We start from the raw sequence: 72,089 nt of genomic DNA, 5'->3' as shown, positions 1-72,089 counted from the left end.
TAGCTGACAGCTTTCATGGTTGATGTCCACATATAGATAGGGAATCCTATCTATTTCTTCATCGTTGATAGATGATGGTCGGTTGAGGACAGTTTCAAAGTGTTCAGTCCATCTCTGCAGGATCTGAACCTTCTCTGTAATGAGAGTTGTACCATCTGTACTCAGAACTCCCGATAGATCGAGGCCCGTAAAAAGTGTTAAGGGCTTCATAGAATGGTTTCAAGTATTTCTGTCAGCATATCCCTATACTTAATCTGCCTTAACACTCAGCCAGGCGTCTGCCTTTACGCGTTTTTCTTGGCAGATGATGATGGGTTGTTCTGATGGGCACAATGAAGGTGATGCTTTTCAACAAATAGAGCCTGTTTCTCATCATTCTCATCAAACCAGTCATGCTGCTTGTGGGTTGAGGGCCCGAGCATCTTCAGTGTAGATGAATTTTCAGCATCTCTGAAGCATTCTCAGTCATCCTCAGTACTGCTGTAATGCCTAGGTCAGCAAGTTTGGTTCCTAAGCCTTCAGCCAGTGTTGAAGCTATGCTGAGGTTCTTCAGCCTGGCCACATTGATTCTTTTCATGGCCTTGCTTCCTTGTGATCGCCTCGAGTCTGAAACAATGAGTCTGTGATCTGGCCAACAGTCAGCACCACACATGACCTTGGTCACTCTGACATCTGTCTGTCTTTTTGACTGTCAAGGACAGTCAATAAGATGCCAATGCTTTGTGTGCGATGCATCCAAGAAGTCTTGTTGCAGGTAGGCAGGAGGAAAGTTGTTTTGGCGATGAGGAAGCCATGTGCTGCATAGGTGTTTAGTAAGAGTAGGCCATTATTATTACACTTGCCCACACCATGTCTCCCAATGACTACCTGTCCGGCTGCAGAGTCGGACCCTACTCTTGCTTTGAAGTCACCGACTGAGCAAGGTCAGCTTGTCAGTGCTGCTCACTGCAGGAAGGAGAGCATCTATTTCTTCATAAAACCTACCTTTCGCCTCATCTGTGTTGGTCATTGTGGGGGCATAAGAGCTGATCAGAGTGGCTTGACTTTTGTTCTGTAGTGGAAGCTGTAGTGTCATGAGCCGGTCGTTCATACCCTTGAGAAGACTGGCATGTTTCAGAACAAGCCACGAAATGTCACCTGTCACCAAATCCAACTCCAGCACCACAGTGCTCATCACTGCCACGACCGCTCCAGAAAAAAAACTGTATCCACCTCCAGTTTCAGTCATCTGACCTTCATTGGCAAGACAAGTCAATGTTGTATCTTTTAAGCTCTCTGGCAACTAAGGCTTTTCTTCTCTCTGGTCTGTCTGCTGTAGGATTGTCCAAAAACGTGCATATGTTCCAAGTTCCAAAGGTGAGCTGTGTCATCTTGCATTTTGTTGTGTTTGTTCAACCACCAAGGATGGGATCCCTGCTAGCCACGGTAAACTGGCCAGGGTGTAGTCAAGTAGGCAAAGCCTAGGGCACCTTTTCTACCCCCATTCCTCATGTTATGGAGGTGAGCAGTGCATTCTTGAAGAGGGCTGCTGTGTCACCAAGGTAGATGCTGAGTTTCACTGCTGCTTCGGTCAGTGGGAAACGACTATTAGACCTGAGCTGCCTGCGAGCAGGTCCGTGACTACAGCTCCCAGTGTATCCACACCTGGAGCTCACCACAGGACTTCAAAGGTTGATCAAGAGGGTGACGATAATGATGGTATCGAGACTAGTGCTTAATTTGGATTAAAGTGAGGGAGAGTTGCAGAGAGTCAGCCTCACTCTGTCTTCCCAATTCCCACCTGAATCCAGAGGCAGGAGAAAAATTGAAAGAGCTGGAGATGGGACTAGGCACAGTGGATGTCCAGGACATCTTCTGTGTATTGTTGTGCGTTTCACATTCCACGAAGCTGGCAGAGACTGTCTTCTGGACCGTGGGCCCTGCCATTGGTGTCATCCACTCCATCTGCCGGAGTCTGTCGTCTTCACATGTTCACCGAGGGCTCACTCAGTATGTGTGCAGCGGCCATGCAGTAGACCCCCACACTCGCAGCCCACCTCAGGCCTGGAGCACCGGCCCAGCCTGTGTGCTCCAACTCTGGTATAACATTTTGGGCTTGAGCCCTTCATCAAGGTATAAGCAAAATGTGGACAGTTCGGGTGTCTGCCTACATTTTGCTCAAAACTTAAGAAGGGCTTAAGCCTGAAACATTGATTATATATATTTATCTTTGCTATATAAAGGACACTGTTTGACTGCTGAGTTTCTTCAGCATTGTGCTTTTACTTCAGTCACTGTGTCTGCAGACTTTTGTGCTTTACTGCTGAGGGGCTTTGTTAATTGGGATGATTAAAGTATTTGAACAATTTCAATGAGCAGCTGCTAAAATGAAGGGCCACATGTAAAATTGGAGCTTGGCCAATTCATTAAGCCGTTGTTGTAGAGTAATGCAGGATAGAGACATGCCCTTCACCTCACAGTCCATCAAGCGCTTATTAATATTTGTCCCATCTCCCGGACATGACCCCACACCTAACTAATGGCCGATTGACTGACCAATCTTCATGGTTTTGGACTGTGGGAGGTAACTAGATCACTTGGAGAAAACCCATGCATTCACAGGGAGAAAGTGGAGACTGACAGAGAGCACCTGATAAGACCAGGCTGGTGGAGCTCCATTCCTGCACAATTTAAGGAGTGATATTGAAAAACAAAGGAAATCTGGAACCTTAAACCCAAAAATGCTGTGGAACAAGATTGACGGTAAAATGTGAAATTGTGATTGGTAGGTTATGCTTCTAGAAGAATAAATGAGTTAAATAAATAAAGGAGGTAGATGAAATTTAAGCAGAACAAGTTTGAGGGGATAACTGTTGCGAATCACTAAAATTTCATTCTCCAAGATCTAGCACACAACATGAAAGAATTGCAACTCAAGGGCTTATATAGACAACGAGGAAAAGGAATTTTTCTATTAACATAATAATTTCACAGATATAATAGCAACTCTTTGAATTCCTGAGATGTCTGGATAAGAGAGAATTATTTCTAAGTACGGTTTTCATTTATTTCATCTCCATTAAATTCACCATCTACCTTTTTTTTCATTTGTCTTAATATGCTCACTTAATATCTTAGCCCCTTAATATCATGCATTTGACTTGTAAATTGGCTCTGATAGTTGGAGGGCGCCAGTATATTTGAAATATGTTGAGAGATCTGAATAGGAATGCCAGATTGCAGTTCACGTGAGTTTGAAGCAACATTTCCAGTTGGATAAGATCTTTGTGCAAGATTTCCAATAATTCTTAATTCACATTATCTCTTGATTAAAAGAGCCTTTCTTCTTTGTTATGTACGAAAGAGGTTGTCTTTAAAATAATGAGTTCCTAAAACAAATTGCACAGTTTATTTGGTTAAAAGTTAAGAGATGAAATATATACAACATGCTACATTTAATGATCCTGAATTGTAAATTTTATATGGCTGATTGTCAGGCATTCCCAACAATGCCACAATCTTATTGAAAATTCTTAATATTTATGGCTAAATAATAGAACCCCCCCCCCTAACTTTGCTGATGCTCAAGTTTGAATTTTAACTGTTTTAGATCAAGTCTAGTGATATAAAGTAAGTAATCTTGGCAACACTTCAGTTCTGTCTTGATGGGGACTAGAAATACATAAGGGACAAGGCACACACTGGATCTTCCAATTAGTGTGGTCTCAGACAACATGCAATATTCCTGCCTCTCATCGTCACTCAGGAATGGAGCCAGCTTTTATTCGTTTAACTTTAGCTGTTGCGAGAAAATGCATTGCAGTAACATGGAAAGATGATGTAGAGATTAGTATTTTGAGGTGGCATAATGAGTTGAAATCTTGTAGTTTTCTAGAAAAATAACATATAGATTGCATGATAATTATTCTTTTTTACTAAAATGTGGGATCCATATTTAAAATGTATGGGTCTTAGAATATGTTAACTATGATATTTTAATTATTGTTTAAATTAATTTTCATATATGTTGTATTATGGTATTTTAATCTTTGTATAAGGCTCCAATAGTTTGTAGAAATAGCAATGGTTTGGTTTCTTTTAGTGGGGTTGGGGGATTGGGGTTGGTTATTAATTTACTAATTTAAGATTATCTATTTTACTAATGTATTTTTGTAACAACGGGGTTTGTATTTTTGATTGTATTATCTTCTTTTTAAAAAAATATTATAAATAAAGTTTTTTAAAAAAAGGAATGGAGCCAGCATCACCCATCCTATTTGCTCATTGCATGTCTATTTTAGGAGCCAAATATTGGACTTTGTTGAAACAATTTCAAGACAGCTCACACTTCTTAAAGGAGAAGTTCACTCCGGTCATTGAAGGAAGTGAAATGGAGAAGTGTCCACCAGATGTACTGATTGTGCTCCATTTTTTTTCTATGTTGATTTAACTCATGCCTCGGATAATAGTTTGGGGTAGAGGTACTGGAGGATTTTATCCCAAGATTTGACACAATGCCAGAAAACACCTGCAGTTTCAATATAATGGCACTGCTCTTCTATCTCTTTCATCTCCAGTCACAGCACTCACTATATTCCCATTCAAACCTCCTAACCAATTCTCTTACGCCTACTTTGACATTTTTGTTCCTGTTTCACTCTAACTAAAGATGTTTGCATGAGGCCCTTAGTTTCCTTTCATTGCTCAGACTGACGATCACATACTTTGTCAGTATCTGAATCTCTTGTCTTTGTGGCACAGATGAAATGGACGCGCATGTGTCAGTGAAGCCTTCCCAAAGAGTTGGGATCATGCCACATGACCCTGGTTAATGCCAGATCATATGGTGGTACCACATCCACTTTAGAAATGAGCCAGATGTCTGTATATTATGAATCATTGAGCACAAAGAAGGAATACCAGAGGTGGTACAGAAAAGGGTACAATCATAAATGATCTTTGTTCTGAAAGTTTGGGTTTGCGCTGTTTTCCAAAGACTGATGGACATTAACCAGCAAACACCAGTAAACTTGCATTGTTTCAGAACATGGAGAAGCCTAGTTCTAAATAGTATGCATGTTTTACAAAGATAATGCAAACAGGTAGCACAGAAAGCCATAGTTGCAGGGACCCAGATTTGCATGTGATTTTTGGATGTTGTCTATGTTGAGTTCAACCTGCAATCATGCGATTCCTACGAAGTGTTCTGGTTTCCTCTGGCATCCCAAAGATGTACTGCTCAGAATATTTGGCCACTGTAAAACACCTCTCACTGTTGGTCAATAGCAAAACAAGTGATGACTCAATGAAGGGCTCAGGCTTGAAACATTAGTTGTATATCTTTTGTCTCCTATGGATGCTGTGGGACCTGCTGAGTTTCTCGAGCACTTTTGCGCGTAGAGGAGTTGATGAGTGCATCTTATACTTAAAAGGAACCAATGAAGCATGCCACATGTTCCACACTAAAGCTTTTAGTTCCATTGTTATCTCCTGACTTCCCATTAACCTCATATCCTCTGACATGGCTTCTACTGTCATGAAACATCTCCTGGCAACTCTCACTGTTGCTGCAGAAAAGATAGGCTGCTATCTGAGCTTTGGAGAAGACATGGACTATTAGAGTTTCAATTTAGATCTTCCATTTGCTCACTCGCTATTCTTACACAGAGTGTAGAAGTGCTGAGGTATCTAGACTATTTGGGAGAGGCACCTGATGCCATTGCTCAGACTGACAATGTACCTGCACCATCAAAACTCACTTTGTCAGTATCCAAATCAATACCTCTTGGGCCAGAACATGCACAATGTGGTTTGCGTGCTCAAAGCCATGAACTTGAGTTGCCCATCACAGCCATCAGAGAGCAGTTTATTAAAACATATAATTCACAGCAGGTTTCCCAATACCATGAGGTCATAGGTCCACAGTTCTTGCCAATGGAATGTCACACATGAATGTTAATGAACAATTAGTAAGATGAATTTCTTTCAATCTTGTGGGTGAATGATCCTTCCTGTTGATGACTGAATATGTGCTACATCAGGCACTAAGATAATCCAAAATATGGAAAAAAAACACAAATGCTGGATTTTAATGAAGCAATTCTGACATAGCAGAGAATCCCCGTCTAAGGCAATTTCACATCCTGCATGAAAACAGATGACCTCCACATTCCAATTATTGCTGTTTTTATGGCCTTGCTACCTCCAAAATAGTTGCTGCTTTTATTTTCATGTGGAAACTAGTGACAACACTTTGGAATGTTTCATGAACGATGTCATAAATCAGATCAGATCTATTTATTGTCATGTAATAAAACAGAAATTTAATATTACACACAATTCTCTTTAGTCTGCCATAAGGCAGACAAAGATTCGCCATGAGCAAAAGAGAGTCCCCCAGCATCACAGAGTGTCCGTAGATTCCCCTCCAGTGCATCCACAGCCTCTGCAGCTGCACAAGACTCCAGTTCAGTTCAAACCATCGGCAACCCAAGACCAGATCCAAACCTCTGACACGATGAGGAAGCCTTCAGAGCCCAGGGCCCTTCTTGCCCTCAGTATCATCTTGAACCCCAGTTCCGATATCTGGTTTTCACGTGCCAGTCTCCAGCAGCCCGTAGTCTGGTCGGAAATCCTTTGACCTCAAGTCACCAGCAGCCCACAGCCTGTGTGGGTTCCTTGCCCACAAGTCACTAACAGGTCAGCACTTGTGCGTGTCCTCCAGCCACAGAGCCCTCGCTGGTCCATTATCAGGGACACTTTCCTTAGGGTCGACTCCTCTGCTTCTCTTTCTCAATGAGGGCTGTTCTCTCCATTATCGCTGTGCTGTTCCCCTGGAATCTACAACCACTTAAGGCTGCTGCTGAACATGGGACCTACCCCATGATCACAGGATTTTAAATAAAGCACTATCCAGCTCCTTTCTTTCTTTGGCTTGGCTTCGCGGACGAAGATTTATGGAGGGGGTAAAAAGTCCACGTCAGCTGCAGGCTCGTTTGTGGCTGACCAGTCCGATGCGGGACAGGCAGACACGATTGCAGCGGTTGCAAGGGAAAATTGGTTGGTTGGGGTTGGGTGTTGGGTTTTTCCTCCTTTGTCTTTTGTCAGTGAGGTGGGCTCTGCGGTCTTCTTCAAAGGAGGTTGCTGCCCGCCAAACTGTGAGGCGCCAAGATGCGTCTGTCTAAAGCCTATATGGAGCAGCTGGCAATCAGACTAGGTGGAAGGACCTCACAGTGGAGCGCATTGTCACCTATCCCCATTCTTTCTGAGTCCACACCAGTGGCAAGTGCTGCTATTACAGTATCTCTGACAGTGTCACCATTTTCATTTCTTTTTTTGTGTGCTAACTGAGATGATGATGTACAAGTTTTATTTATTGAATGGTCATTTCCAAGTGAAACATAAGACGAAGTATTACAGTGACTATTACAGTACCAGTGACCCAAGATAGAATCTGGCACTGTTTGTAGGGAATTTATACCTTCTCCCTGTGACTGCGTGGACTTCTTCTGGGTGCTCTGGTTTCCTCCCACCTTCTAAAAGCATGTGGGGTTTGAAGGTTAATTGGTGCATTTGGGCAGCCTAAGCTGGAAGGGCCTGTTACTGTGTTGCTTTTCCAAATTTTAAAAATATATTAGTTAGATGCAGCTTAATGGTGCCTTTACTTTGACAGAAAGAACATGCATTTATAAAGCACCCATTTAATCTCCAAAGACATCACAAAGAACTTCACTTTCAAGTAAATCATTCTGAAATGCACTCACTCTTGCTGCGCCAGATGTAGTAGCTTTGCATGCAACAACATTCCATAAACGAGCAAGGAATGAATATATCGATTTGAGGTGCTATCTCAAGAAGGCAACCAACATCATAAAGGACCCCCATCCATCCTGGTCACAACCTCTTCTCCTTTGGGCAGAGCACACAGAAGCCTGATAACGACACCTCTCAGTCCAAGAACAGTTTCTTTCCAGAGAGATCTTGTTATACTCCAACCCCATTGAAAGACTGTGTGCACAATTGCTCAGTCACTTTTTTTTGCACTTGGATAACTGTGAATTTATTATCTATCTTATCTATTGCCTACTCCAGGCATTGCTAAAAACTGGTGGAAGTCCATGAATGGCATTGCAGAGCAGTGGCCATAGTTATCACAGCAACGGACTTCCAGTGTCCCCATTGTGCTAGACTTTGCGCTTCCAGACTGGGACTGCAAAGCCACCTTTGTGTCCACAGATAAACTGCACAACAATGTGTCTTCTTCGAACCCAAGGATGACTAATACAATGTAATATAATCTTGTCTGTTTATTGTCTCTTTTTAATTCAATTATGTAGACTATTGTAGTTTATGTCTTTTACAAAGAACCTGTTTATCTGCAGCAAGTAAGGATTTGGCTGCATATGGGGCATTGCACAGTACATGATAATAAACTGATTACCATCTATTCTTGGTTTGACAGATATTGACTGAGGTACTAGAAGTCCTTAATTTATCTAAACAATAATTCAAGCAATAAAGTTGAGAATGCTGTTTTTTGAAGTGTGTTCAAGTCGATGATTTGAATTGATATTAAAGACACTGGATGTATACTCAATGTGTAGCACCTCTGAGAAGGCAGCATTTACTTTGTATTACATTGAAATACCTGTTTAGACTCAATGTTAGAACTCTGGCTTGGAGCTTGAGTCCTGATTGTTTCTGAATTGGATTCAAGATAATTTCAAAGGCAAGATAACGTTTATTAATTATGTACATTAATCTCAGATTACACAAGTGTGATATTTTCCTTTTTCTCACCAACCATCCTTGTGAGTATACTGTGTGAGACTGCCAAGTGGTAAAACAGATTTGAAAATTTGTGGACGCTTTGTACTGTATCATGTTTATTAAGTACTGGAATGAGTCTACCTAAATTAGTTTTGTTAAAATCATACAAAAAAAATCCCACAAATATTGAAATACATTTCTATTTGATTTAACTTTGTCACTGAAAAGGTTTTTGATCTGTCCGTTCAGTAAGAAATTTTCTGGCAATGGTTTTGAATAATTGTAACAATTTCAATTCATTTTCCATAATTGATAAAATTCCTAACATTTGTCCAGAAATTGGATAGCATAAAACCTACTCTTTAGATGTTGACCAGGCAAAATTCAAATGTACCTGGAGTAGATCATTTCCAGAAAAAATATCAGTATTTTGACATTGGACAAGGTACTTGTGATCCATTTCAAAATACTTGGTGTCTCTGTTTGCACAATTCCAATTTGGATAGGAGCAGATTGTGCTCAGCTACTTTATTTCTATTTAGAAGGACACTGCTGACATTGGGCGACCTCACTGGGCAGTTTCTGAAGATAACTGACAGGATAAATTCCCTTAGGCATCCATGCTTCCCAGAAAGATGACCTTTGCCATGAAGAAATTCTTCTGGTCATCTACAATAAACTTCGCATTCAGGGAGTGGAAACCTTTCATGTTGTTGAAAGATCAGAATTCCTACAGTGAGCTTCTACGGGCAACTAATTGCCAAACATGGCTTCTTGTGCTCGTGGAAGAACAACCACAACAAAAACACAACAACAGAATTGCTTTTCAGAAACACCACACCTATCCGGTCTTCTTGGTATAGTTTTTGCTAGCTCAGGTTTTTCAAGGTCGATATCACTGAGAAATGAAACTTGCACCTGATCTGTTTACTCAATTGAATTCAAGGTTATGTTGGCTCTCAGCATCCTTGTGACAGGATCTGTGACTCTGCTATGTCAGACAATCCATTGCTCACTGCAGCATCAGAAAGAACACTCAGGAACTCATTCCTCAAGAAATAATTTCATCAACTTTGATTTCAGTGAAAGGCAAATGGAATATTTGGTGCTGGTATTTCAGCATAGCTGGTTTCCCATGAGCGCAAGAAGCCATGTATTGCAATTAGATGCCAATAGAAGGTCTCATTAGGAAACCCAATCTTTCAATAACATGAAAGGTTTCCACTCCCTGAACGTGGAGTTTATTGCGGATGACCAGAAAAGTTTCATCATGGCAAAGGTTATCTTTCTGGGAGGCATGCATGTCTAAGGGAAATTATGCTGTCAGACATCTTCAGCTCCTGAACATGCTTTGAGGGATATATCCAGGTGAACAAGTGCAACCATGTATTCCTCAGGCTACTCACACAGGTGCATGTCACCGATTTCCTGAAGATGTTAGTCTGAGGACTGCTTGTAGAACATGCCCAGTAGGTGCATATGCATCTTCATTATCTGAGGTTTGCAGCACAATCTGGTAAATTGCAAATATGTTCCAGAGAAAGAGGAGCAAGGAGTCTTGAAATCTCAGGGTCATAACCCTACAGAGCACTAGAACTAGGAGGAAGCAGAAGGCTAACAGAGGAATGAGCATGCACAACAACCAGAGCCTCTTCTCCAATCTGAAATGTTGGCACATACTATATAAGGGATTCTTTGATAGGGAGCTGTTTTAACAAGGAAGCCTGCAAAACAATGCTTCTTTATACAATCCCAATGATGCTCTCCACAGGCAGCCTGAATCTGGAACATCTGGACCTGGCGTGTCCGGACAAGACACCAGCACCTGCCAAAGAGGCAGGCCACCAAAGGCTGCAGAGACTTTGCCTCCGGGCACCAAAGACAATAACAAGGACAATACTCCTGGGTTTGGGTGAGGGGGGAGCATCATGTGGCAGCCTGTGGCAGCGGCAATCGAGCTGGCACTCCGAGCGTCATTGGGCCTAACAAGTGAATCGGCGGATGAACGGCAAGGGCAGCTTAAAGGCCAGTGACCCCAAAATGGTGCTGGTCTTGCTGCACAGCCAAGACAGGGACAGAGCACGAGGAAGAAGGGATGTTATGCAGGAAAGTACCCGTGTGTGAGAAACTCACTTTTGTTATGCGTGTTGTGACATCAGCCAAGGGGGGCCACGGTGGGAACAGTGCAAATATAAAAGTCAAGCCTGAGTCCTACTAAAACTCAGAGCTTAACCTGACTACAATACGTGTGTGTGTGTGTGGGTGTGTGTGGGTGTGTGTGGGTGTGTGTGGGTGTGTGTGGGTGTGTGTGGGTGTGTGTGGGTGTGTGTGTGGGTGTGTGTGGGTGTGTGTGGGTGTGTGTGGGTGTGTGTGTGTCTTCTTTTGAATAGCATACGTGGTTACAATACTCTATTTATAGTCAGAATACAGACTTCAGAATCAAACCTATATTTCCAAATTTCTGGCACCACCAATTTGGGAGGAATAGCTAAATAGTGAAAGTCTCCATGAATGTACATGAAGGCACTAATCAAATAACATAAAATTGGCATAAATTTCAACATTAGTGAGAGTGAGATGTTACATACAAGTACTGACATATTATTTGGAAGTATGAATCTCGTAGCTACATAAGAGTTAGCCAAGTATTTGGGTTTATTTCAAGTGATACAACAGAGAAAAGAGGAAAAGTGTATTGAATCGTACATCACACCAATCCCATGTAGAGCTCTGGTTGGTGGCCTGTAAAAGGTATAAAGGAGCTAGAGAAGATGCAAAAAAAAAATACAATGATGAAACCAGAACAGTGAGTATATTTTACTGTGGAAGAATGAGAAGAGTGGATATCTTCTCTCTTGAACAGATGAGTGATTGAAGGCTTTTATTTATAGGGGGTAAGTAAATCACCAAAATAAAAGAAAAAAAGAATCAGAAGAAATCTCAATCCTCAAAGAATGCTGAGAGTGGAATTTGTTAACACGGGCGCTATTTCTGAATGTATTTAAAGGGAGGCAGATACACAGAGAGGGAGGGAGGAACAGAAGGTGTTAGAAATAAGAACAGAAAATGTCTCTCATGCCACATCAATTTGAATGATTTGAGTTTTGATGGGAAGAGGCTTGAGAAGGTTACATGAATGGATTGGGTGGGCTCAATGGGCTGATTCCGAACATAGTTTTATGTACCAGTAATTCCGTTCCCTCAGCCTTGATGAAAAGCTCTGACATGAAACGTGGACAGTTCTTTTTCTCCCACTGACGCTCAATCCACTGAATTCCTCCAGCATATTTTTTTTTTGCTTCAGAACCCAGTCATTTGTGTGTCTCAGGTAATACTTGTCTGATATTCAGATCAGGTTGGGAAATGAATAATCTAACAAAGTTTGATAACTAGTGCCAAATCACAATGAATCTTTGAGTGAAAGTGAACACAGATTTATAAAAAAGGTTTATAGAACTGTGGGGATTTTTATTTTAATACAAATGAACCTTCTTCACATGGAAGTGGAATGTTTCTGTGCATATACCTGTTGAATCAATGCAATGCAGAAAATCCATTATTACTTTACCATGAATAATTTATGTAATAGCAGAAATCTCAGATCCAGAGCACAAGTGGGGGCTTCTTCTGCCATGTTATTGTGACCATTGGATCCCACAAGTAGAACAGAGTAGACAGGACCTCTCGGCATGTGACCACCTCCTCAACCAGTGTGTGGGAACCATATTAACCCCTCCTCGGTTTGTGCTGGCAGATCTCTTTACATCCTCTCTGAGCTTTCATATGTAGTTGGATCTCATGAATTAGCACAGATTAGCTTCAGCTGGTTTGTGTTATTTCTGAAATGGGCCATTGGGAATAACACTATGATTGGTGCCTCAAAATCAGACAAGCTATGGGCTGAAATTTGGATATTAAAATTATGTATTAATGGAACAAACTTCAATGCCATTTTACCATATTATTTTTTGGGGTGATTGAATTTTTAGGCTGATGTTTTCAGACCAAATGCCATTCAATGTTTAAAAAAATATATTAATGAGCATCTAGGAGTCATTTGAACGAATAATGGTGCTTTTTAACCCATTAAATAATTGTTTCAAATTCTTGACAATTAATGTGATAACTACATCTATTTATGTGAAAATATTTGTGGATTAAGGACAGGTATGATATACTTAACTTGCATTTGTTTTTGATATGGAATGGTCTTGGACTCTGCTCAAATTTATTGCCTCTTCCCTGAGAAGCAGTCAAATTTTGTTTTTTTCCATATTTCTCTCCTAACCAACTACACATAAAAACATAAAACATATTTGTATTACACTGAGGTGAAAAGAAAACAAGGCTTTAACTGAAATGTGCTAGGGCCTGATCATAGGAGGGGAGAGGAGTGTCGGGCCCCTGTTGAGGGCCAAACGTTAATCTCATTCAGGTACTTAAAAAAGACACAGTTGATAGGACAGATCTGCCAAAAACGACTTCCCTAAGTAGGATCAATAACTAAGAAACCAGACTCAAGAAATCAGGGAGTACATTATTAAGGAGTTCTGTAGAAATCTCTCTCTCTAGTAGGCCTTGTTGAAGAATTCTCAGCTGGGATTAAAAGATTTTTCCAAAGTAAATTTCTGAGAGAAAAGTGCAGTTGAGGTGCAGACCAGCTGTGATATAACTTTAAGGCCCTATGCTACACCATAATTTCCTCCTGTTCCTAACACCCTGCTATTCCTAAATGAATCTCATCAAGTTTTCATGACGAACAAAAAAAAACTGTTAAAATATCTATAATCACACATCTTCGTTTAAAGGACTTTTTGAAAACTTTAATAAAATTTAAAGACCATTTTTGAAGGGTTCAACAATACTTTGGATCTTCTAACACAACCATTTAATGAGCTTACCCCATGATTAAAGTAAACCTGTTTGCATTTCAGTGTTAGCTTTTTACCAAACACATTCAAATGATAATATGCATAAAATCATTGTTCATCATTGCTGAACTACTGGGCAAACCCAGTGTCTGTGCCCAATGTGGTGGAACACTATATTGCAGTCATTGTATTGGTTAGCCCACCTCAGATACTGTAATTCCTCCTCCTCCAGGATCCCTAATAAAGGCGGTATTGCCCAATCTCCCTCCCTCAGTATACTGCCATGGAATCAAGCCAACAGCATGTACATATTGACTGCAAGTTTATAGATTAAAGCCTATTAATCTCAACTTCTGGCCTATTGGGTCTAATTGATAGCACTATACCCAGTAAATTATTTATTCTTTCAAGGGTTGGCATTGTGGAATTGCAGAGTAAAATTAGCAAGTTGAAAAGTCTTTAAATCTTTATCAAACACAGTATAGATTTTCTCCTCCCTTCTTTTTGTTCCTGTGTTATGATGGGTATAGTTTTATAGCTGTTGCCAGCCTTCCTTTTCCATGCTCATGTTGAGTATGAGAAAGGCTGCTTTAGACACATGCTTTTTCCAAGAAAAATTGTTGAATTCCAATCTGGAGGTGGTCTCTGACAGATATTACTTGCTCTGGCCCAGGAACACTCAGATCAATACTAATTCGCTTTCTTCCACTGCACCACCAGCTATTTCACCACAGGTGATGATTTGGCTACAAGGACCTCTGAGAGCATTAAGATGATACAACGGTTCAGTTCTTTGTGATCAACAATAACCTAGAAATGATGCATCCATCTTGTACCTTGAAAGAAATGCCTGCAAGAATCTGTGGCATGAGACTCCCCTTTCCAATGTCAGTGTCATCAGAGATTCATCCAAAGGATTTTCTGGTATGTTGCAAAGTGATGTGATCCAGTTGATGTAAAACCAATTTCATGCAGAATTTTCACAGTAAAACTGGAAGAAAATATTACATTTGGCAAAGATTTTACACATTGCTCAATAAAGTTTGGAACACACACAGACTGAAAATAACACATGAAAGCTTTTAAAAACAAAAATAAAAAAAACATTTTTAAATATTGCTGTCAGCACATGCATAATATTACTTCATTAGGACCAGAGCATTTGCGAAGCAGAATGTGACTTACAGCACTGTTAAAAATGTTGTCTCTTGGGACAAAAGTACTATTTTGCAGCATGTGTTAAGGCAAAATTAGTTTGTCCATGGGCTTGGACTAGGTCTAGGTTTACTTATTATCACAAAATACCTACTACTCTGTGAAGGGTATTTCTGTGACCAGAATAACAGATTACCTCTATCATTCATACAGTGGTATAAAGTGCACAACTTACAGAATACAGGATTACAATGAAAAGGAAGATCAATTAGCACCAACCAAGGACAACATGATAGCACTGATATGGGATTTATTTAGGAGCCTAATGGGTGTTGGGAAGAAACGGTCTTTAAGTATGTTGGTGCACACTTTCACACTCTTTAAGTCTTCTCCATGATGAAAAGAAGAAGAGAGTGAATATGGGGTGTGATGTATATTCTAATATGTTGGCTGGCTTTCCTTGGCAGTAGGAGATGTAGATGAAGTCCTTGGAAGGGAGGGGTTTTGATATATTCTGAGCTGCATTCTCCACCTTCTGTAATTTCTTTTGATCTTGAGTAGAGCAGCTTCCATATCACACTGAAATGCATCCAGCAAGTATGCTTTTAATGGTGCAATGTAAAGTTGTTGATGGACAAGGGGGCCACAGCAAACCTCCTTCATCTTCCAAGAAAATGTGTTGGTGTGGTTTCATGACTGTCACGTCATTAGAGATACTTATTTCTAACAACTTGGAGCTATCTACACTTTTGACTTCAGTGCCATAAATGTTGGCAGGGATGTGGACTCTTCCCTCTCTTCTGAAGTCAAATTTCATCTTCCTCTTGTTGACATCAAGAGGGTACCTTGCCACTAAATTTTAAATCTCTTTCCTGTATTCTGTCTCATTGTTATTTGATACCTGGTCCGTGAATGTGGTGTCATCAGCAAGTTTGAAGCTGAATTCATATGGTATTTAGCTGGAACAATATTTAGCTCTATTGCCACGGGTGTAAAGGGAGTCTGAGTATACATCCTTGAGTAGTGCTGGTGTTGAGTGTGATCTTGAAGGTTTTGTGGTTACCCATCTTCACTGATTGCTCTGTTAGGAAATCAAGGATCCAATTTCAGAGGGGGATGCAAAGGCCTTGATCCCAAAATTTGGGAATGAGTTTGCTGGGGGCTGTGGTATTGAAGGCAGAGCAGTTATCTATGAACAGTGGCCTAAAATAGGTGTTCTTAGTGTCCCAGGGCTGAGTTGAGAATGAGGAAGATGGTGTTTGCTGTGGATCTGTTTTTCTAGTGGACAAATTGAAGTAGGTCAAGGCTGGCTGGTAGCTAGAGCTGATGAGACACAAATCAGAGAACACGAGTTAAGGGTGAAAGGTGAAAAGTATAGGGGGAACTTCTTCACATATAGTGGAATGAGCTGCCAAGTGGTGAATGCAAGCACAATTTTAACATTTAAGAATTTGAGTAGATACGTGGATTGGAGAGGTGTGGGGTATATGTGGACTGGGTGCAGGTCAGTAGGTTAGGTAGAAAATAGTTTGGCACAGACAGGGATGAAGGGCCTGCTTCTGCACTGTAATCTTCTATGTTCTAACTAGCTTATTAAAGCGCTTCATGATGGTGGATGACAAAGTCACTGGTCATTTTGTCCCAGAATTTTGCTTTACTTTGGTTCTGGTATGATGGGAGCCTTCTTGAAACACATCTGCTATACAATAGTTTCAAAACTACTTGCAACCAAATTCAGGAAGATTTCCATCTGCAGTAATGTGCTTTTCAATAATACTCCTGATATCAGATTGGTCTCAAATGTCAATCTATAAATTTTTGTTAATTCAACTGATTTCATTTGATTGGAATGATAATTGTTCACAAACATTGAAAATTTTGTGAATTGTGAACTGGACAATAATCAGATACCTCTTTCCCTGCAGTTCTGCAATTTGTTCAATTTCATATATCAACCAATTACCCTCTAATTCTTTTGCTACTTATCTACACTCTTGAACAATTTAGAGCAGCTATTTAGTTACCAGACCACCTTGGAGATGTAGGAGGAAAGGACCACACAGTGGAATATGGTGAATGGACAACCTCCACCCACTGTAGTTCGTTGAAAATGACAGGACAGCTGAGAAATTTCTTCTGGATTCTGTTAAAAGATCAAAGAAGGTTTTGGTCTTTATAGACAGAAGAAGTTGTGAGTGAAAAAACAGGTTTGGTAGATCTCAGAGGCAAGAACTCTGAATACAGTTTTGATGAGGAAGTATTTTATTTACAGAAGGCAAGTGTGGGAAATGGTAACTGATGCAAAAAGCACATGCACTCAATAAACTGGTGCATACAATGATCAAGGAAAAATCACTATAATGCCCCACCACCCCTTGACTCAGTGCAGGCCCGGCTTTGTGCTACAAGGGTCACTAATTAAACACTCCCAGCCCTTTTAACAGTGCACATCTTACCAACAGTTTCTCCAGCACCCTTCCACATTTCTAGGCCTGGAATGAAGTAGGGTGGTCCCAAGTTGGCAAAGAGAAAGAACAAAGAGCACATGGCACCTTTATAGTGCTGGAGGGACAAGCCCAGATAATTTACATGTGACCAATGGCTTGGTGCCAGGAGGATTAATCCAATTATCACAGCCAATGGCCAAGGCCAAGTACAAGTAGGCTGGAGAGTCCAGTCCAGGTAATATAGTAAGATGTGCACTAATAGTTGGGGTGGAACCAAACCTTAATTGGCAGCTGGTGTGTCCTCCAACTAGGTAGGGGGCAGTGTTGTCACATGACAGCCACAGCAGTTCCCAATACAACTAAGCACAGGATAAAGACATCATGATGAAATATTATAAAACACTCTACTCTTTAGGAACAAGTCTTTCAATAGGATCCTGAAGGAATTGACTAAAATAATTTCAGGGTTAAGGAATTTAAAATGCACAAACTTCTCATTGAGGACCGAGGAGCTACAATCAGATCTGATTGATGTTTTTAACATCATGGAGCATATGGAAAGAATAAGTAGAAACTGCTCACATTGGCAGTAAATAGGAGACATAGGATAAAGGTGATTGGTAAAAGGACCAAAAGAGGCATAAGAATTTTATTTTGTGTGTGTTAAGTGATTAGGACCTGGTATGCATCGCAATGGACAATAATGAAGGGACTTGCAGTATTCAAGAGGAAGCTGGAGAAGAAGCTAAAAGGAAAAAAAAATGTTGCAGAGCTATGGAGAGAGGGAGTGGCTAGACTGTGCTTACATGAAACCATAAGCAGCAAGGCCTTCAATGCTATAACCAATGCAATCCTGCCAACATCGAGGATACCTGAATTAGTGACATGATTTAGAATTTCTGATTAATATTGGGCATGCACAAAAAATCAAAAAATCAAAAGCCCATTTCAAATAAATTGCAAAATCTAGGCCAGTGAACTTTGAATCAACTAAACCCACAATACTTGAAGTAGCAAGGTTAGTGTAGAAGATGGCGCAATGCTATTACAAGGCTAGCGACCCGGGTTGAAATCTGGTGCTATCTGTAGGGAGTTTATACTTTTTCCCCGGATCTGTGTGAGTTTCCTCCTGGCACTGCAGTTTCCTCCCACCTTTCAAAAGCGTACAGGGATTGTAGGTTAATTGTGGTATTTGGACAGCACAGACTGGTGGGCCAGAAGGACCTGTTACCATGCTGTATGTCTAAATTAAAAAAATTTAAAAAAATTCACTCTCCAACATTCTTCCAAACAATTCTCCAAATCTGTTTTGACTTAACTTTAATTTTTATTGTGTATGCATACACCAGATGGCGCTGTGCAATGTATGGGAAGATGGCTAAAAGGTGTGTTTATCAATAGTGCAATCACTGATGTTACACATTGCCAGCGTGATGTTCAAGTAGTTAAGTCCTTCCCAATCCATCTATTACAATGCACCAATATAAAATATAATTTTAATTATGAGCCAGAATTCCTCGATCTTTTGATACAGGGAAGGAATAAGAAAGTATATTCTCATTATCTACCTCATTAATAGAAAGGAATAAGAGAGTGGTAATAAAGGGATGCTTTCTGGTTGCCTACTGGTTACCAGTGGTGTTCTGCAGGGATCGGTCGGTGTTGGGGCCACTTCTTTTTACGTTATATGTTAATTATTTGGCATGTGGAAAAAATAGCTTTGTGGCTAAGTTTGCAGGTGGTACAAAGATAGGTGGAGGGGAAGGCAGTGACAGGGAAATGGAAAGGCTGCAGAGAGTCTTAGATTAGGAGAATGGGCAAAGAAGTGGCAAATGAAATGAAATATTGGAAAGTGTACGGTGATGCACTTTGATAGAGGGAATAAAGGGGCCAAACTATGAGTTGGATAGGAAAAAAAAATCAAAATTCTGAGGTGCAAAGTGACTTGGGAGTCCTTGTGCAGAATACCCTGCAGGTTAACCTCCAGGTTGTGTTGGGGGTGAAGAGGGCATGTTTAATGTTGCTATTCTTATCTAGAAGGATAGGATATAAGAGCAAAGAGGTGATGTTGAGGTTTTATAAGTCACTTGTGAGGCCTCACTTGGAGTTTTGCATTCTTTTATTAACTCTTTGGACTCCAGCCATTTATTATAAATATGTATATATTCTTTGGCTTGGCTTCGCGGACAAAGATTTATGGAGGGGTATGTCCACGTCTGCTGCAGGCTCATTGGTGACTGACAAGTCCGATGCGGGACAGACAGGCACGGTTGCAGTGGTTGCAAGGGAAAATTGGTTGGTTGGGATTGGGTGTTGGGTTTTTCCTTCTTTGTCTTTTGTCAGTGAGGTGGGCTCTGCGGTCTTCTTCAAAGGAGATTGCAGCCCGCCGAACTGTGAGGCGCCAAGATGCACGGTTTGAGGCGAGATCAGCCCACTAGCGGTGGTCAATGTGGCAGGCACCAAGAGATTTCTTTAGGCAGTCCTTGTACCTCTTCTTTGGTGCACCTCTGTCTCGGTGGCCAGTGGAGAGCTCGCCATATAACACGATCTTGGGAAGGTGATGGTTCTCCATTCTGGAGACGTGACCCACCCAGCACAGTTGGGTCTTCAGCAGCGTGGATTCGATGCTTGTGGATTCTGCCAGTTCGAGTACTTCGATGTTGGTGATGAAGTCATTCCAATGAATGTTAAGGATGGAGCAGAGACAGCGCTGATGGAAGCGTTCTAGGAGCCGTAGGTGATGCCGGTAGAGGACCCATGATTCAGAGCCGAACAGGAGCGTGGGTATGACAACGGCTCTGTACACGCTGATCTTTGTGTGTTTCTTCAGGTGATTGTTTTTCCAGACTCTTTTGTGTAGTCTTCCAAAGGCACTATTTGCCTTGGCGAGTCTGTTGTCTATCTCTTTGTCGATTCTTGCATCAGATGAAATAATGCAGCCGAGATAGGTAAACTGGTTGACTGGTTTGAGTTCTGTGTGCCTGATGGAGATGTGGCGGGGCTGGTAGTCATGGTGGGGAGCTGGCTGATGGAGGACCTCAGTTTTCTTCAGGCTGACTTCCAGGCCAAACATTTTGGCAGTTTCCGCAAAACAGGACGTCATGCGCTGGAGAGCTGGCTCTGAATGGGCAACTAAAGTGGCATCGTCTGCAAAGAGTAGTTCATGGACAAGTTGCTCTTGTGTCTTGGTGTGAGCTTGCAGGCGCCTCAGATTGAAGAGACTGCCATTCGTATGGTATCGGATGTAAACAGCGTCTTCATTGTTGAGGTCTTTCATGGCTTGTTTCAGCATCATGCTGAAGAAGATAGTAAAGAGGGTTGGTGCGAGGACGCAGCCTTGCTTCACGCCGTTGTCAATGGAGAAGGGTTCGGAGAGCTCATTGCTGTATCTGACCCGAACTTGTTGGTTTTCGTGCAGTTGGATAACCATGTTGAGGAACTCGGGGGGGAATCCGAGGTGCCAAAGCCCTTTCCTGCTCACGGTGTCAAAAGATTTGGTGAGGACAACAAACGTGATGTAGAGTCCTTTGTTTTGTTCTTTGCACTTTTCTTGGAGCTGTCTGAGGGCAAAGACCATGTCAGTAGTTCCTCTGTTTGCACGAAAACCACACTGTGATTCTGGGACGACATTTTCGGCGACACTAGGTACTAGTTCTATTAAGGAGAATCCTAGCAAAGATTTTGCCTGCAATGGAGAGCAGCGTGATTCCCCTGTAGTTTGAGCAGTCTGATTTCTCGCCTTTGTTTTTGTACAGGGTGATGATGATGGCATCACGAAGGTCCTGAGGCAGCTTTCCTTGGTCCCAGCAGAGCATGAAAAACTCATGCAGTTTGGTATGCAGAGCTTTGCTGCCAGCCTTCCAGATCTCTGGGGGGATTCCATCCATACCTGCTGCTTTGCCACTTTACAGTTGTTCAATTGCCTTATATGTCTCTTCCCGGGTAAGGACCTCATCCAGCTCTAGACTCAAGGGTTGTTGAGGGAGCTGGAGCAGGGCGGATTCCTGGACTGAGTGGTTGGCACTGAAAAGGGATTGGAAGTGTTCTGACCATCGATTGAGGATGGAGATCTTGTCGCTGAGGAGGACTTCGCCGTCTGAGCTGCGCAGAGGGCTTTGGACTTGGGGTGAGGGGCCGTACACCGCCTTTAGTGTCTCATAAAAACCCCTGAAGTCGCCAATGTCGGCGCTGAGCTGGGTTCGTTTGGCAAGGCTAGTCCACCACTCATTTTGGATCTCCCGGAGTTTGCGCTGAAGATGGCTGCATGCGAGACGGAAGGCTTGTTTTTTTCTCTGGCCAGGAAGGCTTTGAAAGGTGAGCCTGGTGGGCAGATCGCTTCTTTGCCAGCAGTTCCTGAATTTCCTGGTTGTTTTCGTCTGCGTGAAAATCTCCTCCGTGGTATCTACGCTTATGGGTTTGAAAAGCCATCTGCTATCCAGCAGCGAGCCATTCTTCCCTGCATCAGGGAATATGATGTGATTGCCCAGGCACAGTCAGGAACAGGCAAGACAGCCACTTTTGCTATTTCTAACTTGCAACAGCTGGATGTGGGGATGAAGGAGACGCAGGCCTTGGTCCTGGCCCCAACCAGGGAATTGGCTTTTCAGATCCAAAAGGTCATTGTGGCTTTGGGAGACTACATGGGTGGAACCTGCTTCTCCTGAATTGGTGGCACCAGCATCAGGTCGGACATGCAGAAGGTTCAGCTGGATGCTCCACACATTGTTGTCGGGAATACCTGGTAGACCCTGATATTTCTTTACCAGCAATTCAAGAATCTTTAGAAAATTATGGTCAATTATCTGACTATAAGGTAAATTGGGCTAAAAGTGAAATTTTGTCAATTTGTAAAGATGATTATTCGATTTATAAAAATATTATGAAATTGAAGTGGACAAAACAAATTATATATTTGGGAATTAACGTCAATACAGAATATCAAGATTTATATTCAATTAATTACCTTCCTTTAATAAAAAAAGATTAAACTAGATTTGATTAGGTGGAAGGACTTACCTTTAGGTTTATTGGGGAGGATTAATACTATAAAAATGAATATTTTTCCTCGGATGCAATATTTATTTCAATCAATTCCTTATTTTTTTTAAAAAAAGTTTTTTTAAGGATTTATATAAAGCAGTTAGAGAATTTTTATGGAAGGGAAAATTTCCGAGGGTACCAATGAAAAAATTGATGTAGGACTTTCAATTTGGAGGTTTGAGATTACCTAATTTTCAATATTATTATGAGGCAGCTCAATTTAAATTTCTTAGTGCATTAATGAATATGGAGGATCCGCCCAGTTGGGCAAAGATAGAACTGGCAGTTATTTTAGAAAAATCTCCACATGAATTTTTGTTTCGATGGAATAAAAATTTGTTACGAACTTATGATGTACCAATATTGAAACATTTATTGAATCTATGGACGAGTAAACTTGATAAAATGGGGCTTAAAAATAAATGGTCTGGGCGATTGCCATTATATAATAATCAACTTGTTCCTTTTACGGTCTCCAATATCACTTTGAAACAATGGAAAAGGAAAGGACATTTTTGTTCTTTTGAGGAATTACAAAAGAAATTTGGTATTAGTGGAAATTCTGTATTTGTGTACTCTCAGTTAAGATCATTTGTAAAACAAATATGTGGTCGCCAAATGACTTTATTGCCCGAAACTAGTTTTGAGAAATATGTACTTTTAATACCAGAAATGGGAAAAAGATTTAGGTTCTACAATAGCTGAAGAAGCTTGGATGGAAATTTGTATTGTATTTTACAAGAAAATGAAAGTAAGAAAGATTGGGATAATGATAAGTTGAAATGGGATAAAGATTTAGGTTCTACAATAGCTGAAGAAGCTTGGATGGAAATTTGTCAAAACAGTATTTGGAAATTGATTAATGCTAGATTAGCGATGATTAATTATAATTTTATATATCAATTATATCTAACACCAGAAAAATTTAAAAAATTTGCTCTTAGTAAGTCAGACTGTTGTTTTCGTTGTGACCAGACAGCTAGTACTTTTTTACATACTGTCTGGTCCTGTGACCGATTGCAACAGTTTTGGAAAGGTATTCAATCTATATTTAATAGATTATATAATATTTCTGTTGTATTAGATCCTGATATATTTTTATTAGGGAATATGCAATCATTAATTGATTTAGGATTAAATGATTATCAGATTTCTTTTATCTATTTAGCTTTAGCAGTGGCTAAGAAATGTATAGCGTCTACTTGGAAAGATAGAAATATACTAACTTTGGATAGGTGGTATTTAGAGATGAAGTCTTGTTTAATTATGGAAAGGATATCTTTTTCAATTCAAGATAAGATGTCTTTTTATAAGTTGAAGTGGACTCCATTTGTTAAGTATATGCAATTAAGTTTGATTTAAGTATGTTCCTAGATGTGATATTTTAGATCTGATAAATCTTTTTTTAAATTATTTTTATTTGTCATATTTTTCTTTTTCTTTGTGTGTGTTTTTTTTAATACATAATATTATTAATTTTACTAATTCTTCACTCTTTATTTTGGGGGAGGGGAAGGGTGGGTTTTTTTATATATAGATTTTTTTTAGTTCTTGTATATGTAGGGGGGGTTAGGTTGAATTAAGTTAGGTTATTAATGTTGTATTGTAATTATATTATTTTATTTTATATCTTTTCTTTAAATGTAATTTTTCTTATTATTCCTGTGATAAAATCTTTAAATAAAGTTTAAAAAAAAACATTGTTGTCGGGACACCAGGCCGTGTGTTTGACATGATGAACCATCAGCATCTTTCCATAAGTTACATCAAAATTTATATATATATATATATATATATATATATATACACACACACACACACACACACCATACGCCGAACTAGGTCCATGGGTAAACTTCAACAGTATGATCAGCTGATGGTTGGGTATAATAACAGTTCACCCAAATCCAGGACACGGAGTCCAAAAAAGGATGTGCTGGCATTGGAGAGGGTTCATAGACGATTCCTGAAATAAAGGGATGAGCATATGAGGAACGTTTGACACTTCTTGTATTTACTTCATGGAGATCAGAAGATTGAATGTTGAAAGGCCTGGACAGAGTAGATTTTGCAAAGTTATTTCCCATGGTAGTGGTATTAAGCACAAGAAAGCACAACTTCAGGATTGAAAAGTGCCCATTCAAAACAGAAATGTGGAGGAATTTCTTTAGCCAGTGAGTGGTGAATCTCTGGAATTTACTACCATGGGTGGCTGTGGACGCCAGGTCGTTGGGTGTATTTAAGGCAGACGTTGATAGGTATCTGAATAGTTAGGCTATCAAAGGTGATGGGGGGAAGGCAGGGGAGTGGGGCTGAATAGGAGAATGGATCAGCTCAAGATGAAATGGCGGAGCAGACTCAACAGGCTGAAAGGCCTCCTTCTGCTCCTATATTTTATGGTCTATATTTATCAAATATATTGGTGACAGAAATTACATGATTATTTTTGACCATTTCTCCCTGAGTTATTAGCTATAATATTGGTGCAAATGAATAAATGAAGATAAAATAGTGAAAGGATAAAATCGCAACATTACATTTATACCTAGGCCATGAATTAGTGAGATTGGTGAATTAAAAAACGTTTCCAGAAGGAGAATGATTGAACTCTGAGCCACACAGGATTTCAGTGGGTTCTGAAGAAGCTTGACAGACAGTGCAAATTCCATGTAGTCTGTCATCAGGGTAGCACGGTTGGAGTAGCGGTTAGCACAATGCTTTTATTGCACCAGCAATTGGGACCGAGGTTTGAATCTTGCACTGTCTGCAAGGAGTTTGTACGTTCTCCCCGTGCCTACGTGGGTTTTAATTCAGGGCTCTGGATTCCTCCCACCATTCAAAATATATTGGGGGTGGGGGGGTGCAGATTAATTGAGTGTAAATTAGGTGGCACCGACTTGTGGCCCGGAATGACATGTCACTGTGCTGTATGTCTAAATTTAAAATTTAAAAATTGTACCAACCATGTAGGGATGGGCATTTGTGCAGGTATATTACTTTTAAATCTGCACAACATAAAGGAGATGCCAAATTATGGAGTCCAGTAGTGGGAGCTTGCAAGAGTAGGATTCCTTTAGTAAAATACTGCCCTTGTGATGCCTCTCCCTTGTGATACTAGTCAAAAAATGCACCTGCTCCCCCAGTTATTGTGAGTGTGGACAACCATCTGATTACAAGCCCAAGCCCAGTTCTCTTTTGCCTACCAGTTATCTCTAGCCTACCACCTATTCAGCAATCAAGATTCTATCCCACCCTATAATATCTTAACCTTGACAGCCATCCCCAATCACTTGCTGGAACCCTTCCATCAAATCTTGCAGTGGTCTCCACCATGCGCACCACATCACTTCAGATCACTGGGCCCCTGGGTCTGATCACCGGACTCATGCTTTTGACATGGCCACCTGATCACTTAGGCCAATATCCTTGCATAAACTAATTCACTGCCATAAACTCCAACAATCACCAGGTCCACCTTCAGTAGACATAATTTGAACAACAGGAACACCTATTTTACACTCCTACACTGCCAATCTCTAGACCAGTGGTTCTCAACTTTCTTTCCACTCACATACGACTCTAAGTATTCCCTATGCCATAAGTGCTCTGCGATTAGTAAGGGATTACCTAAGGTGATATGTGGATGGAAAGAAAAAGTTTGAAAACCACTGTTTTAATTGTTATGTGCACGGTTTCATAATTCCAAAGAAAATAGGCCAATGACAATTTTTTTCAAGTAAAATATTTCAGTAACAATTGGGTCTAAAGCAATGATTTTCAACCTTCCCTTCCCACTCCCACACCACCTTAAGCAATCCCTTACTAATCACAGAGCACTGGTGGCATAGGGATCACTTAAAGAGGTATGTGAGTGGAAAGAAAAAGGTTGAGAACCACTGCTCTAGACTCACCCTCAGTACACAATGCTTGATCACTCAGCCCACACTCCATACATATCCACCAATTACAAAGCCCACCTTTTGTTTTAAGCCAATTTTTAACACCAATCACCAGGTCCACCCTCTGCACAGGCCTCCTTCCCCCTTCCTGATTACTCGACTCAAGTTCCGTACATCCTCAATCTCCCCACCCAATCACTAGGTCTATCCTCTGTAACATACAATCATTACCAGGCCCAGACTAAAAATTCCCCCATAATCACTGGTGCCACCTTCTGTACATACCTTCCAGTGACTTGGCTTTCCTTCCCATCCCCTTGTCCCCATCCCTTGTGATTCCTATGCAAAAATTCTATACTTCTCTCCTCGGTGTTCATTAGGCCCACCCTCTGACCCTTTATACACCCAGTCCTCCACATTCACAAGACCCTTTGTACAGAATCTCTTCCCTCCTCACATTCAATAGGTCCACTCTATTCCCACAGCCTTTCTTCCACTATACTTGGCCCTCCATCAGTGTCCACCACTCTGGCCTCTTAATCTCCTCCAATTGCCATGCCCAATTTATCTAACTAATTTGATTGCCAATCTGAACCATCTTCCCTGAGCCATGAGCCTCAATCCCTCCCCACAACCCTCTTTACCACACCCGATCACTGATCAAGAGCCTAATCTTCCTCAATTTTGCACCTCCTTGTGCCATCACTCAGTACTCATGCCTGATCCCCAGCACCTTTCCCTGATCATGGGCCGGATATTCCCCTGGATCACAACTAATCCATAAACCCCCATCACCAACCTGACTCTTGACCATCCCAATCATTGTCCTGTATTTTGAACTCCTGCTGTATTATAAGGCAGATCCTCAAACCCCCCACATAATCCTGAGCCTCCAACCAGCCCCATCATGAGTCTGACCCTCACAAGCAGATAATATTTTGAACATTACGGTAAATTTCAATGGCAGAGATAATTTGGTGATTTTCTTTTCACCAATCTGGCAGATTTGGTGTCAGAATTTTCAGATTCAAGATACTTTGATTGTTATGTAATAGAGAGGGAAATGCAATAGTACACAAAATTTCCTTTAGTCTACAAGATTCGCCATCAGCAGAAATTGCCTGGCGTTCCTTACAGGCAGAGAAAGAGAAGGAAAAGAATGATTTAAATAAATGAATGCAATGTCTGCAGGTGTTGTGGTGGGATCTGAACTCGTAATCATAAACCATTAATCTTGGCTGCAGGTCCAATAATGTAATCAATATGCTACTGTTTCATTTAAATCCTCAACAAAGACAATGGGGTATAAATTAGTCTTTGGCTGCTGGTGGTGAAAGGGTCTTTTTTTCTTATTTGGTGCAATGTCATCCAATCGTCTGTGTGACCATTTCCATGCAAATTGTGGAATTGGACCAGACAGCAACGCTAACAATCCATGTCAGCACATCCAACACTTTCCCAAACAAGGCACACACCTAATGATATCAATTATCTGCAAAGCATATTTTTCAACACCACATGATGTAAAATGGAGCTCCCAGCTCCAGGAAACAACTGTCATTGAAACATTATGAAATAATAAGCAATGTGTAATGCCCTGAGATCTTAATTGAGGAGTCGTTTAAAGCTCTATATTCTGCTGATGAGAACAGCTCACATGGCAGATCCAGAGCTGACTGCAGCTTGTTGAAACGTTATCCAAAGTCCACAGAAAGTGTTCACAAAATCAGAAAGTGCTTGTTGAAAAATTAAACTTCAGAGAAAATTGTTCTATGAATAGCTGTTGTCATAAGGGACAAATTACTTGGCTGAAAACATTGGTACTACATAGGTATTGCAGGGTTGAGGAAATCTGATGGGAGGAGACATAGTGAAGTACAAGTGTCAAGAAGTTATCCACACAGATTTGAGAGGCTCAGTCCTTTCTGAGGACTGTCAATGCAGTCTTAGATTTTCGGAGGTTGTAGTTACAAAGGTACATGGCATTACGGCAAGACATCAGGCATGCTCTCAACCACTGTCAACCATGCTCTCAACCACTGTCAACCATGCTCTCAACCACTGTCAAGGTTACGGTCACATTAACTTTCAAATTCTTGGTTTTAGAATTACTCTGGGCAACTGGGATTCATCTCTGCCACATCTTAGTTCCTTTATTTTTAGGGAGTTTGATTTGCCAGAGAGCACTGACCTGAGGGATGAATCTTTGGAGACAAACCTACCTACTATTATTAATACTTTTAATAGCTCTATGTATTCCCACCACTCCAGTATGGTGCTACTTTGGCTTGACAAGAATCCCATTTTACTGCTAAAGAGGAGATTGCACTGTCCCTGTTCGTCCTGCAGGGTGGCAGTGGGAAGGGCAACACAGTGTTCACCAAATGGTGTCCAGACTTGATCACTATTTCTTCAATATTCCTTAACCTGTTTAGAACAGGGCACAAGCTACACCTGAGGAAAATCAGACCGGAGGCCGGAGTGTGAGATGCATGGGTCACAATATGTCAACCTGCAATAACTGGGAGAGCAGGTGCATTTTGTGACTAGTATCACAAGGGAGAGGCATCACAAGGGCAGTATTTTACTAAAGGAATCCTACTCTTGCCAGCTCCCACTACTGGACTCCATAATTTGGCATCTCCTTTATGTTGTGCAGATTTAAAAGTAATATACCTGCACAAATGCCCATCCCTACATGGTTGGTACAATTTTTAAATTTTAAATTTAGACATACAGCACAGTAACAGGTCATTCCGGGCCACAAGTCGGTGCCACCTAATTTACACCCAATTAATCTGCACCCCTCCCCCAATATATTTTGAACAGAGGGAGGAATCCGGAGCCCTGAATTAAAACCCACGCAGGCACGGGGAGAACGTACAACTCCTTACAGACAGTGCAGGATTCAAACCTCAGTCCCAATCGCTGGTGCAATAAAAGCATTGTGCTAACCGCTACTCCAACCATGCTACCCTGATGACATCCTACATGCATCACAGACTACATGGAATTTGTACTGTCTGTCAAGCTTCTTCAGAACCCACTGAAATCCTGTGTGGCTCAGAGTTCAATCATTCTCCTTCTAGAAACGTTTTTTAATTCACCAATCTTACTAATTCATGGCCTAGGTATAAATGTAATGTTGCGATTTTATCCTTTCACTATTTTATCTTCATTTATTCATTTGCACCAATATTATAGCTAATAACTCAGGGAGAAATGGTCAAAAATAATCATGTAATTTCTGTCACCAATATATTTGATAAATATAGACCATAAAATATAGGAGCAGAAGGAGGCCTTCCACGAACTGGATCATAATTCCCAGAAGAGAGGGGAGGCAATGCCTGAGTGTGTGATATGGACAGGACTTTAAGAAGAGGTTCCACTGGAAACCTATGCGTGGCAATGCCTGGATATGCTCCGAGAGGTTCCTTTATGGAGAGAAAAAGCACACAAAGCAAATTTATTTTCATCTGATTACACAAATACAACCTAGCATTCTCCTTTTCTCAGTGCAAAACACTCAGACTCATAGCCAGACATAACACACATACAGACAGACAATACATATACAGGGCATGTATATTGGTGCCTGCCACATTGACCACCGCCAGTGGGCTGATATCGCCTCAAACCGTGCATCTTGGCGCCTCACAGTTCGGCGGGCAACATCCTCCTTTGAAGAAGACCGCAGAGCCCACCTCACTGACAAAAGACAAAGGAGGAAAAACCCAACACCCAACCCCAACCAACCAATTTTCCCCTGCAACCGCTGCAACCCTGTCTGCCTGTCCCGCATCGGACTTGTCAGCCACAAACGAGCCTGCAGCTGACGTGGACATTACTTCTCCATAAATCTTCGTCCGCGAAGCCAAGCCAAAGAAAGATCCATATATACAAATATAAATAAATAAATCTAGATTTATAAATATGAGAGACTCAGGTGGTGTATGTGAGCAGTAACTTTGGTTTTCAGCATTCACACTGCCCGTGGGAAGAAGCTGTCTCAGACTGGTGGTGCTGGCTCTAACACTCCTGTATCTCAAACACCTAGCACGGTCATTATTCTTCTACCACTAAGTGTAAATCTCTCCGAAATTCCATCACTGTACTCCAATAAACATCCAAGAGATCCAAGATAAGGCTTCACATTCTGCAGTAATCGGCAACATTCCATTTGTAGCTACATTTTAATACCTTTTGTTACTATTTGAGATGATCATAAGCAGTTTACAAATGCTTTTATGGATGTAATGCTATGTCTAGTCTGATAGACGCATGCATTAATAAAATTATTTCATGATTTTTAATTTCCTATCGTGGCTTTTACCATGATTGTGAGGAATCACAGAAAAGTGGACATTAAAAGGTGATTAAATTAGTTGCCCCAATCAGTTAGATGTGCAGATAGGACAGCAAGTAATGACAAAACATTCTTTGAATGTTCATGAATGCTACCTGACCTGCTGAATCCCTCCAACTTCTCATGGTTTCTTCATGATTTCAGCATTGTGTGTTTCTTTGGTTTTCACATAGTGGGCTCTGCCATTTCAGGATGAAGAAACAAGACTGAATCTGGAGCAAAGAACTGCCAGAGGAACTTAACGGGACGAGTAGCAATTGTGGAGGGGTGGGGGGGGGGAGGGGGGGAGGAATTATCGGTTTCATGTCAAGATCTAGCATCAGGACTGAGAGTGGAGAAGAAGGATAGCAGGTGTGATAGTCCAGACCTATCACCAATGTATATAGTTACAGTATCTAGAGTGTAATGACTGTGCTTACAGCGATTGGCTGAGAGCTTAGTCACGCCTACTGTCTGGGCCTTAAAGGGTTGTGTCCCTAGCCAGGTCGGATCATTCTGGACTAGTCGGCCACCTGTGAAGAGCTCCTGTCTTTTGCTAATAGAAGCCTTGGTTTGGATCAACAAGTCTTTGGTTCTTTCGATGAGCTCTACAGCAGGTACATAGAGGGGAGGGGGATGGGGTGAGAAAGGGGCTGATGGGTGATGGGTAGACTGATGGGGATTGAAAGATTTGGGCCGGAATCAGATGAGGTGGGGTGTAGCTGGGAGGTAGAGAAAGGCAGGTGATATGTAGAAGCAGACAAGGAAAAAGTTGGTGAAGTCAGGTGGGGAAGGGGAGGGTGAAAATGGAGACAAAGGATGGATGGTGATAAGTTAGGACATGAAGGTTATGGCTAGGCTAGAATCTGATATGTAAGGAAGCTGATAAGGGGACCTTGAAGGAAGAAAGCTCCATCTACCTTTTTACCCTATTTTCTATGCCTGTTTCCACCTTTCACTCACCTGCCTGTCTTCCAACTCCATTCCTCCCCTTTCCTATTATCTCTTACCTGTCCTCGGCCCATCAAGCACCTACAGCCATTTTCTCACCCCACCTTCTCTTTATACTAGCCACCTCCCCTCTCCACTTCCTGATGCGAAATCTTAACCTGAAACACTGACAATTTCTATATCCCCCCCCCCCCCCCCCGCCTCCACAGATTCTGCTCAATCTTCTGAGTTCCACAAGTAGATTGTGTTCCACTTCAGGATGAAGATGTTCTTAGAGCCTCCACCTCATATTAGCAATTTAAATGTCCATTGTTCATCGTAATTATGTATAGAGGGAGCGCAAAGTTTTGATCTAATCCTTCTGGAGTTAGAAGTCTTCATTCTATGACAATCTTTCTTTTGCTATAATGCCTTATTACTGTATACACCTGGTTTTGCTCTTCCGGTGCATCTTCTGGACTCATGAACCAGATTGATCCTCTTGCTCAACAGTTATGGTAGAGTGATGGATATGTTGTATCGTGAAGTTGTAGATTATGGTGGTCGTAGACCTCTGCTGCTATATGGTCCATACTGACTCACATTTGATCAGTTCGGTGTGACCACACCTGTTCTAAATCTATCCAATAGAGTACAAATGCACTGCCACAAAATATGTGATATCCTTGGTATAAAGAGCATATTCTGTCTCCAGACGAAACTGTGCAGTGGTCATCACCACCACCAATGAAGCAGTGGAGAGATGTATCTGCCACAGGTGGACGACAACAAGGTCAGCTAGATCTGACAGCAGTATCTGTCTCTATTCTCACCAGATCTGTCAGACAAGTCCTGGTGATGGATGTATCTTACTGGATTTAAAATTATTTGTTAGCATTTTAATTACATTGATTTGTATTTTTAAATTATTTTATTTTTTAAAATCATGGAGTAATTTTTGAATACTTCTGACAATTAAATGACATTTAAAACACTTTAAATGCCTTTGTCAGTGGTGAACTGTGGTGCCTCCGTGTGCTCTGTCTCAGGCTGACTCATTCCTCAGAACCCACTCCATCTTGCTGGATGCCTGTCAGGTGCAGCAGGTCAGCTTGTCCACCCAAAGCATTTGGAAAAAGTACAGATGGGTTGGAATTACCAGCAATCTAGCATTCTGCAGCCCAATTTTATTTAAACTCCTTCACACATCAAGAAGTTTGGACTAGTTTGGGAGAAAATTTCTCAAAATTCTGATCTGGTAAATGCATTCCTGGTTCTCTGAGTGATGATGATGAATAAGCTTGTATCAAATATTCGTTCAAATACTTTGGATCTTTCCCTATTGGTCTGCTGCAATAAAGATCAGATTTCTGTCAAAAATGCAGTGATTTATGAAGACCCTACGTGGTACTGAGTTGTTTATCACAGTATTCAATTGCACTTCTGGTGACTCCAATTCAATAAAGAGCTAAAATAAGGTATAAAGATTGCTGAGTAACAATGTCTACTGGTTTAATTATGTAAGGACCTGTTCACTCAAGTAAAGTGTCACAGAACCTCACTGCAGGAGTGATTACAAAGAGCTTTTATGCTAATAAGCTTGAAGGCAGAACAAAAATGTGGAAATGACAACAGAATAATAGAATGAAAATAGCTTATCAATCTTGTCCTCCATCGTGTCCAAGCATAACAGTAACTTAGTGTGCATCTCATTGTCCACAATATTTGTGTAATCTAGCAAAGTACTGTTGATGCTAAAGGTTATACTGGCAAGTTCTGGGAGAAATGATGACATGATTTATCTTCATTCTCATGATGTGGGCGTCGCTGGCAAGGCAAGCATTTATTGCCCAAACCTGGTTGTCCTTGAGAAGGTGGTGACAAGCCAACTAATTTAACTGCTGTAGTTTATGTGGCATTTGTTCCACTGCTATTAAGTCGAAATTTTTTGATCAAATAATTAGATTTTCAAATCAAGGGAGAGGGACTTGGAGGTCATGATATTCCCACTGACCTGGTGCCCTTTAGTACTTCCAAATTGTGGAGATTATTGATTTAGGAGATGCTGCTAAATGTGTCTTTACGACTTGCTGCAGTGTATCTGATGCAAAAAAATATACTGATACCACAATACTCCAACAGTGGATGATTAACAGAAGTGTTGGCGTTTCATTGGTGACACAGGAGAAGAGGCCAAATTTTCTAAGTCACAAAAATGGCTGGGAAATGGTCACTTACCGTGATTCATTATTAAGATGTCACGGAACTGAATTTTCAGATATTAATATCTTAGTATGAAAATTATGGCTTTAAATTATTGATATTACCTTTCATCAGGCACTGTCATTAAATAGATTGGTCTTTGCACTGTGTAGAAACATCTCGAACACAATCTACAAATTTGCCAACGATACCATGGTAGTGGATTCCATAAATGAAGGGGATGAATCAGCTTACAGGATGGAGATTGAAAACTTGGCTGAATGGAACACCAACTCAACCCTGCACTCAATGTCACCAAAACTAAGGAGCTGTTAGTTGACTTCAGGAAAGGAAAGCCAGAGATATGAAATCCAGTGATCACTGGGAAATCAGAGGTGGAGAGAGTGAGCAAATTTAAGTTCTTGGGAGTCACTATCTTGGATGAAATTTCCTGAACCCAACACACCAATAACATTGTGAAGAAAGCATGTCAGTGCCTCTACTTCCTCAGGAGTTTGTGGAGGTTTGGTATGACACCAGAAATCCTGGCAAATTTCCATAGATGTGTGGTGGAAAGTGTGCTGACCAGCTGCATCACAGTTTGGTATGGGAACACCAATACCCCAAGCATAAAGCCCTCCAAAAGGTAGTGGACACAGCCCAGGACATCATAGGCAAAACTCTCCCCACTATTGAGTACACAACAGGGATTGCTGCTGTCGGAGATCAGCAGCCATCATCAAAGACCCATGCCACCCAGCACAAGCTCTGTCCTCGCTGCTGCCATCAGCAAAGAGGTATAGGTGTCACAAGACTCACACCACCAGGTTCAGGAATAGCTGCTACCCCATCATCATCAGACTCCTCAATGACAAGCTCAATCAGAGACTCATTTAAGGACTCTTACTGTGCATTTGATTTTCTTTTTTATTCTTTCTGTATTGCACAGTCAGTTTGTTTACATTTGTTATCTGTTCACAATTCTTTATTTGTTTACATGTTTATGCTGTGTACAGTTTATTCTTTACACTACCAATTAGGGGTAATTCTGCTGTGCTCGCCGGATAAAGAATCTCAGGGTTGTATGTGATGTCATGTATGTACTTTGACAATAAATCTGAAATCTGAATCAGAGCATCTGGTGAATAATATTGGAATGAACCAGTTTAAGATGTTGTTTAATGATTCCTTTCTCAAATTGACTAATAGCACAACATATTTCCATTATTTTAAAGGAACAATAGCATTCACCACCAGTTTTTATGTTATATGTTCAGGTTTAGAGGGTAATAACCATTTCAAGTTACCATTGCAAGTTACATATTTACATAAATTAACAATTCGGATAAAGCTTTCCTTCATCTCTTCAGGAGTCCATCAATATCGAAGATAACACCATTTTGTGGATTTTGAGGTGACTATTGATCATGTAACTGGTGGAACTGAGGGTATTTAATGGGATTGCCGGACGAGTAGGTTGGGAGATGGTGGACCCCTTCGGCCATTTAATTTAGAGATTCAGCAAAGTAACAGGCCCTTCTTGCCCACAAGTCTGCGCCACCCAATTATGCCCATACTAAGCAACCTATTATCCCCATGTGTCTTTCCAATGTGGAGAAAACCAGTGCACCCAGAGGACACCCACGCAGTCATGGAGAGAACATACAAACTCCTTACATTCAGCACCAAATTCAAACCCAGGTCGCTGGCACTGTAATAACATTGTGCTAACTGCTATGCTAACCGTGTCACCCATCATTTGGTTAGTTTTGAGTGACCTCATTTGTTCTAAATCTATCCAATAATGTGCAAATTATTAGGAATGAATTTGATTTATACTTAGCAATAGAGATTACAGATTACTTTAGGAATCATAGCTGAAAAAGTCTAAAATTGGTACTTTAAATTATGTAATTTGGTTTGTTTTGTGTAACATAATTGCAAATTACTTAAATGTTTCCTCTCATATTTACACTGCAATGATGATGGGAGTAAGTGGCCTCATCTTGTGCAATGGATGTGCCGTCTTCTGGAAATCTAAGGTTCCAGCTCCTTGTACTCTATGATCTGTGTAATGATCTGAACGGGATGTGCTTGTGCCATTTGAGCGTGTCTGCCTGCTGTGCAGGTGACTCACTAAGGACTTGGTTTTATACAGGTTAAGTGGACATTTCCTCAGTAGCTCCCTCAAAATGCATCTCTTCATTTTTGCCTTGATTTTTTTTGTTGCCTGCTGTAGCTTTTTTTCTGGCGTGAAACGAACTAAATGACTAAATAGCTGCAGATCACACATAATTTGTTTGCAGCGACACATTTAACCTCATCAGTTTGAAAATTGGATATTGGATTGTATGCCACCAGTTTTTTTTTTCATGCGATATGATCCAATTTTGTTCTTTTACCCAGAGTAGAAAATACTGGAAATTATTTATGGGTGAAATTGCAGCAACAAAAATTTGAGGGTGCAATCCATGTTGGTGTGCCTGCCCACAGTATACACCAAATGACATAATCAAAAGTGAAGCCCATTTCCATCCATTCTCATAAGATGTCAAAAGAAGCACCACACTGTAACTACTGTGGAATGGTCTCAGTACAACCTGTGTCACTTCCGTGACTTTTCTTGTTGTTGAAAGGGGACAGCTATTGGCATGGGGAGACCTAACTGGTCACTTTCAGATATGATGCAGGTGTGTCTACAGGCTGCTTAAACTTCTTCCAAAATCAAAAGTCCACTAAAACCTTTTCCACCATTTAACTGCTGACATATACATTCAGTGAGTGCCTGAGGGATAAGACTGCAGGCTGGATGTGTTCTCATAAAAATAGTTGGACACTAAGGGAAAGTTGGGTAAATTAGAGAAAGTTCATTGATCATCTGATTGTACCTGTACAACCTGACAAAACAGCATTCTCCAGTCCATGATACAGAACAGTGCCAATATGCGTACTGATTTACACACATACAGGCAAACAATACAAACCCATCCACGAAAAGCCTTGCCTCTTTACCTTGGTCTTCTTCATTGTAGCAAAGCTGTTTTGCAGGTCTAAACATTGGTCAGGATTCGGAACTCTTTAGAGTGTGGTTAAAAACCTATTTGTACCCTCAAGTTTTCATCACTGTTGATATGCTTTTGGATGGAGGTCAAAGTTATGCTGACTGTCAACTTCCTCACCACAGGATCATTCAAAGTGACTGTAATCAATCTCGGTTGTGACTTCTGATCTGCTGGAAGACCAGTGTGAAATCTAAACAAAATGAAGTCTATTATTCACCTTAAAGGAGAGCACAGATCAAGAGTGCTAATGTCTTGATAATAGTTTATATGAATGACAATTTAAATCATACATAATTAGATGATCATAATTTTTTGAAAGTAAAATTACACTTTTGGTGCCTTCCTTATTCCACAACTGTAGATGAGTTCCAGTGTCCTGGAGTTATAATGCAATTCCTTGTTTGGCTTCCTTTTCACTTTGAGATGGTAGAGATGTCCGTGATAACCTATGAAAAGCTCATTCCTAAAATGGTTGACTTCACCCTGTTGACCCAAGTCAATTCAGGATGGCTGGCTGTGGAGCCCTGATGAGCAGACTATGGCAGGAGGTGACTTCATGAGGCCACCTCTCAGGAGACTGAACATGGAATCTTTAGAACATGAGCATTACCTGCCAATTTTATCCCTGTCCTGAGTGTTGTGCTGGTCTTGCTCAATTATCAGCAAACATCTCCAATTCTGACCTTATAATGGAGGGAAAGTCATTGATGAAGAAGCAATGACACCACTGAGGAACTCTCGCAGCGATGTTCTGAGGACAGCATGATTAATTTCCATCTGCAAGGTATGACTCCAAATATAGGAAAGCCTTCCCTTAATAATCATTAACTGCAGTTGTAGTCAGGCTCTTCAATGCCACACTTGATTATATACTGCCTTGATGTTGAGGAGAATCACTCCAACCCCAATTCTGAATTCATCTCTCTGGATCAATGCTCTGATGAGGTTTGAAGCCAAATGGACCAAATTAAACCCAAATGGTATTTCAGTGACAAGGTGGTTGGTGATTAAATGCCACTTAATTGCTTTGTTGATGACCCTTTATTTACTTTTCTAATGGTTTAAAATGAAATGAATGGGTGTTAATTAGTCAGACTGGATTTGCCTTGCTTTTTGTGAATAAGAAATATTTGGACAATTTTCCACACAGTTGGGTAGATTCCAGTGGGTCAATATATTGGCTAGAGATATGGCTAGCTCTGGAGAACAGGGTTTTGAAACTAGTGCTAGTTGTTATCTGGTCCAGTAGCCTTGTCTCCAGTGCTCTTGGTCACTTCTTGAGATCATGTGGAGGGAGTTGAGTTGATGCTAGGAATCTTGGGAGGAAGAATGGATGACCCATTCAGCATTTCTGGCTAAGTGTGGCTGTGACGCCTCAGCTGTGTCTTTAGGGTTCACGTATCGGGCTCAGCATTGTTGAGCATATAAATATCCTCCTCTTTCAGTCAGCTGTTTAAGTGTCCATCCCATTCAAGACCAGTGGTGCCTGGATTGCAGGACTTTGATAGGATCTGCAGATTGTGAGACCACTTTGATGGGTCTTTTGCATCTTGTTCATTTTGTGTACAGCCTATGGTACAACTTCACCAGGTGGGCATTGTGTGTTTAGGTATGCTTGCAGCTGATCCTGCATGGCCTTCTGCACATCTTGTTTAATCTGTGATGATCCCTTGATTTGATAGTCAGCATAGATTTAAGGGTATAGTCAGCCATATGGTTACTGACAGGTGCATTTTTGCTGCTGTGGATCTACATTGCCTCATGGATGCCAACTTTGATTTGAGTCCATCCCATTTAGTCACATTTTAATGTCACACAGCACAATTTATGGTGGCAACAGTGTGAAGACAGGTTAAGACAGAATTTTGAATGATGGTCTTTTCTACGAGGGCTGCACCGAATTGCTGCATCGGCTGCACGCCTTTGCTGAGAACAAGGCTAAGTCTCTAGAACATGCAGTCCCCCACTCTCCACTGTTGATTCACTCACTATCTGCTGAGACCCAATGTGAAATCTATTTCTTTCAGGTCTCAGCCAGCTGCTGCTCCATGCACTCTTGGTGATGGACATTTCAGTACGTTCCATCAACCTGTTACTTTCAGTGTTTTTCCCAAGTATATTTCAACAGGAAGCAGCAGTGAATCTTCAGTCGAGGGATGACCAGGAAGAAGTGCTTTTGGCTGTCAATACCTAACAATACCTGCGAGGTGATGTTTTTTGAAGGTGAATATTCAAAATGCTCTGGATGAAATTGTGTGTATTTCATTGCAGGAGACCAGAAAGAAGTTACATTCCTTCAGATGGAACTGGTAAGAGTCACCAAAATTAGATCATGAAGATTAATTTAATTACAAAGGATCACCTCTATTATACACCTCAGCTGCATGTATAGGTATTTCATGGAAACGGGAAACCAGAGGTGAACAAGTAGATTGGACTATAACTGGGAAAAACAAAAGGACACTCCGAGCCTGCTAATCACTGGGAACACAATAAGAAAGGCATGGCAGAAAGGTCAGCACACGCCATGTCCCACATCAACCCAAGATCATGACAAGAAGTAAAACACGAAAATCTGCAGACACCATGGTTGAAGTAAAAACACGAAGCTGGAGAAACTCAGTAGGTCAAGCAGTGTCCTTTATATAGCAAAGGTAAAAATAAATAACCGACATTTCGGGCTTGAGCCTTTCATCAAGGTATTGAAATATGTCAACTCTTCCTCCAGTATATTAATGATTACATCGGGGCTGCCTCATGCACCCATGGTGAGCTTTGCAACTTCATTTACTTCATGGCCATCTTTCACCCTGATCTCAACTCGTCTGGTCCATCTCTGACAACATTCTCCCCCTTCTTGGATCTCTCTGTCACCATCTCGGGAGACAAACATTTCACCAACATATATTATAAACCCACTAACTCCCACAAATACCTTGACTACACTTCCTCACACCCTGTCCCCTGCACGTATTTTATCCTCTTCTCTCAATTTCTCTGTCTCTGCCGTATCTGTTCCCAAGATGAGGTTCCAGTCCAAATCTTCCAAAATCTCTGCCTTCTTCCACAAATGTAGCTTCCCCTCCACCACTATCAACTCAGCCCTCACCCGCATCTCCTCAATTTCCTGCTCATCTTCCCTGGCCTCCTCTGCCCCCAGATACAACAAACATAGAATCCCCCTTATCCTCACCTACCACCCTACCAGCCTCTGCATCCAATGCATTATCCTCTGGAATTTTCTAAACTTACAACAGGATCCCACTACCGGACACACCTTCCCCTTGCTTCCCCTCTCTGCCTTCTGTAGGGACCGCTCCCTCTATGATTCACTCATGCCCTCTTCCCTCCCCACCAATTCCCTCCCACAGCACCTTCCCCTGTGGCCGCAGGAGATGCCAAACTTGTGCCCTCACAAGGGTCCGGGGCTCCAAACAGGCCTTTCAAATGAACCAACACTTCACTTGTGCAGGACTGATTTACTGCATCGGGTGCTCCCTTTGAGGCCTTCTCTACATTGGAGATATTGGGTGCAGATTTGCTGAGCACCTTCCTTCCATCCACACCAATGACAGAGACCTCTCAGTAGCCAACCATTTCAGTTCTGTGTCACACTCCCATATTCACATCTGTCCATGGCCTGAGGCACTGTCCTACCAAGATCAGCCGCAAATTGGAGGAACAACATCTGATTTTCCATCTGCGCACTCTCCAGCCAGATGGCATTAACATCAAACTTTTCTGGTTTTTGGTAACCTGCTCCCATCTTCCCCCTTTCCCCCCTCCCATTCTGCTCTCCAGTTCTCCTCCCTCCCTTCACCCCCTATTCACCTAGAGATCCCTCCTCTCCTTGATCGCTGCTGTTCCCTCCCTCCCTTCTCCACCTGTTACCTCCTGACTTTGCGGCCATCCCTCTCCCTCTTACTTTTTTGTTTGGATGCCTGCCAACATTTTTCCATACTTTGATGAAGGGCTCAGGCCCTGAAACATCGGCTACGTATTTTTACCTTTGTTTTTAAAGGACACTGTTTGACCTGCTGAGTTTCTCCAGCTTTGTGTTTTGATCATGACAAGAAGCATGTTTTATAATGGAGGAACAGGTACAACCTCATGAAGAACACTGATGTGTGGATAATGGAAGCATATGGAGAGATAAAAGAGGATCACTGTGAGAACACTGCAGCTCAACAATGGGCCCTAGGAGACTGTAGCATCCTCTTTGACTGTCACATTAGTCTTGGATTCAGATTGTTTGACTTCCCTCTCAACTTTACTTCGTTGAATATGCAGTAACATGGGATGTTTTAAACTGCATATACCACAACTGAGATGCTGTTCCTCCCACTCACCCTCAATGAGTCTGATGTGATAGCATGTTTGACTTTGGGAAAAAAATTAGATGTTCCACTACTGAAATGAATCTTAACTTTGTTTCTTTATGGGGTTCTTTTCTTAATTATTTTCAAAATGTGTAAGATTAATTATTTTTTGGTTTTTTACCCCAATGTTTACCTTATTTTTTAATTATTAGTAGTGAACTGTTTGTGTTAGCCAGTAGCTTCTGTAGGGTGGGGTTTGATAATTAGATAATTAGTTTAATTTTTTTTGGTTTATTTTCTACTTCTTTTTATTTAACATAGGTTACAATGCCATTTGTATACCATATAAGATTTGATAATATTCTATTTTATTGTCATGTTAAGATTTATTTGATGAAAGTAATAAAAATATTGAAAAAAGAAAACAATTTACAAAATCACAAGATATAGGAGCAGAAGTAGGCCCATCGGCCCATCGAGACTGGTGTGCTATTCTATCATGAGTTGATCCATCCTCCCACTCAGCCATACTCCCTGTAACCCTTAATGCCCTGACTAATTAAATGCCTGTCAATTTCTGCCTTAAATACATTAAATCACCACACTTCCATTGCTGCCTGTGGCAACATGTTCCACAGACTCATGATCCTCTGACTAAAGACATTTTTCCACGTCTCTGTTTTAAATTGATGTCCTTTTATCTTGATGTTATGGCCTCCTGTCCCAGACTGCCTAACATGGGAAACATCTTTGCCACATTTACTCTGTCCAGACCTTTCAGCATTCAAAGGGCCTCTATGAGGTGTCCCCCCCCCCCATCCTCCTGTACTCCAATGAATAAAGTCCAAGAGCTGACAAATGTTCTTCAGATGCTAACCTTTTCATTCCTGATATCATTCTAGTAAATCTTCTCTGAACCCTCTCCAATGCCAGCACATCCTTTTTCAAATAAGGTATCCAAAACTGTACACAGTACTCCAAGTGAGGTCTCACCATTCCCTAAAGAATCTCAACATTACATCCCAGCTCTTGTATGCTATTCTTCTAGAAATAAATGCCAACATTGCATTGGCCTTCCTCACCACCAACTCAATCTGAAGGTTAACCTCTGGCGTATCCTGCACAAGGACTCCCAAATACCTTTGCCCCTCTGAATTTTAAATTTTCTCTCCATCTAAATAATAGACTGCCTTTATATTTCATGAAGTGTATGATCGTACACTTTCCAACATTGTATTAATCTACAGCTTCTTTGCGCTTCTCCTAATTTATCCAAGTCTCTATGCAGTGTTTCCGTATACTCAGCACCACCTGCCCTACCATCTATTTTGGTATCAACCACAAACCAAACTTACCATTATCCAAATCATTTATATACAATGTAAAAAGAAGTGGCCCCAACGCCAACTCCTGTAGTACACTGGTAACTAGTAGCCAAACAGAATAAAATCCCTTTATTCACAATCTGTTCCCTGCTGATCAGTCAATGCTTTACCCATACTAGCATCCTTCTTGTAATTCTATGGGCTCTCATCTTGTTTAGCAATCTCATGTGTAGCACCTTGTTGGAGGCTTTTTGAAAGTCTATATATACAACATCTAATACATCTCCCCTGTCTATCCTACCTGTGATTTCTTAAAAAAATTGCATTAGGTTTGTCAGCCATGATTTTTCTTTAAGAAATCCATGCCATGTTGGGCCTATCTTTTTATGCACCTTTAGGTATTCCATAACCTCATCTTTGACAATTGACTCCAACAGCTTCCAACCCATCAACATCAGGCTAATAGGTCTATAATTTCCTTTCTGCTGCCTTCCTCCTTTCTTGGACAGCAGAGTGACATTCATGATCCCCCCCAGTCCATGGAATCATGCCAGAATCCATAGATTCCTGGAAGATTATTACCAATGTCTGCACAATCTCTACAGCTAATTTCTTCAGAACCTGAGGCTGCATTCCATCCAATCCAGGAAACGTAGACCATTTAGCTTCCCAAGTACTTTCTCTTTCTCTCTTGATTCTGACTGCACTCACTTTATTGTCCCAGAGACCCTTAATAGTTCAGTATTTATATTAATGTCTTCCACAGTGAAGCCTGTTCCAAAATATTCATTCAGTTCCTCTGCCATCTCCTTGTCTCCCATTACAATTTCTCCCAGTCAATTTCTATTGGTCCTATGTCTACTTATGTCTCTCTTTTACTCTTTTATATTCAAAAAAGCTTTTTGTATCCCCTTTGCTATTATTTGCCAAACTCCTTTCATAATTCATATTTTCCTTCTAATCACCTTCCTAGTTGTTTTCACTAAGTTTTTAAAAGTTTCTCAGTCCTCTATCTTCTCACTAATGTTTGCTTCCTTGTCTGCCCTCTTTTCCTTTTACGTTGGCTTTAACTTCCCTCACCAGCCACAAATTTCTTTATTTTTGTTATGTACCTGTCCTGCACTTTCCTCATTTCACGCAGAAACTCCAACCATTGCTGATCTGCTGTGTTCCCCATTAGTGTGTTTTTCCAATCGACTTTGGCCAGTTTCCTCCCTCATGCACTGAAATTTATTTTACTCCTCTGAAATACAGACACATCGGACTCCAGCCTCTCCTTTTCAAATTTCAAAGTGAACTTAATCATATTGTGATCACTGCCTCCTCTGGGTTCCTTTACCTTAAGCTCTTTAATCATCTTTGGTTCATTACACAGCCCCCAATCCAGAAAAAAACTGATCCCTGATGAGCTCACCAACAAACTACTCCATAAAGCCATCCTTTAGGCATTCCACAAACTCTCTCCTGAGATCCTGTACCGACCAGACTTTCCCAATCTACTTTCATGTTAAAAATCTCTATAAGGTTTCTATCTCTTCTGATCTTATGTCACTTCTTTCCAATTATTTAATATTATTAGATAACAGGTAGCTTCTGGAATAGTACTTTGAAGGACCAATGCAAATGCAAGAGTAGACATGTTGTCAAACAATTATATGGGATAAGTGAGACTGTGTCTGAGATATTAGGAACAGGTCTGATCTTACAACAGAAAAACTACTGATAGAGGGTAACAAAGATTGATCAGATTGGGATTGGAGGATGGGGCAAGCTAGGCCTTGTCATATGAGGGAAAATATCAAGAATACTGGCTCTAGAACTCGAGTTTAGAAGGTTGGTGATGATCACATTGAAACAAACGACATTGTTACAGAGCTTAACTGGGTAGAAACAGATTATATTTTCCACTGATTAGGGTCTGTCGAATGAGAGCTCACATTCTCAAAATAGGAAGTGACTATTTAAGGGTATCATTAAGAGAAATTTCTTACCCAGGGTAAGTATGAGTCCTGTCATCCAAAAGCCTCCCAGGGCTACCCTGGGGCAAACAGTCGAGATGATACACTGAAGTAAATTAAAAAAATACAACAGAACAATGCATGTGATTAATTGAGCTATGTTTTCTGACCGATGGCTATGCTCTGGAAAAGATGTAAGTTGTGTAGCCATTCTTCACTGAACAAGTAATGATGGTGATGTCATGAAAAATGACTGCATAAAATAAACCCATCACCTTGGCAACAAGGCTGATCCAATTGAAAATTAATTCAATTTTCTGTAGAGCTAAATTAAAATGACAAATGGGCCAAAGCACTTCACAACATATAAAAGGTTGAAATTGGATTGCTTGATGTCTGTGCTAATGGCAGAAGCAATCTGTATTTTCAAGCACTGAGGCCTGTTTTGCTACTATTGCAGTGGAGAGAAATGTCGCATGTTCACTAGCTCTTTAAGGTTCAATAGTGTTAATGAGTTTCTTGACCCAACATCACTCCAAATGTCTGAATCTTGAAATAACCCCAAACATAACAAAAAATGGGTACTGAATGGACGTCCTGCTTAGATTATGCCTGTTCCTTAAATGGGAATCTGCGTGGTAATTCCATCAGATGATCATTGAACCAGAAATTATATGTTTGTAGTACCATTTCATAATATTACACATCTATTAGTATCCATGTAAAGCCATGGCTCACCTCACATCTATTGATGTTTGAATAATGGGAAGTGGTTTAAAATCTGGACAAACAGCATTCAAAAATATCATTGTACTTTCTGCCATTTCCACTATTCTCTCACTTTTTCGATGACCCAATTCCGCTCCTATTTCTTGTGTTCTTTTTTGGTGGTCATCCAACTACCTGTTGCCCGCACCTTCCTAAAGCTCATACCTCTGAGACTCCTTGCCTCTTGCACGCTCCCCATAAATCCAATCACCACTCCAACCAATCCATGCTGTCCACAGTTGGAAATGCACCCTATGCATTAAATCAATGACAATAGATGCCTCTCTGATATCCACATCTCGCACTCCTGCTGAAGTCTTGCAGCATTTTCTATTTTTATTGCCAGCAATAACAGAGTTTTGTTCCCATTTAACAATGGACTAACCCACTAAACACCCAGTATTAAATGGAACAAAATCTGATGCATTTCTGGATGTTTCTTATCATTAAAGAGTTAAGTGGCAAGGCAGGGAGTTAGCAGTGCAAACTCCAGAAACAGATACTATCTACCTTGTGTTTTCACATATTTCCAACTTTGATCCACTACTTCACTCCAGACAACCCATAGATTCTGATTGATTTGAACACCAATCTCCATCTCACTCTTAGGATTAGGCCTAATTCTGGGTTATTAACAAGAATGCTGTGCCAAAGTCAGGAAGTAGCCACTGTCGATAATTGTTAGTATATCCAGCTGGCTTGTTGATTATCAACATAGATAGAAGAAAGGAGACGATTGTGGACTTCAGGAGAATGATGGTCCACTCCCCATTATATATCAATGGGCCTGTTGTAGAGAAAAGTGGGAGAACAAAGTTCCTTGGTGTCCATTTAAAGGGTGATCTATCCTGGATGCACAACACCTTCTCATTAGTCATTAAGGCGCAGCAGCGCCGACACTTCCTAAGGAGGTTGAGGAGGGCACAGCCACTGTCCATCATCTTAACAACATTCTACAGGACCACAAAAGAGAGTATCCTGGCTGGCTTCATCATAGTGTGGTATGGTAGCTGCAAAGCATCAGATTGGAGGTCAGTACAGAGGGTGATAAATACTGCTGATAAAATCACTGGGGTCTCCTTTCCCTCTGTTGACAATATCAACAGGGAGGGGTACTTAAAGAGGGCTCAGAGAATTATTGAGGGAACTTACCATCCAGCCTGCAGTATCTTTGAGACAGTACCTTCAAGGAGGAGGTACAGGAGCATAAAAACCAGGACTGCCAGGTTTGGAAACAGCTTCTTCACACTGTTGAACATTCCTAAAAACTCATAAATTATTTTTACATATGTTTATTTTGGATCACTAGGTACAGTCTATACTGTATACTTTTTATGTGCAGGGTGTACTGTGTATGTGCACTATGGTCTGGAGATATGTTAATGCACAATCAGATGACAATAAACTTGAACTTTAACTTATTTTGCTCAGTAAATTTATTTTCACTAAGTATATTGGAAGTATTTATGAGACACTGCCCGCTATATATACACTTGGTATTTGCACCTTCTGCATTTTCTGTAGCCCTTTAAAGATGCTAGCAGGGTATCTGCTCCAAGTGCCTGCAAAGGGGTCTTAAAAGCTCAGACAAGAAGATGAGAATTGTGCCCTAGTTGAGGACATTGCAGATTGACTTGGAGGCCAACCATGAGTAGCTCCCTTTGGTATCCCTTTGTTTTTCCAGAACTGATCCTCCATTCCAACACTGGGAGATTGCATCAAAATAAGCAAACCTTTCATATAAAACAGTCATATAATTAAGCTGCACGGTATTTGTTCGCTGGATTTTACATTGAGCATATGATTGAGAAATAATGTCATATTTCTATATTATTTTGCAGCGTAATTTCAATGTGCAATATCTGTTGCCTCAAGTAACTGCAGTAAAAAAATACACGATATGGTAAATGTCCAAATGCTTTACAAGCAAGAACAAATCAACCTATTCATTTCTAACATGTTTAGTGTTAACAAACTGGGAGTGAGGTCAATTCAGTGTTTTCTGGAGGAGAGGTTGGTGTAAGAAAAATGGAGGATTAAGCTGAAGCAGATTCCTGAATTCTTGCACAGAGCTCTGAAGAATAATGAAGAAAATAACCATTAGCCTTCAGCTGAAGTCATTGTAGGCCAGCCATAGCAGTATTTTTAGGTACCCACCTGGAGTAATTAACCAAGTCAATTCAATATGGTAAAATGATGTACAAGTCTACATGCTCATATGCATCCTTTTTTAGTATTCTCTGTTTTATACATTTTTGACATAATTTTACAGATTTGGAAAATTATGATTTAATTCATTTTATATTTATTCTCAATGCTACTGTAAACATACTATCCAATAGCAAGTAAATTGTCTCTACGAGATATTTGCTGGCTCTGTAGACAGGACTTTTTGTTCTCTCTGTCCACCAAGCAATCTCTATGGAATGAATCCTGCATGTATTGAATTGTGGCTGAAAGCAGCCAAAGGAGCAAGCTTGGTAGGCATGGACAAGTTGGGCTGAATGACCTTTGACCATGTTGTAGAATTCTATGACTTTAAAACTATTTAGGTCAATTATTTCTGCCCTATCAAATCTGCAATGAATAAAATGTGCGCTTACTTTTTGTTAAAAGGAATTAATCATATTTTTACTACTGTTGATTGGTCCGTGTGAAAACCCTTGCGTAAATCGCATATCTGCAAAAGCCCAAACAAATAACTTTAGAAATGCGATGGATTAAAATGAAGTAACTTCCGTAATAGGTCGGATCGTCTACTCCTGCTCCTATTTCTTATGTTTTAAATATATTTGAACAGCGCAGCTGACAGGTCTGAACTTCAGGGCAAATTTTCAATGGTGCCAGGAATTTTGTGCTAATCAGCAATTAATTTTCATAAATTGGCATATTTCACCGAAAATATATGAGCTTTGCCAAGTACAGACTGCTGGATCCCAACTAAAATCAATTCAAGAGTTAACCAAACCACAATGACAGCAAATCCACTCTATTCAATGATAGTAATTAAATATAATTGAAATTATTATTACTTTTCAGTCTTGAAAGAAAACATTCTTGATCATTGTTAGCAAATCTAAGTGGTTTATTTTCTTCTGAATGAAAACGATGTTTATCAACCATTGGTAAACTGGAACATTTAGAGCACTCCTCTCTCTTTGTTTGGTATTTGCTGTTTGTCTTCATTTCCTGTTAAAGGCACTTCAGGGTCATTTGCTCTGACTTTTTCCAAAAGATTCTTAAGGGCAAGAGGTGGGAACTGCCTTTCTTCTGGGTGTTACATCCTGTATCTAGGAAAGTGCTTCCCAAGAAATGATCCAGATAACTCACATCAGCTGCTGTTGGCAGAGTCCAAAGAATACAGTTTATTCAGATGCACTTACAAGAGGCAAAAATTACATTTTCATCTGAAGAATCTAGATTCCTAACCAATTGCATTAATAAGTTCCTCAGATAAATAATTTGAACTAATGATTTTCATTAACCATGCAATTCTGCTTTAACTGATATTTATGTATCAAGTATGCTTGTCTTGGTCACTTCAAATTTCAGTAGCATCTGAAGCCTTGAGTTTAATTAAGTTGTTCTCTGGGATTGAATTGGATTCATATACAGAGGATTGAATTGGGGGAGAGGAAGGGCAGCATCTATAGGCTTGTTTGGGTACAAAAGGTTAGGTATGTGAGAAAAGCAAGTTTTCAGGAATGAAGATGATTAGGATGTCTATTCTGTAAGTAATACTTGAACTGGGGAAGATTCTGCAAACCAGTGGCCAGGGTGCTGGGGTGGAGATCAAGGCCTTGGTCTTTGGCTTTGGGGAAGTGTGGGCCTTAGCCAGTCAGTCTGTTTCAAGGGATAGGATTGGATAGGTGGCCAGGAGTAAGATCAAGGGGACAAAGCCAAGGAAAATGGATTGTAAGTGAGATCAGGGATGCGGGTCAGAGTGGGGATGGAGTTAGGCCATTGGTTGTTGCAGTATTTAAGAGGAGTCCTGAAACTTTGAAGTATCGGACTTAACTTAGTCGATCCCTGCCAAAACCCCAGTTCAGTCCATAGACTTTTGTGTGTTATTCTTACTGAATAAAAGTGTGTTGTACTCTCTCTGGTCTTGAGCGCTCTCAGTCGCGCTACGATTTTATTCAGTAAAAAAAAGGATGGAAGCTCTGTTGAAGCACGCGATGCTCCTAATCAACCCTCTGTCCCCAGAGGCCCGAGAAGAGTTCACGTACTGGCTGGAGTGCTTCCAAATGTACCTGTCAGCCATACAAATGGTCTACTCAACGGATGAGCTCAAGACGTTGGCACTCCTCTTTTGCGTCGGACCTAAAGGATTACCGATCATCAGGGATTGTACAACTCATCGGCAGTCGAAAGGCTGAAGGCTCACTACATGAGGCCACAGAATGTCGTCCTAGCAAGGCATCAGCTCTCGTAATGGAAGTAACGGCCTGGTGAGTCCATTTAAGATTTTGTCTTCATCCTACGAGCACTCGCGAGGAACTGCGGGTACGAGGATGGCACGGCCCGAGAATGGGAAGAAGAGCAGATCCAGGATGCGCTTGACAGTGGCTTGAGGTCCAAATACATAAGGCAGCAGTTGCTAGAAAAAGGCAGGTCAGTGCTGTCTGACAAAGTGCAGCTTTGTCAGACATGATCATGATCCTGAAGTATTCTGGATCTCTCCCTCCCATTACTGTTCGGAACGGAAGGTCCCAAAACTCTGATGCCATTTGTTGTCTCTCCACACTGAATATCGATCCACCTCCTCTGTTCCTGAATCTGAGCGCTGACTGCAGACCAATTGCTATGAAAAGAAGGCACTACAGCGCAGAGGACCGGGCATTCATCAACGCTGAGACACAGCAACTGATTGATGAGAATATTATCGAGCACAGTACCAGCCCATGGAGAGTGCAGTTGGTTATGGTAAAGGGAGAAGAAAAGTCCAGGCTTGTAATTGACTATTGCCAAACTATTAATTGCTTTACACTCCTGGATGCATACCTCCTCCCTCATATTTTGGTCATGGTGAAAGAAATTGCACAGTATAAGGTTTATTCAACCATTGACCTTAAAGTTCCTTACCACCAGTTGCCAATCCATTCCGAGGACTCTCCCTACACTGCTTTTGAGGCTAATAGAAGAATCTATCAGTTCTGGAGGATTCCTTTTGGTATCACAAATGGGGTCTCAATCTTCCAGGGACAGATGGACTGAATGGTGAACGAATTTTCCTACCTTGACAACGTTACCATTTGTGTCCACTCTCTGGAGGAACATGACGCTAATCTCCAGAACTTTCTCCACGCAGCTAAAGCCCGGAACCTCACTTATAACACCAGAAAGCATGTGCTCAGGGCTAGATGCCTCTTGGGCTACATGATGGAGAATGGCATCATTGGCCCTGAACCTGACAGGATGCGCCCCCTGTTGGAACTTCTTCTCATATTACGCCCTCAATATGCCGACAAGGTTCATCCCCTCTTATAAAACACTTCTTTCCCACTGACAGCTGAAGTTTAAACTGCTTTCAACTACGTCAGAAGCCACATTGTGAAGGGCACCATACATGCGGTGGATGAGAATGTATATTTCCAGGTGGAAAGTGATATTTCAGACTTAGCCCTGGCTATGAACCTTAATCAGGCAGGTAGGCCAGTTGTATATTTTTCCAGGACCCTACAAGGTCACGAGCTTTGGAACCCATCAGTGGAGAAAGAGGCTCAAGCCATTGTGGAGGCCATTAGGCACTGGAGGCACTACCTGGTGGGCAGAAAAATTCACACTCCTCACAGACCAGAGATCGGTGGCATTCATGTTCAACAATACAAAAGGTGATAAAATTAAAAATGATAAAATCATTTGGTGGAGGAATGAACTTTCCATCTACAACTATGATATAGTCTACTGACCTGGTCCTCTCATTGAGCCTCTAGATGCCCTGTCCAGAGGAAGTTGTGCCTCTGCACACACCGGCCAGTTGTGGTCACTGCTCAATGAGCTCTGCCACCCAGGGCATCACGCGAATGGCTCATTTAGTCAAGGCATGCAATTTACTCTACTTGATTGAGGATGTCAGGGAAATGATCAGGTCCTGCCAGGTTTGCGCTGAGGGCAAGCCGCACTTTTACCACCCCAGCAAAACACACCTGATAAAGGCATCCCGGCCCTTTGTCGATTTCAACGGACCTCTCCCCTCCATGAACGGAAACGTGCACTTTCTCACAGTCATTGACGAGTACTCTCATTTCCTGTTTGCTATTCCCTGCCCAGACACATCCACGCCGTACATCATTAGGGCCCTAAACTCCATTTTCACCCTGTTCGGGTATCTCGGCTATATCCATAGCGAATAGGGCTCATCATTTATGAGCGAGGAGCTATGTCAGTTCCTGCTGGTGAGGGGATCGCATCCAGCAGGACAACCAGCTACAACCCCTGGGGGAATGGACAGGTTGAGAAAGAGAACGCTACAGTTTGGAAGTCCGTAAAATTGCACCTCCGGTCCAAAGGACGTGAGGAGAAGCAAAACCGACCCCCTGTTCAAGACAGTGTACCTACTCCATGCCAACCCCACATATGCCTATCTGGCATGCCCGGATGCCAGGGAGGACACTGTCTCGTTCAGGGATCTGCCACCTGCCGGAACTGAGGGTTCATCACCTCACAGGAGCCAGGACCTCTCCAGGGAACCCTGGGGAACACCAAGGGGCTCAGGTGAGACGTCTAAGGAAGTGGCTCTAGCCATGCCTCAACCAGAGCTGATCACCCACGCCCCGAGGTCCATAGGGGGATCAGGAGTCTAGAGTCCGTCTACACTACGGCACTCGGCCCACATCCCCAGGCCGCTTGATAGGTTGAGTTTGTAAATATTGTAAATTTTTTTTGACTACTCGCCCGCAGGCTTCATTCTAAAGGAAGGGGTGAATGTAATGAACTGGGAATTCACTACTGGTGTGATGTTCTATGGACTGGCTCCTCCCCTGACTGGGCCCCCGCGTATCCTGATATTAACCCTGGATCCCCACCAAAACCCCAGTTCAGTCCAAAGACCATTGTGTGTTATTTTTACTGAATAAAAGCGTGTTGTACTCTCCTTGGTCATGAGGCTCTCAGAGGCACCACGTAGGTGCATCCTTTTTATGGTAACTCCTGGGCCAAATTTTTAAATTTAATTATTTTTCAAATTTAGACATACAGCACAGTAACAGGCTCTTCCAGCATACGAGTCCATGTCACCCAAAGACCCCCATAAGCTTTGAAAGGTGGGAAAAGCCAGAGCACTTGGAGGAAACCCACACAGATACAGGGAGAAAATACAAACTCTTTTCAGTCAGCTCTGGATTCAAACGCGGGTCACTTGCACTGTATCAACATTGTGGTATCCGCTACGCTAAACTTGCTGCCCCAATCGCTAACCGTGCCACCCCCTACACTAACTTTGCCACCCCTAAATTAACCGTGCCACCCCCTACACTAACCGTGCCACCCCTACATTAACCGTGCCACCCCTACACTAACTGTGTCACCTCCTACACCAATGGTTCCCAACCTTTCACTTTTCACTCACATACCATTTTAAGTATTCCCTATGCCATAAGTGTTCTGTGATTAATAAGGGATTGCTTAAGGTGGTATGTGAGTGGAAAGAAAAAGTTTGAAAACCACTGTTTTAATTATTCCAAATTGATTCGTTATGTGCACAGTTTCATAACTCCAAAGGAAATGGGCCAATGACAATTTTTCTCAAGCAAAATATTTCAGTAATAATTGGGTTTAGAGCAGTGATTCTCAACCTTCCCTTCCTACTCACATACCACCTTAAGCAATCACTTACTAATCACAGAACACTTATGGCATAGGGAATACTTAAAGTAGTATGTGAGCAGAAAGTAAAAGGTTGGGAACCACTGCCCTACACTAACTGTGCCACCCCTATTAATCTGATTTCCTTTGTAATGTTCGAAAAGAAGCAACCCATTCTCAAGTGGCATTGGAATTATGCCAGATGTGTAAAGGTGAATTGCACTTGGAAGTGGGTAGTCAAAGGAGGCTTCTCTGGATATCAGTGGTACAATTCAACCCTGTAATGGGCACAACCACATTTTAAATTAAATAAATTTTAAATTTAATAATTTAAAAAAGTTAAAAATGTTTTTTTTTCCCTGGGAAATAACATTTCAGACTTATATGTTTGCTTAGTAAAGCAGTCCCAAATTCTAGTTATTTACATAACTGTGGATAGACAATTTTCCCACTGACATAAAATGAACTACCTTTAAATTGTCTAACATAGGGCATCCGAAGAAATCAGACCTTGCTGCATGCCAGTTTCTCTGGGGTAATGGAGACTAATTTTGAGAGTGCCAGATCCTGTGTCTGATTTGCAGGTTAGGGAAGGGTGGTGCTATAAGTAAATGCTCCTCATATTAAATAATCAGGTACTAAATGTCTGCATTGGTCTCTTTCCCAAAAAAGGTCAAAATTAGATGGAACACATAGTATCCAAATTACAATCTGTCCTTCAACTTTTCAAGTCATAACCCGTGATAGACTACTCATGACTCTTAAAATCTTTTTTATATTCCACAGAGCAGAGCTGAGGGGCGGATTACATCTCTCGGCTTCACATCACTACCTCAAGCCTTCTGTAGTTGAGGCAGCTGATTCACATTGGTACTACAGGGAGTTGTTCCTGGAGTTGTAATCGGCATTGGCAGTCCACTGAAATTTTAAAAGGCCCATAACCCTGCTGTGTCTCAGTCCTCCTGTTTGAGCACATCCTGAGGGTGAACCATAGATTATGCCTTCAATAAGAGCTCACAATGAATTCCTAAACTATTTCGTTTGTAAAATCACCAATTTCAAAGGCTGTTACGACAAAATATCACATAGGAAATAACCCTGTTGAGCATTTCCCATTGATGTCAGTTACAGTAAATTTGCTATCAGAACGTGAATATGGTCTTTCTCAGATCAACCACATAAACCGGAATAAGTTCCGATGACCATCAATATATTTTCTCTAATGAGTATATTTGCTTTTTATAAATTTGCTTTTGAGTAGCACACAAGATGACCCAACATTTGAATGGGGGTTTGACATTAGTGGATGTAATGGTATGTTGTTGACCCACAGGTTGAATTCTATTACTGGACTAGTCGTTAGAGGGCTTTTGATCAATTTAAAGTTTGACTTTTTGACAATTATTATTGGAATGCAACTCCGCTGCATTTGGAAATATGTTAGAAGAGCTACTTAACTGCCTCTAATTTTGACCATTAGTCTCTGCGGTATCCCGTGAAGTGTTGGGAATGACTCACATTTGTGCCTCCTATTCATGCATTGTTAATTACAGATACAGTAATCATTAAACCTAAATGCTATTTCAGCACCATTCTTACAATTTATGTAGATTTATTCATAATTCCACCACACTTTTGATGAAATAAGATTGATTTCCTGATATTCACAACAAGGATTAACAACTTTAGTGGAGAAAGTACGTTTGAGTGATGATGCAGTTCAAACTAGTGTCAAAACTTAGAACATCATTATTCATTTAATAACCACTTTAAAACTCCAAGATTGGTTGACTGGCAAAAAGAAAAGAACATGAGGAAGCCTTTTCTGGCTGGCTGCCGATGATGAGTGGTGCTCCACAGGGGCAATTTTGGGTTCGCTACTCTTCACGTTATTTGTTAACAATTTGGATAACAGAATTGAAGACTTTGATACAAAGATAGGTGGAGGGGCAAATAATTTTGAGAAAGCAGGGGTTATGGCCAAAGTGAAGAATGGGCAGAAAGAATGCCAATTAGGGACATTTATTGTCAAGCACTTTGGTAGAAGGGATAAAGGTGTAAACTATTTTATTAAATAGGGAGAAAATTTAGAAGTTGGAGATCTAAAGGGACTTGGGAGTCCTAGGGCAGGATTCCCTAATGCTTAACTTGCAGGTTGTGTCAGTAGTAAGATGCATACATCAGGATGCTCTTTATCAACTACAGTTCGGCATTTACCATCATCATCCCCACAAAACTGATCACCAAACTCCAAGACCTCGGGGTTAACACCTAATTGTGTAATTGGATCATGGATTTCCTTATCTCCAGACCACAATCAGTGAAGATTGGTAAGAACTTCTCTTCCGCAATCTCCATCTGTAATGGAGAACCACAGGGCTACGTTCTTAAACCCCTGCTCTACACTCTTTACACCTACAACTGTGTGGCTCAGTATGACAATAGCACCATTTACAAATTTGCCGACAATACCACGGTAGTGGGTTGTAGAAAGGATGGGGATGAGTCAGGAGATTGAAAACTTGGCTGAATGGTGCACCAACAACCACCCAGCACACGCTCTGTTCTCACTGCTGCCATCAGGAAAGAGGTATAGGTGCCCACAAGACTCGCACCACCAGGTTTAGGAACAGCTGCTACCCCTCCAGCATCAGACTCCTCAACAACAAACTCAATCAGGGACTCATTTAAGGACTCTTACTTGTGCACTTTATTGACTTTCTTTGCTCTCTCTGTATTGGACAGTCAGTTTGCTTACATTCGTTATCTGTTTACAGTTCTTTTGGTTATTTACATGTTCATGCTGTGTGCAGTTTATTTTTGTACTACCTATTAGTGGTAATTCTGCTGTGCCCGCAGGACAAAGGAATCTCAGGGTTGCATGTGATGTCATGTATGTACTCTGACAATAAATCTGAAATCTGAAGGCAAATATAATGTTACATTCATTTAAAGAGGACAAGAATATAAAAACAAAGATGTAATGCAGAAGCTTTATAAGGTGTTGGTCGACCACATTTGAAGTATTTTGAACAGTCTGGGTCCCATATTTAAGTAAGTATGTGGTAGTGCTGGAGAGAGGCCAGAAGAGGTTTACCAGAATGATCACAGGGATGAGAAGGTTGATAAACAATGAGCATTTGATGGCCCTGGGCCTGTATTCACTGGATAGGGGGCGGGGGTTGGGAGGGGGGGAGGTGGTGGAATCTCATTGACATCTACTGAATATTGAAAGGCCTGGACAGAGTGGATGTGGAAAAAATGTTTTCAACAGTGGGAGAGTCTAGGGCCAGAGGGCACAGTGTCAGAATAAAAGGACTTCTGTTTAGAACAGAGGTTAGTAAATGTGTCAAAAGTTACAGGGAGAATGAGGTTGAGAGGAAAACTAGATCAGCCATGATTCAAATGGCAGAGCAGACGATGGGACGAATGGCCAAATTAAGCTCCTACGTCTTATGGCCTTACAGGTGATGATTGAGTATGCATTCTTCAGGAACACTGGGGTTGAGTGTCTTCATGGAGATGTTGTTACCCATCTTCATTGACTGAGATCTGTTAGACAGGAAGTCATGGATCCAGATGCAAACTTTCTCAAAATGTGATGAGAAAATGACCAGAACAGTAACTGGATTGATATTTATTGAACAATATGAATATTTGCCCTGGGTGAATAAATCAGCTGCAACAAACCCAGTTGATTTTTCTTTTTCCAACTTTTTTTTTTAGTCCTAATTTATGTACAATTTTTGTTACAAATTGGATCATTATGACCTTGGGCAACGTGCAATATGGTTTGACATTCTGTGCACTTTATTCATTAACATTGATACATCCATATATTTAACAATGTCAATGCATAGGAAAGCTGATTTGATGTTTTGCCCTCTCTTTTAGATGCACTTAACAGTGTGAGCCACAAATAGTAAAGCAGGTCTGAACCCCTCCATCACTTCAGCTCTATTCTTGCAGTACTGAAAGGGATAATTTTTTTCTCATTCATCCCCAGGACATGGACTTCACTGTTGGTAAATTAATTGAAAGAGTTGCAGGAGTTCACTTTCCTGGGTTGAATATTTGAAATATTAGGTCACAGAGATTTTACTGTATCTCCCATTAATGTGGATCTTGCTGGATTTTATTTAAGGGGAGGGTTGGTCCCAGAAGTAGGGCAAGGAAGGGCGAAGGGGGAAGGGAGTGGGCTGAAGATTTTTTGATTAGTGAAGGCCTATCCTAAAAGTAGCCTGTGAGAAACAGTAATTTTATGTCTGAGTAGCAATGGATTGCAGACTGACATTTTCAAATCAAGTGTTCACCAAGCTCTACCACAATGCCTCTGGAGTTGCAAGTCACGGTGGCTCTAAATCTCTTACCTTCCCAGATCATTCTGGGCAGAGATAGCTGACATATATCACATGCCATGGTTTCCAGCACATATTTGGATTTGTAATGGGGTGGACATTTTCTATTCGAGGCAGGAGTATACTTCGTGCTCCTTGAGTATTTTCCCAGAAAGTTGTCTCCTTAATGTTCAGGGAGCCATGGGCTGCATGTGTGACTTAATGGATCAATGCTGATCATCCATAACAGGTAATTGATTTATCATTCCCTGATCTACCAGTAGTTTGTGATTACAGTCAAAAACATTTATTTATTGGTCAGTTCTAGCGATGTGGGAAGTTTGAATGGCTTTCATTCAGAGGCAGTCCCCAGTATCCACCCTAGTTCAGCCACATTCTTGACAGATAAGGTTTCTGGATGACATGGGAGCCTCCATGAATCCAAATTCACAGAACCACGAGAAACACTTACTGGACACCTGTTTAGAACAGAGGCATTCACTGGAATTCTTAAAAAAATGTTGGTGGCTAGTCAACTTTCTGGTCACCTGCAGCACCTTTCTCTCATGACAAGTGCAGAGCACTTGCAGCTACATCTTGCAACCCAGAAGAGGTTGTGGAATGTTGAAATGGAGGGCCAGATAGAAGCATTGATCATCTTCCACGGTTTTTACCTGCCATGAACCATGGGCTCGACCAGCAACATCTTCCTCAGACCATTGAGTTATGGGCATGGTTGTGACCCTTGGCATTTTGATGTTGGTGGTGCTTTATGCTTATGTACCACCTCACTCACAAAAGAGTTCATTGTAATGTGTAGCAGGAAGCTTATGTCAGCTGTGCCGAGTGTTGGCATAATGCCAATCTGTGTGTGATGGGACATATGATTACAAAGCAGAAGACTCATCAGTTCAGACAAAATGGTGCAGACCAAAAATATTGACCATTTCTCTTTCCATTGGTACTACTTGATATGCTGAAAGCCTTTTCGACTTTAGTTTCAGATTTCTGGCATCAGCAGTTTTTTTTATTGATAGAGTTGCACTGAACAGTGTAATTGCTGGTAAATGGAATTAGAGCATGCGTGCACTGACCTTGACCATAAAACCATAGAACATTACAACACAGAAACAGGCCTTTTCAGCACTTTTACTCTGTGTCAAACCATTTTTTTGCCTAGTCCCACTGATCTGCATCCAGTCCGTAGCCCTCCATACTTCTCCCATCCACCTAACTGTCCAAATTCCTCTTAAATGTTAAAATTAAGCCCACATTCGCCACTTCTGCAGGAAGATCATTCCACACTCCCACCACTCTTTGTGTAAAGAAGTTCCCCCTCACGTACCCCTAAACATTTCCCCTTTCACTCTTAACCCATGTCGTCTGGTTTGTATCTCACCTACCCTCACTGGAAAAAATCCTATCTAATTTATTGTCTATCCCCCTCATAATTTTAAATACTTCTATCAATTCTCCACTCATTCTTCTATACATAAAGTCCTAACTTGTTTAACCTTTCCCTGTAACTCAGTTTGTGAAGTTCGGGCAACACCCTAGTAAATCTTCTCTGCACTCTTTCTATCTTATTGATATCTTTCCTATAGTTAGGTGACCAAAATTGCACACAATACTCCAAATTTGGCCTCACCAATGTCTTTTACAACTTTTCCATAACATCCCAACTCCTGTAATTAATACCTTGATTAATGAAGGCCAATATGCCAAAAGCTCTCTTTACAACACTATCCACCTGTGACATCACTTTCAGGGAATTATCTATCTGTATTCCCAGATCCCTTTGTTCCACCACACTCCTCAGTGTCCTATCATTTACTATGTACGCCCTTTCTTGGTGCATCCTTCCAAAATGCAACACCTCACATTTGTCTGCATTAAATTCCATTCCACTGGAACATCATTATTTTTTTCTGCAATTGCGATCATGTCTTTGGGATGTTGCCCTTGGAATTTATTGCCATGATAACCTCTCCCTGCTGCTTCAATTCATGGCTTTGTCTTCCCCTGGTGTGTTAGGTCCCTCTCCTGGTTTTCACCTCTTCAATTAATGTCTCCAAAGAAAACTTGAAAATTTGGAGTGCTCACTTCCAAGTTTGGTTTGATAATTGGCCAGACTATGGTAGATCCTCAAGCTCACCCCTCCCAACAGTCCCACAATCGTACTTATCTTTCGCAACTCATTACTGCATTACCTTCATGGTGGCCTGAAAAGGATCTGGCTACAGCCAGTGACATTGCTAGCGGTATCAGAAGCCAAGGCCTTGCTTATGGATGATCCTTATGGTCTTCTGACAGATCATGGTGTCAAAGGTCCGTTCATGGTTTCCTAACATCTTAAATGATCAGAGACATTGAGCTCCATTCAGAAAAACCTAAAATTGTACAAAAATTAAAAAAATACATACCAACATACTGAATGCACTTGAAACACATTTAACTGATAATTCAAACGTTAATAGAAATGAAAGTCAAAAAACAACTTTTTAAATCAAGGATGAAAACCACATTCAAATGAATTGGATCATGCTCCTTACACTGAGGGACCAGATATGGAATGTATCCAGCCAGCCACCTAGCCCAATAAATTATGGAATGCTTCTGGATTTAAATGAAAGTGGCAGAGCAAGTGGCCAGATGTGCTTGAATTGAACCTCCAGCACCTTCTGGCTTCAGTACGCAGGTCAATGCCCATGTTCAGTCTCTTTTCTGATCTGAAACAGGCTATCATCCCAATATGGCCCATTACATCTGATCACTCACCAAGATCCACAATGACTGGAGGCAGTAAACTATATAAGTGCAGGCATCATTTCAGTCTGTTCTACTGACGTTCAGTTGAAATGATCCACTTACATTCAATGGAAATGACTTCCTATTTTTGCGCACTAATGGGGAAGATAGTTCAATTGGAATTGGTTAAATGCAAAAAAATATTTCATGGGATGCACATAGAACTTGGGTGAGAGCAGCAGAAAATCAGGTTGGCTTGGGGGCGTACAGTATGTCATTCCGGAACATCTTTTCTAATGCAATCACATTTCTGGGCCTCAGAATCACTTCATGGTCTTTATCTTTTCTACTTTACTAGTAGTTAACAGTGCTTTACAGCTGTGATTTTAGAAAAAATGCTTCATTATTAATAGTACAGTACTCATTAAAAATAAGCCAACACTGACATCTGATGTACTTTGATGGATTTTCTGGTGCATTTTGAATGGCTCCGAAGCAATTATTTACTCAAGTACTCTGTAATAATAGCATTCCAAATGGAATGCCTGTCATCAGCTCTTTTCTGCAATACTGGGCAGGAGGCCTCAGGAAGTGGGAGGATCTTGGCTCATGATGAGAACTTGACTTCAGTCAGCCTGTTGTTGAATCAGACCTGGTGTCAGTTATTTCAGGGAATTCCATGTCTGTTCCCTGTCCTCCCCACTGCAATTTAAAAATTTTAGACGTACAGCACAGTCTTTCGGCCCATGCCATCCAGTTGCACCCAATTACTCCACAAGCCCCAGTATGTTTCGAACGGAGGGAGAAAACCTGAGCCCCCGGGGAAAACCAATGCAGATACGGGGAGAACGTTACAAACTCCTTGCAGACAGCCCAGGATTCGAACCCTGGTCCTGATCGCTGGCGCTATGGTAACTGTGCTGCCCTGATCACTTCCACAGAATGAAACACTGCAACTATCTTGACACTATTACATTCAATGAGCAGGTGTAAATAACATGTACGACACAGACCTCACACGAATGACTCCCGATGGCAAATCTGAGCCTGTGGGATTGACAATAATTGTGTCCTGGTCCAGCTAAATAACTGGGATATCATGCCTCTGTGGCCAGCTCAACTTCTGGGGGAAATCTGCTTCAAGTGCTTACCTCTCAAGTGATGGGCAAGCTGGTAATTTTGAAAGGAGAAGAGGGTGGGAGCTGGAGAAGTGAATTGGGGATCATGACGTCTGCATTGTCAAACCTGCTCCTCTTCCTCTTGAAGCTTTTTGAAGCTCAACTTGAATTGGTGGATAAGGGAGCCTTGCAGAATCCAAAATGTTGATGTGGCTGAAATGGTGAAATGATTTGTCAAAATGACCCTATGGTCCTGACACAAATTTTCAGAACATCCTCAAACCCTTGGAAATGATTGCCCTGAAAGAGAACCATAAATTTGAATGGCGCCGAGCTGTTGAATAGATTGTTCCAGATAAGCACAGTTCTGTGCATATTTCTCATTGTACCAGCTCCAGCAGGGAGGGAATTCACCTCTTCATTTCAAGTGCCTTTTTTCTGCTGTATTGCTCCCCAAGTTATGTAAGGTGCTAAATCTGCACACCAAGAGGTTCTCACCTTCACTGGTCTGAAAGGAAACAGTTTTTATTTACTTACAGAACAACCAAAATTTACTCACCCCAACTCCCCTAAAACCACATTGTTCAAAAGGACTGACACATGAAGCCAACAGTGTCTTCACTGAGATTTGTGACCTCCAATAACTTCAGATATAACCACACACTTTTACTTGAACTGCTTTGCCTGTGATCGCTATGGTTATGGACACGCTCAGATTTTTTTGCTTTTGAATCATTCCAGGCTGTTGCAGATCATCTCTGCCACATTTTACAATATGCTTCTCACTGCTACATTAGAGATATCTCTTGAATTCCCAACTCAAGGAAAGAAGACAATTTATTTCTTAAGTCCACAGGAGCAAGCCGAGCAGACACAAGCAAATGCCTGCATTGCAGGTTTCTCGGGCATATGAAGACTGCACATACCCAAATTGAGACCTCTCTGCCAATTTCCTACCAATAGCAAAAATAAAATGAACTGCTGAATCCTGATGTAGGGTCCCAAAATGCCATCCTTCCATTTGCCTCCATAGATGATGCTTGACCTGCCAAGTTCTTCCAGTGGTTTATGTATTTGCTCCAGATTCAAGCACCTTCAGTCTCTAATCAGAAACATCTGATTGCAACCTTGAAGAGCCAGGTGGTGGTCTGAGGAATTTGCTCCCTTTGTCCCCTCTCATCATTGCAGCTCATACACTCTTAACAGCTTCATCAGATGATTACCACACTGCTGGTAGAACAATGATGAAGCTGTGAAATAAAAGTATTCAGAAACATTCTGAGAAATTACAAGGGAAATTTCTGGGTGTTGATTGGTAGCCTGCAGGTAATAAAAACAAAATACCTCACTTTCTTGGGAAAAGTGATGAAGAGGGATCAGCAGGGAAAGTAGTGAATGTCATAGGTGTACAGGGCTGATTGTTAGATATTAGGCACATTTTTGTTTCCTTTAAACTGATTATTTCACACTCTGCTGAGCAGCTTTTTATATCCTATAAAAATGAGCCAAACCAAAACTCAGCTGCGCGTGTCTTTACTTGGACAAAGATCTATTCACCCATGACAGAGTGCTTACTGATCTACAATGGTTTCTGTTTGAGTATGTTCCATTTTTTAAATTCTCCCATTTTGGCCTTTTATATATCCTCTACGTTAATCATCTTACCAATGAAGCTCCTGCCTTCATCTCTCTGGAACAGAAGCTTTGGAATTCTTTCCTTAAATCAACACTCTCTTTCAGAAATGCACCACCTGCGTCCTTATAAAACAAGAAAAGGTTCTTACCCCCGGTACTGACCACCCTGTCTTTGCTGTTTCCTTTGCCAGGTCCCACACCGACCGCAAGGCTGAAATCTTCACTACCTCTGCAGAAAGATCACACTGTTTTTCCACACCCCACCTCCACTCTTTATTCCTCCCTCTTCCCATACATTTTTCCCTACTCACCCCCATCTAGTCCTTTGAGGTGCCCCTCGTCCTGCTCATCCTTCCCTTCTGACCCCCCTCAAACTTCTACCTCTCCCACTCCCTTCCCTCCCAATCCTCTCCACTTCTCTCCCAGACACACTCTAGCCCACTGACCTAGCTGACTCCACTGACTTAAGCCCTCTAACCCCTGCTGGTTCTTTACTATCTCCTCCAACTCTCTCTCGGAGGTGGAATGCTCTGTCCTCAGTAGAGGCCTCACCTTCGTCCCTCTTCAATAACACCATGATGCCAAACTCTTCTTCCTTCACTGCTGTATCCGTTCCTACTTCCTCCAGTATTCTCCATCCCACTGAATACCCCTTCTCCCACCCTAAGCCTTCATCCTCCCCTTGGATACCACATCCTGGCCAACTGCCTGCTCTGGATCTTTATATTTCCATCTGCTCCCGAGACATAAACCAACTCAACTTCACCATTCCCCTCACATTCTAATCTCACTCACTTGGAAATCTACCACCCCCCCACCCCCATCTCTCCACACCAATCCTAAACTCACTATCAAACCCATAGACAATGGTGAAGCTGTTGAGGTCTGTTGCACTGTTCTCAATCTTGCTGATAGCAGACAGCAGCTCTCAGACACCTCCTCTTACTTATTCCTTGAACTCCTTCCCAATCCTGTACTATCTGGTTCATCTGCTACGCCGGATTCACAAACTCAATCGTCCCAGTAGACCCATTGTTTCTGTGTGCTCCTGCCACACCGAACTATCTTCTTGCCTCAACTCCATTTTGTCCCCCCTGGTCCACTCACTCCCAACTTACATCCACGGTACCTCACATGCCCTCCATCGCATCAACAACTTCCAGTTCCCTGCATTCAATTGGCTCATTTTTACCACGGATGTCTAATTGACCGATTGTAGACACACAACTTGTCAGGAAATCACAACAGCGACTGCACTTCCTGAAGAATGAAGCAGACAAGGCTTCCAGCCTCCATCATATCAAGTTTCTACAGGAGTTCTATCAAGCGCAACCTGCCGACTGCATCACAGTGTGGTATTTTTGCTGTAGAGAATTGGATCAGAGGTTAATCCACAGAAGAGTGGAAGAGAGAATCACTTGGGTCTATCCCCCCTCCCTCTCCAATTGATGTGGTGTACTGGAATCATTGCCTGAAGAGGGCACGCAAAATCATTCTGCATACAGCATTTTCCAGCTGCTTCCATCAGGAGGGAGATACAGAAGCATCAGAACCAGCACCACCAGGCTGAGGAACAGCTTCTTTATTTAAAAAAAAAACATGCACACACACACACACACACACTCACACGCACACATGTGTGCACGCACACACACATGCACATGCACAGACATCCGCGCGCGCACACATGCACATACACATGCATGCACACACACATGCACACACATGCATACACAGACATGCATGCACAGACACACACACATTGACCTGCGTATATATTGCTTGCTTGTATGTGTGTGATGTCTGGTTGTGTGCCTATGTGTTTTGCATCAAAGACTAGAGAATGCTGGTTCATCAGATTGCTCTTGTGAAATTGAAAGATGAAAATTTGAACATGAACTAAACACCTCCACCACCCATACTGAAGGTCTCGAAGACCTTCATTACCTTCTCAACAACAGACCCAACCAGTCTGCCTCCTTTACCATTGTCCTTTGGCTGGAAGAATTTGTTCTCACCTTCAACAATTTCTCTTTTGATTCGTCCCATTTTCTCCAAGTCAAAAGGGTAGTTATGGGGGTACTAGCATTGGTCCCAGTTATGTTTGCCTTTCTGTTGGCTATGTGGAGCAATCCATTCTACATGTCTGCATATTCAACTCCATTGTGATCCATCCTGCACCCACCTTTATGCACTTTGCTGCTAACTTCCACTTGGTCCATCTCTGGCAGCACTCAGAATCAGAATCAGGTTCTTTTGGATCATGTACATGAGTCACAAAATTTGTACTTCGCAGGAGCAGAATTGTGCAATTGAAAAAATTGCTCTATATCTATATTTTGCTCTATAATTAAAGCTCTATAAATACAAGATTTTAAAAATAAAAAATTAGAGCAATATAGAGAAAAATTGAGGTATGGCCTATAGGTTAATTTTCCATTCAGAAATCTGATGGCAGAGGAGAAGAAGCTGTTTTTGTAACATTGGGAGTGCGTCTTCAGGCTCTTGTACCTCCTTCCTGATGGCAGTAGTGAGAAGAGGGCATGGTCTAGGTGGTGAGGGTCTTTCATGATAGAGGCTACTTTATTGCAACACAACCTCGTAAAGATGTCCTTAATGGAGTGAATGCCAATGTCCATAATGGCTTTGGCCAAGTTTACAATGCTGTGTACCCTTTTCCTGTCCTGTGCATTGGCACCTTCATTCCAGAGAGTGATGCAACCAGTCAGAATGCTTTCCTCGGTACACCTGTAGAAATTTGCAGGAGTCTTTGGTGACACCCAAAATTCTTCTCAAACTCCTAATGAAGTATAGCTACTAGTGAGCCTTCTTCATGATTGCATCAGCATGATGATCTCAGGATAGATCTTCAGAGATGTTGACACCCAGGAATTTGAAGTTCCTTTTTCTCTCCACTGCTAACCCCTCGATGAGGACCAGCTTATGTACTCCTTCATTACTCCTTCCTGAAGTCCACAATCAATTCCTTAGTTTTGCTAATGTTGAATGCAAGGTTGTGTTGTGACACCATTCAACTAGCTGATTCATCTCTCTTCTGTACTCTTCTCCAATGCTGTATGTGATTCTGCCATCAATTGTGGTGTCATCACATCAGCAAATTTGTAGAAATTATGTCTAGCCACAAAGTCACGGGTGTCAAGAGAATAGACCAGTGGGCTAAGCACACATCATTGAAGAGGAAATGTCATTACTGATCCTCACTAACTGTGGTCTTCTGATGAGTAAGTCAATGTGCAATGTACAGAAGCCCAAGTTTTGAAACTTGCTGTCCAGTACTGAGGAGATGATGGTATTGAAATCGGAACGGTAATTGATGAAAAGCAGCCTGATGTATGTATTACCTCTGTCCAGGTCATCCAGGGCTGAGTGGAGACCCAGCGAGATTGCTTCTGCTGTAGAATGATTGTGGCAGTAGGGGTCTCTCCCCTTTCTCAATTTCTCTGTCTCCATCTCTGGAGACAAACTCTGCACAAACATTTTCTACAAACTCACCAATTCCTATAGTTACCTTGAATATACCTCTTTACATCCTGTCCTCTGTAAGGATTCTATTCCTTTCTCTGAATTTCTCCACTTCTGATGCATCTGCTCCCAGGATGTCTTCCATTCCAGATCACCTGAGATATCCTCCTTCTTCAAAAAAGCATGGCTTCACCTCTACTGCCATCAACTCAGCCCTAACCTGCATCTCCTCTATTTCCCACACATCTGTTCCAGCTTCCTCCACCCAAGGCACAACCAAGATAGGATTCCTCTTGCCCTCACCTACCACCCCACCAGCCTCTGCAACCAACATATTATTCTCCACAATTTCTGCCACCACCAGAAATATCATCCCCTCTGCTCACTGCTTTCTGCAAGGACTGCTCCCTCTGGGATCTCCTTCATTCACTCATCCCTTCCCACTAATTTCCCCCTCGGTACCTATCCCTGTGACAGCAAAAAATGCTATTCTCACACCCACACTTAGTCCCTCACCACAAACAGTCCATCAGATTGAAGCAACATTTTAATTGTGAATCTGCAGGAGTTATCTACTGCATCTAGTGCTCTCATTGTGGCCTTCTCTACATTGAAGAGACTGGATGCAAACTGGGAGCATTTTGTTGAGCACTTTCATTCTGCCACTACAATAATAGGGACCTTCCAGTGGCCAACCATTTCCCAACTATTTTAATTCCACACACCATTCCCACATCAACATGGCTTTGTGCACCGCCAAACCAAGGCTACCAGCAAATATTCCGTCTGGGCACTCTCCAACCAGATCTCATTATCATTGACTTCTCTTGTTTGCGTAAGGTACCTCCCCTATCTCTTCCTCTCTCTTTTTCCCTATTCCTCTGTCTCCTTTCCTCCAGCTCCCCATCGTGGTCCCTCTCCAGTCAGAGAGCTAGAGAGCTACCCCCCTTCCTCTATCACTTCTCTGCCTTCACACCCACACCCATCATGCCTGTTGGCCTGTGCTCTTCCCCCACCTTTTTATTCAGGTGCTTGCCTGTCGTTTGCTCAGAACTTGACAAAGTGCTTAGGTCTGAAAAGTTGGTTACATAATTTTGCTTACCCTGGATGCTGCATGACCTGCTATGTTTCTCCAGCACTTGTGTGTAATACAAATGGTTATTAAGTTGGTTTACGGCATAGAGACTAGAATGTTGAATTAACCTAAGCCTGCTCTGTAATACAAGCACTCATGATTTCAGTGGGAATCAGCATTAGCTAAGCTGTTCATCAGCATTAATGAGATGGTGGCAGGGGGGGAAACCATTGTTACAAATATCCTTCAACACTGCTTGCACCACTCTCACTTGCTTCAATGTCATGAAGGCCAAATCCATCAGTACCCTAGTGAACCAAGTTTAGAGACTGAAACTTCAGTTTCCACTGGAGCCCCAAGCTCTGTAGCAGCTACAGTTATCCAGCCCGTATTTCAGTGCCACTTCAGAGTGCGACCATTATGGCTCCAGATATTCAGACAGGGAGACTTTCAAGGATGGGGACAGCAGCAGAGGTGGCTGGGGATTGAAAGTACAACAGGTGCATAAGGACTAAGACCCAAACTTACTGTCAGGTATGGAGATAGAAGGAGACTTGGAGATTAGTGGATATAGTTTAGTGTGAAATCTTGATTTGCTACAAGAAGCAGAAGAAAAAATAATTAGCAATTTGGGAATTAGTTGATAAGTACATGTTCTATTTCTCCCCTCTAAATTAGCTGCCATCATGGGCCAGCTGACCCCCAATCAACCCAACTCACTGACCGGAGGATATTGTCAACACATACATGTGCAAAATCATGCATTCGTCACACCCCACGCTCCTAAAGGCACCCACTAGCCACTACTTGCCATAACCGTCGGGGAGCAGCAACTCAGACCCCGAGGCAGTCCTAGCGTCTACCACGCTAATGGAGGACAATCCCCACAGACTCAAGTGCTCAATGATGTTAATCTATTCAAGATTGAATTAATAAAATTAATTTAATAATGATCACGTTAACTAGTCAAACCGAAATTCAAAAAAATAAATAAAACGTTTGGAGAGTCCAGAGCAAAGAAAGGTGGAAAGTAGATCTGCTATGTTTGTACTCAGACCATGGGAGGACTCTGCATTCCTGGTAAATCCATATCCTGTGCCAAGTGGGAAATCCAGGTTGCTTGCTTTGTCCTGGGCATCAAGATGTATAGGAGATGGCAGCACCTCAAACTCTAGGTTTTGATGCATTGGACTGGTGAGGATGAGAGCTACTTGAATAGCAAAATTTAGAGGGCACTTGAATACAGCTTTGGAATTGGAAGTAGAGAGAGAAAGAATAAATGCATCTCAGCGTACAAGAGGAATCCATCCAGCAGAATTGGAATTGTTCAATTGCATTTTACTCTCCAATTATTTTTTCTCAGCTATGAGTAATGTCAAGGACAATTACATTTTAGAATTTATGAATTTAGACATATTGCCTGATAACAGGCCCTTCCAGCCCATGAGGCTGTGGAGCCTAATTACACCCAATTGACCAACAACACCAGTATGTTTTGAATGGTGGGAGGAAACCAGGGCCCTGAGAGGAAACCCATGCAGATATGGGAAGAACATACAAACTCCTCACAAACAGTGCAGTATTCTAACCCTGATCGCTGGAGCTGTAATATCATTGTGCTAACTGCTCAGTTAACCGTGCCACCCAATTCTTTTTGGAGTCCGCAGAAAAATACCATGTTCCCAGCACAATGCATGGTTCACTGCAAAGGGATGTCAAGAAAGCAAAGAATGAAAGATGATTCATAGCAGAGCAATGTTTTTGTGGTCAGGAAGAAAATTCCAAGATGTTGTGTTACCTCCTTAGTATTAGAGCCAAGGATAACTAACTGCAAAATACTTTGGAGGATGCAAGAATGGAGCAAGTACTTCAATGAAGGAAGCAGTCATACAAGGAGAACCTCTGGTGTCACACAAGAACAGGTCTGCTGTCATCATCAGTGAAAGTTTAAAAGGGGCCTGTTGGTTATGTGAATCTGATAGTTTATTTGGAAGAGAGTAAAGCAAAACTGGAAATAGAAGGCAGAGAATCAGTCACCAGGTTTGGAAGTTGGAGGAAATAAAGGCTAAACAAGCAACAATGAAGATGTCATTACTTCATGGCGTATACTCCAAAAGACAATATTAGAGACCCTTCACCCACCCCAGTGGGAGACAGGAAAGCAAATATACAAACAAATATCTGAAATATGCAAAATAAATTGGGAAACAAAAGAAAATAATTCACACAGAAGATAGAACATTAATGCACAGTACACGCCTTTGGCCCACGATGTTGTGCCGAACTATATACAGTACACCAACACAAAAAATACTAAACCCTCCTTACCACCAAATCTTTTATTTTTCTTTCATCCATGGGCCTGTCTAAGAGTAAGCCTCCACCACCACCCCTGGCAATGCATTCCAAACATCCACAGCTTATCTCTGATGTATCCCCTCAATTTTCCTCCCTTCACTTTATACAGATGTCCTCTGGTGTTTGCTACTCTAGCCCATGGAAAGGGAGGGTAGAGGCTACTTTACCTATGCCTTTCATAATCTTGTCAGTCTCTATTAAGTCCCCACTCATACTTCTATGCTTCAAAGAGAAAAGCCCTAATTCTGCTAACTTTGCCTCATAAGACATATCTTCCAATCTAGGCAACATCCTGGTAAATCTCCTTTGTACCCTCTCCATAGCTTCCACATCCTTCCTGTAATGAGGTGACCAGAAATAAACACAATATTCGACATGTGGTCTCACCAGAGATTTATAGAGCTGCAACATTACCTCACAACTCCATATCCATATACACCACATCTACTGCCCTTACTTCATCAACTTCTTTTATGACATGCTCAAAAAACTCAATTAAGTTCGTGAGCCATGACCTTCTCCTCACAGAGCCATGTTGATTATCCCTGTGAAGACTGTACTTCTCTAAATGCTTGTAAATCCAGTCTTTAAGAATCCTGTCTTTAACAACCCAGTTTGCTTAATTAGATTCTCTCTTTTACTTTTTAAAACAAGGGGACCACACTTCCCATTCTTCAATTCTCCGGCACTTCCCCTGTGGCCAAGGAGGATGCAAGGATCATTGCCAATGCTCCATCAACCTCTTCCTTCCCTTCCCATAGCAACCTGGGATATTTTGTATCCAGTCCTGGGTTCTTATTAATCCTAATGTTTTTAAGAAGATCCAGCATTTTCTCTTTCTTAATTTCAACATTGTTCAGCCCATAAGGTTATTTTTATTCTGACCTCACTTTGACCAAGGTCTTTTTCTCTGGTGAATACTGAATCAAAGCTCATTTAGAACCTCCCCAAACTCATCTGCCTCCAAGCATATGTTGCATCTTTTTTCCTTAAGCAGCCTACGCTTGCTAAAGAGTATTTGGAGGGTCTAGAAATATTAATCTACAAAGGAAAAACCTTTTCAATACACAGCAAGTCCAACCATATGGATGGTTCTGGACATATTCCTGGAGGAAGGGTTATGAGTGGAAATTATTTTGATCTGAGTTAATCATAATCCAGTTAGATTTTACATCAGTGTGGAGATGCACAAAGATGGGACAGTATTAAATGTTTACATTAGAACATAGAATAGAATAGTATACGAACAGACCTTTCAACCCACCAGGTCTGTGATGAATATTATGTTAATCTAAATTAATTCTGTCTGTCTGCACATGGTCTGTATCCATCCATTCCCTGTCAGTGAATGTGTCTGTCTCACTGCCTCTTAAATGTTGCCATCGTATCTGCTACTACCACCTCCCCTAGAAGCTCATTTTAGCACTTATCACACTATGTAAATAAGATTTGCCTTTTAGTATTTGACATTTCAACCTAGGAAAAAAAGTCTCTGACTCTCATAATTGTATATATTTCTATCAAGTCACCCTTCTACCTCCTGTGCTCCAGAGAAAATGACTCAAGTTTGCCCAATCTCTCCTCACAAATAATACACTCGAATCCAGGTAACATACCTGTGTACCTCTTCTGCATCCACCTCAAAACCTCCATACCCTTATTATAGAGCATAATCCAGAACTGCACATAGTACTGCAAATATTGTCTGACCAAAATGCTATGATGCTGCAACATCACCTCCCAACTTCTATACTCAATACTTGACTGCTAAAAGCAAGGATTCTCTACATCTTCTTTCCCACCCTGGTTTCAGGGAACTATAGGCTTCCATCCCACAATTTCTTTGTGGACATTTACTGTGTACTATCCTCATGTACTGACCTCCCAAAATGTTCCACCTCTTACTTGTCCAGATTAAACTCTGCTATTTCTCCACCTAAATTACAAACTTATCCATATCCCTGCTGCATTCTTTGACAACATTTCTTGCTACACACAACTCCACCAATTTTAATGTCACCTGTGAAGTTATTAATTAGACTACCTCAACTTTTATCCAAGTAATGATGTGTACATTACAAACAGATCTCTCAACACTAATCGCTGTGGAACATCAAGGATTACAGACTGACAGCCAGGAGAGCACCCTGCCGTCACTATCTTCTGTCTTCTATGGTCAAGCCAATTTTGAATTCAATTTACAAACTCACCATGGATCCTTTATGGATCTTGGTCTTCTGGACCAGCCTATCTTTAGAATCCTTGTCAAATAATTCTCCAGATAGACACCATCCACATCTCTACTGTCATCAATCATCTTTGTTAGTTTCTTAAATATACTTAATCTTTTGAGATGGGATTTCAACATGCACAAAGGCATGTTGACTATGCTTAACAAGTTCATGCATTTTCAAATCTTATCCCTGAGAATCTTCTCGAGAGATTTCCCCATGAGGA

General features: G+C 41.4%; 1 long non-coding RNA gene across 1 annotated transcript; it reads right to left on the bottom strand.

Annotated features, from left to right (window-relative positions):
- Positions 1-16,813: 16,813 nt before the first annotated feature.
- Positions 16,814-44,498, bottom strand: LOC138759871 (uncharacterized). The gene is made up of 3 exons (XR_011355178.1): positions 44,338-44,498; positions 36,653-36,892; positions 16,814-16,917 (listed from the first exon to the last, which is right to left on the bottom strand). It is a non-coding gene; the product is annotated as an uncharacterized lncRNA (long non-coding RNA).
- Positions 44,499-72,089: the final 27,591 nt, after the last annotated feature.

This window comes from Narcine bancroftii, chromosome 4, assembly GCF_036971445.1.
Source record: "Narcine bancroftii isolate sNarBan1 chromosome 4, sNarBan1.hap1, whole genome shotgun sequence".
Lineage (NCBI taxonomy): Eukaryota > Metazoa > Chordata > Chondrichthyes > Torpediniformes > Narcinidae > Narcine > Narcine bancroftii.
Note: the sequence above shows the minus strand (reverse complement) of the source record. Positions and strands in the feature narration are given on the sequence as shown.